Source organism: Sinohyriopsis cumingii, unplaced genomic scaffold, assembly GCF_028554795.1.
Source record: "Sinohyriopsis cumingii isolate HCF-2022 unplaced genomic scaffold, ASM2855479v2 utg002242l, whole genome shotgun sequence".
Taxonomy (NCBI): domain Eukaryota; kingdom Metazoa; phylum Mollusca; class Bivalvia; order Unionida; family Unionidae; genus Sinohyriopsis; species Sinohyriopsis cumingii.
The window spans coordinates 152,750-224,838 of NW_028316169.1; the positions used below are offsets into that span (position 1 = coordinate 152,750).

General features: G+C 34.9%; 1 protein-coding gene across 1 annotated transcript; it reads left to right on the top strand.

Annotated features, from left to right (window-relative positions):
• Positions 1 to 8,302: 8,302 nt before the first annotated feature.
• On the top strand, positions 8,303 to 42,729 carry LOC149770853 (T-cell leukemia homeobox protein 3-like). Its single transcript, XM_089949027.1, has 3 exons — positions 8,303 to 8,959; positions 30,046 to 30,262; positions 42,245 to 42,729. Exons 1-3 carry the CDS (start codon positions 8,527 to 8,529, stop codon positions 42,441 to 42,443), a joined length of 849 nt encoding a protein of 282 aa, XP_089805153.1. The 5' UTR covers positions 8,303 to 8,526; the 3' UTR covers positions 42,444 to 42,729.
• Positions 42,730 to 72,089: the final 29,360 nt, after the last annotated feature.

The following is a 72,089-nucleotide window of genomic DNA, read 5'->3' on the forward strand; positions in this document are numbered from 1 at the left end:
CACTTCATTGTTCCTCATATTGTCGCAGAAATGGTGGTACCAACATTGACATGGTTGGAATACAAATCATGTCCTTATATAGTGCGTGAATAGAGCCCGACAAAACAACTCATACGCGCGTTGACACTATTATTGAGAGGTCTGGGCCGAGAAGAACCAAAATAATCAAAATACAAAATACAAACTTTTATGTAAGGTTGTGCGACCATATTGCCACCGACTCATATAAGTGCAAATATAGAAAGATCTATCATCTCTGAGAGATTGGATTGTACTCATCTGAATAATGTCAGTATTAATAGCATTGCTTTGGCTAGTGATGGGGTAAATAATCAAGAAGGAGAGGTCCATATAGTATGGAATAGAGGAACATGAATGACGTGGTGGAAAAGTTGAATAAAATCCCATGAATTGCAGAACATCGACTTTCAATGAAGCAATCAAGGCCATGGATGAAGTAAATATGTTGGCCACTCTGGAATGCTAGAAAATGCAGCAGAAGCAAAAATGGAAAGAAAAAGAAAATACAGAATCTTAAAAGCAATGTTCATCCGAAGAGACCTGCAAAAAAGGGCTAAACTAGACTTCAGTTCTGCAAATGAGTTAAACTTCTTGGAATGTATTGATAGCTTTTACATAATGCCTTAATCATCAGAATATTTTATATAGAGTAGTATATATATGTTACAAGTCTGCTAAATTATAGTGGATGGACAATTACCAAGGATAAATGTAAGGTTCTAAATATTTTGTTATAAATGTCGTGTTTCCTTGACTTATCAATAAACGAATTGCTGATTAATAAACAAAACAAACGAATCAAGTTCACTAGGCACCTAATCATGGACATTGATTTTGTAAACAACATAATATATAGGTAATATTTCTCTGTTAGTGTGGATTAAATATTAGGATCATTATCAACGGAATTAAACATGTTTATCTTAATCTGAATCTAGAACATTAGTACTCCCCTATGGAAAAATCCTGGTGTGTCTGATGTTTCCCATGTTCTTTATTATAATTTTAGTAACATACCTGACAACTTGCAAGTTCCTAGAAAGGCTTTTGACCCTCATCATGGATCTATTTTTGTGTCGTTGCTTTTATGCTATTTTCTTTACTTGAGAAATTATTAATTCTTTCCTTAATATCTTACAGTAGAAGCAGTCTTACTATTGTGTTCAGTTTTTGATTTGGTCGGAATTATTTATCAAAATATTATTCACTGGAAATACAAAGTGCTCATCAATAATATTCTTTCACAAAAACATTAATTGGAATTATCATGAATCCAGTCAAGGACATTTTTGGACTATATTGTCATTATACATCAAAAGACTGTTAGTACGTCATCACACTCCAGACCATGACACATTACCACGTATGAGACTACATACACTTCAACACATTTAATGCAGTTACGTATTTGAAATACCACTGGAATTCAATTGGAACTTCATACACTAGAACTTATAACAGAAATTGTGTGACTATTATGGATTTAAATTACAATACTATAAGTTCTTTCTAAATTTTCACTTTCTATTCTATATAGTAAATTATTTGTTGACTGTTACAAAACTTGTTTGGTTTCGTTCTTTTCTGTTACTTAGTTAAAGACCATAGAGTCATAACATCACGGACATTAATTTGTCAGCTGTTTTAACATATTGAAAAGGCATATGCAGTTCAGATAGGTCTTTGAATGCTGGATGTATGCAGGATGGACCCCACATTTATTGACAATTGATCAAAAACATAATCGTGTCGAACTCGCCACAGAAGCTACTTGCCAAACACAAAAAGAGTGACAAGAGACATTTGAATGATAATGTCAGAGGTGATGCAACATAGTTACTTTCTGAACTCAACTCAAGAGTAAATAACAATGTATGGATTGGGAAAATAAAACAAACCGAGACCACAAATCGCAATCCGCGTAGTCAAACTGTAAGGAGAGTTTAACACGCACTATTTTTCATGCAAAAGGTCAAGTCGTCCAGGTACCTGTAACTGTCTCTGCTAGTGTCTGTGGACACCTATAAGCCCCCAAAGTTGCGGGACGTTACTGAAAAAAACTGCCCACACACTGGTATTGGCGGTATCCATTTATACTATGATAAAGCACCTATTCATAAATCCGCCGTCGTGGACAGATTTGGCGGAGGAGCACAACATCCGAACATTGCAATATCTCCATACAGTTCTGGTTTAGCTCCAAACGCTCTTTGGATAAATCACATTATGAAAGAGTCGCTGATAGGCAGACGATCTGAAAGGTGGAAAGCAGTGAAGTTTTCCAATGTACCAACAACATAACCAAACAGCGAATACAAAATGGCATTTAATAATACGTGAATAAAGTGTGTGTGTGTGTGTGTGTGTGTGTGTGTATGTATGTGTGTGTGTGTGTGTGTGTGTGTGTGTGAGAGAGAGAGAGAGAGAGAGAGAGAGAGAGAGAGAGAGAGAGAGAGTTTAATTTTAATCGTAGCTTTAACAAAAATTCATTCATATCGCTACGATGTCTGCCGTGTGGCAGTTTATAGTGATGTCAAGCATGGGGTCATCATGCCGCATACATGTAGTATAATGTCCCACCCAGTCACATTATCCTGACACCAGGCCGACCAGTCCTAACACTAACCTCTTAATGCTGAACGCCCAGCGAGGCAGCTGTCAGTACCATTTTTATAAGTCTTTGGTATGACTCGAACGGGGTTCGAACTCGCGACCTCCCGCATCCGAGGAGGATCCTCTAACCACTACGCCAGCGGAGCGGTCTGAATAAAATATACGCAGGAGATGTAAATTTTAAATGAATAGATATTGTTTATTATAATGGTTTATGAATTAATCGCTTTGCTATAGTATTGTTGGGGGCCCCTAGTGGCCGAGTGATCTAATGCGCTCTCCGTTACGGATCACTGCCATCTCACCTCTGTCTGCGTGGGTTCGAGTCTATTATTCGGCTAATGTGGGTATGTGAGAAAGCTTGCCAGTAGCTTCTCTTGGGTCGGTGGTTCTTCCCGGGGTTTTCCCGGGTTCTTCCTGCACCATTAATACTGGCCGCCATGCATAGCCTATCGTGTGCTGAAAAATGGCGTTAAACCCCACAACAACAACAATAGTATAGTTGATTGATAAGACTTGACAAGACTTCATGTTTAAGGCAATAGAGTGTCACATGAAAAATTATTAACGCTTCGTTGACAAATCCAAATCACACATACTTGCTCCAAAGGTTTGCTTAATAAATAGATAACAATGTAAGTCACAGCTTTTACCTTTAAACTGATTGTTTTTGCTGTGTTTCTATGATAGGAGGGTCGATATTATTTAGAGGAACAATGATTTGCAGTGAGCATCGACAAGCGGCATTGGCAGCAGTATACTGTGTATAGAATGATAGATATGTATATATAAATTAATCACGCATACTTGGATCTTACTTCATTTCTATTATTTTTAGTTGAATTTATGTTGCTTAATAAAAGTGTATTGTTGGAGACTCATTATTCTAAACGGTTTGTGCATATTGAAAAGTAACATTAACTACGAAATCATTATGAAAGTATTGTTTCATAGTGACCTGATTTCATGTGATAATTTTAAGTAGATCAGGAAGGTATCATGTTTCATAGTAGCATTTTTGCAAGTGATAATTTTAAGTAGATTACTAGTATACTCAAATCTGACATGAAACCGAATCATGAATTATTAAAATTACAGTTTCAAAGTTCAGGATGTTAAAACATATTTTGTTTTACTTAAACTTGTATTTGACAAAACACTGACATTTGTAAGACAGTATCCTTTCGTAGTGCGGTTTCATTAATATTGTAAAACAAATGTCATTTCTGACATTTCATTTAACCGATATAAACATATTAAAGAATAAATAAAACATTTCAAATAAATGTTTTGGTGCCCAGTTCATATGGGTGACCATGAGCTGAATGACTTAAGGATTTTTAAATTTGCTTCAGAGATATTTAAGTTTTCCCTATATTTCCTGTATATTTTACATGAAATTCAAATATATTCCCCAATAATTTCGGTTATTTTTTTCTTCACTTACCCTTATATTTTGTCCCGAAAACAACACTGAACATACTTATACAGTCTTAGGTGGGGTGATACAGTCTGGGGTGGGGAGATATACATTGTCTGAATAAATTAGACCACAATTGCAATTGTCTCATTTGGGTATTATCGCAGTATTCTATACAGCAAAAGGAGGTCCCATTGGTTCTGAGACTGTCCGCCATGCTGACCTCTGCATAAAAGTCATATTTAGTAGCACTTTGCCCAAAATATCTGGATCAGTAATATCTTTTCTGTTGAAATTCCTTCTAATGTTGTCAAATACATATGTGATAAAAATAAATTATCTGATTTCTATGTTGGCATCAATTACATATGTGATAAAAACAAATGTTATCCGATTTATATGTTGGCATCAATTACATATGTGATAAAAACAAATGTAATCCAATTTCTGTATGTTGGCATCAATTACACATGTGATAAAAACAAATGTTATCCGATTTCTCACAGTTGGCATCCATATTTAACGGCATATTTAGATCATTTTATTATGATGAAATACATCGATGCCAGGATGCTTTATATCAAAAAATTTCTTTTAGATAGGATTACTTTAGACTTTTATTTTCCTCTCCTTTAATAACGGTAAAATTGAATTATTTTATGGTGGATCGGCATTTATATAAATTTAAACGACAGTAAAGTTAGCGCGGTCTTTATAAAATTTGATCAAATTTAGTTAAGTGGCTTTTGAGAAGTTATTCAAGTTTTGTTTTTAGTAGAAGCAGCCATGATTTATGGTGGATATGCATCATTTTAAATCAACTAAATCTAATATAAAATAAAACTATTTCATGCTAGGATGATCTCTGGAATTTTTAATCAAATTGTGTGAAGTGGTTTTTCAGAGTAAGTCATTTTTAGTAATCGGTGATATATTTGATGCGAGGATCCCAAGGGCTAGTATGAACATGGAAGCTTCCCTATGAGGCTCTTTAATTTCCCCGTGGTCATTGGTCTATCACTCCCTTTTAATCATTGGTATTGGGGAATGCTTTTGTTTATGATGGTTTTAATTGCATATTCATATTGTATTGAATATATAATGCCAAGCAGGGCCGGCGCTACCATATAGGCAAACTAGGCAGCCGCCTAGGGCGCTGATTTGGGGGGGGGGGCGCATTTTTAAAAAAAAAATTAGTTTATAAATTTTGAAATTGATATTTTCCGGGGGGGGGGGGAGGCCAGAATCTAACCTTGCCTAGGGCGCCAGATAGTCTGGCCGGGTCTGGCACCGGCACTGATGCCAAGGAAATGGGGGCTAAGTGCCTTAACTATGCATAAAATCATCTGAGCCGAATCAGGCTGGCCTGAGTGATTATCGAACCCGCGACCATTGGATTACGAGACGGACCCTTCACCAGCAGTGATGCCGCTGCTCCCTTCCATTAGCCAGTGAAGTATACTAGAATATTGTAAACTAACACGCGGCTAGATCACGATCTAAATAAACTGACCGATGTCTTGTTTAAATGGTTGTTTGACCGTACTAAGGGCAATATGATTAGACTGACACGTGACTGACCTTGTGAGAACACGTGCAAGATGATGTGTAACTTACATAATGGTATATGTGCTGAGCACGCGTGTCAACAGAATTATATTTGTGATAGCACGCGTGCAGAAAATATCTCAGTAGGAGAAGTGATTCTTTCTTTTGAGAATTCACGTTTAATTACGATTTTAAAGGAATTTTCAAACTATAAACACAAAGATAAAATCTTCACTTCTTTACAAATCCTTCATTTACTAATGCAAGCAGTCAAATAAGAAGCGACTGAGAGATCCTGCATCAAGTAAGATTCTTAAAATACCTTATTTTTTAACAATTGCTACATAAATGCGAAAGGGAGATAAGAAAGACACGATTGTATGTTGCATTCATCGCTAATTTTGGCTAGGAAGTGAAAAATTAAATATTTCAAGGAATGTGCGAAGAGAAGCAATGACAAGTGTTACGCACTTGGTATCAGCCATCATTAGGCGCCTAAAGTTTAAATAAAATCCACCAAGCATGCGTAGTACGGAAGAAAAAGCGATAATAAAGTCCTTTTTCATACAAGACTTTCAAAATACCAAATGTTCGGTCATTTCTCCACGGAATTACCAAACACAATGTGCCTGATAAATAATACTTACATCAATCACTCTTTCAACCGACAACGTTCGAATTAAATCCTCCATGCGGTACATCAGGGACGATAGCCAGCTTCTTCCTGGGACTTCATTTTCAAAATATCCCATTTTAATATATTTTTCTTTTAGAATATAATCGAGAAATTGGCTAAAAACCAATTTGCGCATCGACACCAGACCATCATTACGGTCATTCAATGCAAATTAGTTAATCAAGTGTAGAAAGAGAATTAATAGCGAGCGTGCTTCTAAAGACATATATCCCAAAACGATTCAGGGAAAAATAAACAATATTTCGCATCTACACAATCCCTCTTGTGACTAACATAGGTTGAATTAATATCTAAACTTGTGAGAGGAGAAGCGACAAAGAACTCTGTCTTAGACAGACGAACGTACGGATGGACAGGCGCGACCACTATATCTCCGGTTTCGTTAAGATGCAGGTATATTAAAGGATGCTAAATATCGCAGAACAACCTCCTAGACTGAAACCACATTAAAATACAAGACAAAGGTAAATTGTGGAACTATATAATTAAATGGGCATTCTACATGTAAAACATTTCAACTGAAAACGAAAATTCGCAATTTACAGCAAATGTGTGTACCTTGCTTTACCACTCGTACTCCCAATGAAATTCTCAAACAAAACGAAAATTATATTTGATTTAAGAATAAAGTTCTGGTACCATCTTATTCTCCTTACGATTACTGCAACTATCAGTAATAGTTAAAAGACCATCCTCAATTAAATGGGACCGTCATCGTAGTTTTAAAGAAGAAAACAGCATGGTATTTTGCATATAGCCAGTATTGTGATGACGTGCCTTTAACCCGAATACATACATATATTTGCATTACCTAATTACATTACTTAATCGCATTTCTATGTGATATGGCTGTGTTACGCTTTGCATTGATTTACGCTCTGTGGTGTAATGCTAAATAAAAACGAGAATGGATGTTTTTCTTCCAGATCTGGGATGGGGTGGGGACAGTGGCGAGCGCAAAAAAGGTAAGGGAAAGCAGTTCCCACAGCACTACGTTCATGATCACGCCAAGAATGGTGAATGATATGTAATAAAAATAAATTTAGATGCTTTCTATTGTGTACTTAGATCTTTTTACGCTTTGTTAAATTTTTAACAGGTTTCAGAAAATTTAAACCCAATTTATTTTCCGTTTGAGGTCTAAAGTATGAAAAAGATACTTGATATAATAAAGCGACATGTATAATAGTATTAGAAATGTATTAGTGGCCTAAAGGCAAGTGCTGTTAACTCTACTTTCCTCGACACGATATAACCTTCAAAGTGTTGATGTTCGTAATAAAAAGAAAATACAACAATCAAACAAATACAAACGAATTTAACTTTCTTCTTCTCCCTTTCATGATTTCTAATCCTGCATTAACAACTGCACATCCCAAAATAACAGATAATTATTGTAGAATATAAAACTTAGGAAAACAAACTACATGCGCTCTAAGAAAACTTTAAATGAGACAGTCTCTTCGTAGCTCACAGTCTTATTTGGATTTATTGTCTTCCGAAACGAAACCGACATTCTCGAGCTTTAGAACAAGGCAATGTCAAAATGGTGGCCAATAATGAAGACACGGGGCTATAAAATGAAATTACTAACAGTGTAATAGATCTCGTGAGTGCGAGAAAGTCGAAGCAGTCTAAGATTGGTATTGACGCCCCAACAAGACTTGACCCGCTGAGCTATTGTCTTTGATGTAATTTAAAGCTTTTTCAGTGTCAGCTCATTTTCAGGTTTTCGCAGCTTTTGGATTGAACGGTATCTTGCAGCCCGACCTATTGATCGACCGTGTAAGATGAAGACACGTAATAAAACGAAATGTCATGTACAATTGGTTAAATTTATCTTAAGGCGTGGCCTAATTGTCCCAACAGTTTCTAACGCTTAACCAGCCAATCACAGGGTCGCTTACTCTGACGTATAAACGCGCCAGATTTCTCGTGTCATGATGCTGGCAAATGGATGTTTATGTATCTAAAGATTGTAATATAGTACAGATTTGCTTGGATGTTTATTATATTGACCCTTTGAGATCTGATATATTCCTCCGCGATGCTGACGAAGACATCATCTCATCGAATAAAAACAATTTGCTTTTCATTCTCTCGATGCCAAGATGGATTATATCATGAACATTGAGATTTCTTCTTTTGCTTGCTCTGTATAATAACAAACACAATATCACCTTTGAGGATTTCAGTTTTTTTATTAAGAGAGTTTGAGAAAAACAGAATGGACTCTTCATCTGAGAACGAGGATTGTGCGACGGCAAAATCAAGTAAAGCGAATCTATCAAAGGATCAAAGACCTAAATTGTCTTTTGGTATCAGCCAGATTCTGGGAGAAAATAAAAAGGACCGTAACGAAAATAAATCTCCAGCTCTAAGTGAAAATGTCTTAGACATCCCAAACCAACAAGAAAACAATGTTGCTCCATTCGATGTACCACACTTACCCACATCGATCTTTGCAACAGGAACATTTAATGGAACTACATTGCTTCCTCTCGATGTGACATTACAACATCTTTCTCATGGCACCGGATGTACATTATACCGTGGAAATTCGGTGATAAAGGTACCAGCGCAACGACCGCATCCTATGGTTCATTTTTTCGCCCCGTACAGCATTCCATGGGTAGATTTTAAGAGGGACAGATTTGGAAGTAAGTCCAGAACGGATAAAATCTCTCTCTCTCTCTCATATGCACACACACACACACACATACACAGAGATACACACAGACGCACACAAACATACACATACACACAGACACACATGTACACACAGACACATATAAACACACGGGAATATGCAGATACATCGGAGCACCAACTACTATTTTCGCTTAGAAATTTAGATTTAATGCTGTAGTTTTTGGCGAAAATTGTTTTTTTTTTTAATTATATATCTACAATGATCTAAATTTATAAGAATGAAAAATTTCATATAAATCTTGGAAATTATGTCTGAAACATCTCTCCCCTCCCCCGCCATTCCCAATTCATGCAAATATTCATTTTATTTGTACATATAGATTTTACTTCATGGCATGTGAAATTATCTTTTGATAATTCATCTTTGAAAACGTTCAAGATAAGCTTGCAAAGATTATTAATCATTATTATAAACTTGTTATCGATTTTATCGGGTTACCTTAACATATTGGATAAAAGTTTATAAGAATGTTACCGAAAATACTGCCAGCCCTGACTGAAATAAACATTTTAACGTGAAGATCTATATTTTAGAAATATGGCTTAAGCATATCGCTCTGAGTTATACTGCTAAAATAGTTTACCAGATTTTGCAATGAGTCATGCCAAAATACATAGGGATGATGCGTCTTGAAATCTGCTGAAATAGTTACACTCGCATGCTTTATCAAGGAAAATGCAGTTATTCAATGTGACTAGCTTATAAACGCTGCCATACGATATCGGAATAAAAACAATTCATATTTTAAGACATGTTTCTGTAACTTGAACTCCATAGTTCTCCAAAGAGAAAGTGAAAACATAAATCCTTTATGATGGAAAATTCCATGTCGAACTAGACGTTAACTTTTATTATTTACTGTGGGGTGTGTTAGCGTTTATTTATAAGATGATTCGATGAAGTCACCAAAACAGAAAGAACAATATTCCTCGCATATGTACCAACAAAATTAGATAATCGCTATAGGAGTTAAAATATAATTTGTCGAAGAATATGCATTTTTGTAAGCAACCGTATAAAAGCAAATCTAAAATATATAATTCGCAATAACAGTTGAGATTCATAATGTCTAATAATTCTAATATGAAATCCATTGTAACCGTTGATACTGCTACTATATATATATATATATATATATATATATATATATATATATATATATATATATATATATATGTGTGTGTGTGTGTGTGTGTGTGTGTGTGTGTGCATATGTATGGATATATATATATATATATATATATATATATATATATAGAGAGAGAGAGAGAGAGAGAGAGAGAGAGAGAGATTATGAAAGTAACATCTTTGTTGAGAGGTACTGAAGAGGCCAAAACCAAAAGGAATACGTGTGGTTCCAGTACCGATATAAAGAATAAAAGCAGGTAAGTTAGGAAAGTCCTTGCTCATTCCTTGGCTGTTAGAAATATTTTTTCTATCCATTTCGTATGTTCATTCATTCGTGTCGCTGTCTCCTATTTAAAGTTCTGAGTTCATATGGCATATATTGTTTGCGTACGTCACTAAATTGTAATGGTGTTATTACTGTGTTTTAAGCCATTTATGAAAGAAATGTAGTACACAGAATTATGATTTATTTAGATAGAATCTCGTCGCTTATCCTTCAGGTTCTTGTGGATTTCCAATAACAAACGACCATCATTTTCTTTTTGAATAAAGACTGTTAAACAATTCAAATTTATCAGAGATTTTCAGTAATAAATAGTATTATTGTTTCTGATACACTTTCATTGGCAACGAACTTTTCACATCATGAAAATAAAGAATTTTTAAAACAAGAAATTTTCAACAAAAAGGATAATGGAAATTATTTGCATTAATACATAACGGTTCACTAACATTAGATTACTTTTTGTTGCATTATGAATCAGCTTGAAATTTTACGTACCGGACCACAACAAACATTATCTCTCCGTTCTTATTCTTTCTTCACGCCTTCCAAGTCATATGTTATATATATATATATATATATATATATATATATATATATATATATATATATATATATATATATATATATATACATACATACATACATACGTTACCTGTTTTGTTTTGAATATTTGTACAATGCTTACCTGCAAGCTCGATTATTATATATTTATGTTTATTATGGAGATGACCGTGTAAGTTGAACAACTTCTTTCAAACATGTAGTGGTCAACTAATAAGTTGTAGAGATGTAAGCCAAAACATGTTTAGAAGTGAAAATCGTATATGCTGGCGCCCATGCTTATACTAAACTATAATGGTAAAAGGTCGGGTCCACTGGTGGTTTGGGTTACAGACCACACATATTTTGTCTGAGTTACGAGTCATTGTTCCAATTTGAATGGCCGCTAGGATTAATAATTACGTCTGTACTGTAGATATTAATGTTGTCTATACTAAGTTTTGAGAGTTTATGTTTTTCATGTAGAAAGGGTTGCATTTGAGGTAAGCAAAAATGATAATTTTGCAACGTATTTTTTGTGAGGACATAGAAACAAACTTTCAAAGAATATAAAAATATATGAAGGCCATTCTCAGATGGTAACATTATTTATAATTTGTAGGAGAAACAGGTAGTTAAATATTATATAATAATTGTGTATAGTCTTAATTAAGTTACTGGAATAAGGATATTTGCTGACAAGAAAATGCCAGTATTCGGGAGTTTCTCCGTATGTTATATGTGGCACGATTACGTTTATATGAACGAAAACAGGACTCGGGATATTTCAAAACCTACCATCTCTACTACTATTGAAGAGGATGACGACGACGACGACGACGATGATGATGATGATATAACAAACGCAATAATAAAATAATAATAATAATAATAATAATAATAATAATAATAATAATAATATTATTATTATTATTATTATTATTATTATTATTATTATTATTATTATTATTTCAACCTTTGTCACCATAGCTAAATAATTGACAATGCATGCTGCACACGCATTCATTTTATTTTTTTTTATATATATTTAAATAAAAATTTATCGTTTTGTCTTACTTCTTGTGTGTGCGTGGGGGTTGGGGTGGAGAACCAAAAGACTATACAATTGGAATTCAGTTTACAAGATCTTCCTCTGTATGTTTGCAAAAGAATGACTAATATGTTGCATTCTTCCGGAAAGGTAAAGGATTTGAAATGCAGAGAACTACGACTAGATCAAAACTTCGCTATAGAAAATTCAACAATTTCAACACAAATTATTTTGCGAATGTCAGTGCCTTGAAATGTCTGACGCGAAAAAGAAGCCTTACTTTCGGAGATGCCATGATTTTATGAGAATTGAAAATGCAAGTAAAATGCTTCTGTAATTCTGTATCAGTTGCTTTTAAATTTGAACACATTCATTTATTTAGAGTAACTGGACATCAACAAATTACAGAGAAGACTCGATGCAATGCTGAGGAATACAAATTTTCCTTTTTTTTTTTTCTTTTCTTTTGTGTAATTTAGAGAAAATGTGCCGAAATATAAATGAAATAAACACAAAATGATGGATAGTGCATAAAATGATCGCAACTTAATCATTATGAAATGAGAGGGGGATTCTACCAACCTGCTATAAGCAAATTTCTTGACCTAACATTTCTGTCGCTCATTTTTGACAAATCTAATGTCATCATTATTTTGTAACAACGTTCTTTGTTATAAATAACTCTGACCCAGAATTTATTCCGTTTGGCTTGCACTGTAATATTGTAAAAGTACATTTCCTTTTTGACATGTATTCTTGACCTTTTGTTTTCGTAGGGAAAGTACACAGACATGCGCAACACGCACTCAACACACATTCCCATCCCACACATACACACATACATACATACATACATACATACATACATACACAAGCGCACACATACACACAAGAATATAAACTGAACAGAAGAAAAACTAATATTTGGAAATTTCATAATAAAAAATAAAAAGAATAGAACATGCTGAAATAGAACATTAAATTCAAATGTTTATAACTAACTGAATTAAATTAATGAATGAACGAATAAACGAAGGAAAGACTAATTGATTCCAAGATTTACAAATGGTCCTGAATTTTTTGGATAAACGAAAAGGATGGAAGGAATAAATTACTGAAATGATAAATTAGTAAACAAATGACTGAAACAGAATAAATGAATAAAATGGATAGATGAATAAATCAATGCATGAACAATTGCATGAAATAACGAATAAATTAGTGAGTAAATGAAAGATCAGCCAAACTGATAAATCTATTGATCGATTTTATGATTGTGGTACATAAATGATGATCAATATTGTTTGACTGTAATAGGTGATTCGAACAGCCATTGAACTTTATTTCCTTCCTTGACAGCGATTTTTAATTTTTTTTGTTTTTTTTTGTTTTGCATCTGTAAGATAATAACTATAACATATTTACGCTATAAAGCCTCGATGAATGTATATGATGTATTAATGTATCCTCGTTGTACTTAACGACTCAGTCTTTTTTGTTAAAGGAAAATTGTGTAAACGATGATATTCAATATAGACACGAAAGCAAGGGCGGTGAATAGGAGTGTTTGCATTTGGAAAGAAGAAAAAACGTTATGAAAATTTATGATCGTGATATCCATTCCGTTAATCATATCGGCTGTCAATCATCTTAGTTTTGTAGGTCATCACAAAGTCCATTTACATGTTCTAAGTATTTCTTTGGAAACTTTCAACTGGAAAAAGTGTATCAAAATCATATTATCATGTATCAACATCGGTTTTGTCGTGCGTAGGATCCAAAAGAGATTAAGGTTTCACACTTACTTTCTCCACATGCGACGTTGACAGAAATCAAATAAAGACAGAAAAATGTGGTTTAAACAATTCGCAGATTGAATTGAACGACAATCCCATTGATAGAAAAGAACAAATTAACAGAAAACATCTCCTGTAAATTATATCGCTGATGAGAACATAACATTGTACGGTAAGTAATCGTCGGTAATTTGTTTGTAGTTGAGCTCACTAAATGCATTTTACAAGCAATAGTAACGATATCGCATTCATTTCTTCTGGATGTGGAAATTAACAAAATACAACAGGACACCAGGTCTCTAAGTGAAAAAGATTTGTCATTTTTAATTCCATGACCTAAATAGTGCATAATATATGTGCCTAAAAGCTTTAGCTCTCGATCGATCGATCGATAGATCGATAGATCGAACTCTCGACGATAATGTTTCAACTTGGTACCATAAGTCTTAGATGATTCTGACTAACTTTGAGCCCTTAATGAAAACTACTAATTAGCTTTTTTTGTAAATATAGTAGAAAACTACTAATTAGCCTTTTTGCAAACATAATAGAAAACCCCACTAGTCAGCTGATTATAAAGTCTAATAAAATATTCTTATTTTCACGATCAGATCGTTTTCGTAGCGACAGCACAAAAATCGTCTTAGTGATGAATTTAAAAGAATTCTGGAAAAAATTATCCTCTCCTCGGTCGAATTTATGAAACAGCCTTTTACATATGACATTTCCGTGTTAATGAATTTTCCGATATTAACAAATAAAACAAAGCATTAATAGACAGTATTTTTGTTTTAATTTAGGGTATAATCTCTAATATCAATTTGACCTAGTTCAAACATTTCAGATTTTTCTAATACCCGATATTCAGTTAAAAAAAATAAAATTATTAGAAATGTAGCTAAAACAAAATGAAATAAAGTGTGTTTTAATGAAGTTGTGTACAATTACAAGACATCTATATCAATATTATGACACTGACATAGTACACTTAGCACTTCTTTTTTTTTTCATCTAACATCTATTATTTGTTTGCTTCATCATTCAGCTTGTACGTGCACCTCGTGTTTCTACCATTCGTGATTCTTTATTTGGATAATTCTCAGTCATTTACGCATAAACTTTAGTACGTCAATGTGCGTGTGCGTGAGGAATCTTGGTATATGGAGAGAACTGTAACACTGTAATTTGTTTTTGCGTATAAATTCAGACAAACAATAACTATAAAATGGATAGAAGTAACGTTTTGTTTTGCTTTGGTTTTTTTTTTTGTTGCCACTTGCACCTTTTTACGAGTGAAGTAAAACTGAACTTCCAGAAATTATATTATTTATTGACTATTTTTAAATAGAGTATACTTTGTTTCCTACGTTGATATAAGATACTTTTTCATCATGTCAAATAAAAAGTGTTATTAGGATGAGTGGCAAAGTGGTAAATAGTCCAAAAATGTCATTTTCTTTTTGTTTTCTTTTTTGTTGTTGCAAAAACAAGAAGAAATATATATCGTATTTACCATTAAGAGAAAGTTTTCATTTTATTTTTATACCAAATGATGCTTTTCAATCAAAACTGTTGTTTAAATTCACTTTTCAGTTTTCCACCCCTACCACCCTTTTCGTTCTTATGCTACAATTTCAATTATAGTTTATTGGCTGATCATAAACATAAAATATCCATGACTCTCCTGTTTTGCAATTATTGAAAATTTTGACATTTTGTAAACTGTTTTGCTCTATCTGACCGCAATAGAATGTCCAATTTAGTGTTGCAACATACCGAAGTTTTCACATTGCTGTCAATGTTGTTAAAGGGGCATAACTTCTTCAAGACGTTAACGTTGACGAATTAAATATCGACCGCATACAAATAAAAGTAATAATAATAGTTGTAATGCCTTAACGTTCGTGCAGTTTCTATTTATTGCTCAAGGTCACAAAATGCTCGGTTTTATTGCTCAAGTATTACTCAAGTAATGCGCAACCACACGCAATCAACCGTCGCATATCATGTTGGTAATGCGTGAATTTCATCGTATGAAAATATACAAGGATATATTTTTCACATATGAAAATATAGGAATTTTTAAAAAATTATAAATATTTCACAATGCTTTTCTATATTTCACATTAATGTAAGTGATAAAATTATGGTTCAGTACCTTATCTTAATCCAACAAGTTTTGAATAAAAATGAACTGCTAATTTATATAATTTGTAATTTCTTCATGCAAAACGTAACGCGTGCTGCTTGTTTTTCTTATTTATAATACATGTCAACGTTTGCAGGTTTGGCCCTGAAATAATACTAGAAATAACAAAGATAACAAAGCATTTCAAAATGGAAATTAGGTGCCCGTGTGCTTGTCCGTCCGCAGGTCCATCCAAGCTCAATGTTAACGATTTTCATATTAAGCTGAAAGTTTTCGCCTAATTAAAAGACACGATTAACTGAAAAGACGGTCTTCTGTATTAGTGGCAACCATGTTATTTGGGCTGTTAGCGTAACATGTAACACAAAATATCTGACACCCATCCGACAATAAATAAATAAATAAAGAAATACATAAATAAATAAATAAGTAAGTAAAAGTATAGATACGCCAAATTTTAAGAACTGTCATAGTAACATATTTTTCCAGAGGTGAGATTATATCGGAGAAAAATCTACGAATATGGCTAACTTAATGCTGGGCAACATATATGTTAAGGGCATTGGTTGTGCCTAGTCATCTGTACCCTTTCGCCCGGCAATGTCCACTGTTAGGGACTTCGTACTAAATATCTGATCTCACGAAAAGAATTCATTTCAAGACAAGTTTCGGTTTACATTTAAGAAAGTATACACATGTTTTTGCTGACATACGAATAAACAGAATGAATACTAATGCTTTACATTGTACTTAGCACTTGCTATCGGTGAGGGCAAGAAACTGGTCCTGATGTATTGCTGATAGCAACGTATCTTATTTGTTAGCTTCTCTCCAATCTGACAGTTGACTCTGAAATATTTACGGTATCTATAATACCAAGCTAACGATGTCAATCAACGGCTCGGATTTGCGCATTGACAAGTGCCAACTGCGAGCGATACTAAACGGTGTCATAGTTCCGGGCCTACAATTTCACTATTAAAACCATGAACTGGACTTGAATAAAGCTAGCAATCTAGAAGTCTGATTAGTCTCAAGTGTTTAGTCTTTACATAAAAGGAAGAGCGTCATGGCAAAAGAAGAACCATTTCCATACAATGTCACATAACTCAAATTGAGATTTGGCACCATCTTACATGAGTTACTCTGTTTTGGATTTTCGGTCAGGATTATAGACTGTTCGCTTTTTGGTCGTTGAATCTTGCTTGTTTTTAAAGTCGCTTTAAGCACACCATTGGCTATATCATGGCAACGGAATCTAAGCGCCTTTCCCAAAGACAATATGGTCCGACTGATCTTGGTTGTCCTGGGCAGATAGCGAATTCACGACCATGGTTACGAGTCCGACGCTCGACCAACCGCTACTAATATCCCTAATCAGTAACAAAGGTGGCAGATAAGTCCATACACCTTTAAAATGCTTATACAAGTGTCTGCTTAAGGTATTATTGATAAAAATATATATTTTGTCAGACTCTGATACTATTAATCCCGATGAAAATAATGTCCATAGCTCATAAAGATTTTAAAAAAGGTCTCGCACGCTTTAGTTGGGTATTAAATTTTCTTTTACGGTATTGTTAATGCAGTAATAGAAAATGAATAGGAATATTCTATTTTGATTATTAAATAAAAGACAGACAAACTCTCGGACTACATAGCGATACGATACAGCGAAGTAAAAAGTAACGTCACATCGCTGGCGACATAGTGTTAAGATTACGTCATTTCGACCTGCGCAGAAAGAGTTTATTTCCCGAAAGTGGATGCACTTTAGAGTCTCTCTCATTGTGAAGGAAATTTGTTTAAGCTACGTTAAAAATCCAAATCACACACGCGTTCGCGCCAAGCCATGCCACTACGGCATAGAGGATAGAGGACATTGTTGTAATACTGTGAATGTCTGTTATACCTTCATATACAATTAGTGTGTGTGTGTGTGTGTGTGTGTGTGTGTGTGTGTGTGTGAGTGTAATAGAAAGATTAGGATCTTGACAGTTTCCAGGTTATGATCCGAACGCAATTTCCCCTCTTACGCAACATGACCCATGTTCTGTTTTGAGGGTACATGTTCATTATTAACTTGTCGTGTCCATTAGATGCATACATTGTCATAGGTGCGAACCTTAACAGCCCTTAAGGGGGGGGGGGGCAGGTCCCAGAGTCTGTACTTGATATACGACTGGTTCAATTCATAATATCATTCAAACATAATAGCAGCAGTTAGTACCCTGGAACAAGTCCCCTTTCCAAAGCTCTTCATTCACTTTATGTCTGATTTGTCAACCTCGTGTACTTTAAACCTCTATATGGCGGGGATCTCAGCAGGTTTTAATTTTTACATAGGGGCAGTATTCCCCATTCCCTTGGGCAATAAGATGAAATTAAAAACAAAAGGAAAACCTGCTGAAAAATGTAATGCCATGACATGATGAAGCAATGACATGCACCAACTTTCAAATCTTCACTAGCTCTACCCAAATGGCCCCACTCCCAGTCTCGTGTCAAAAATTTTAAAAAATATTGTGTTCATCAACAAGACCAACTAATTTATATCCTAAAGCTTCAGGTATGTATCGACAACTATGTAAACAAGGCAAAGGGAAATAAATTCGGATCTTTTCGACATCTAAGCACGAAAGCAATATAGGCAAATTGGCTGCAATAGTCCAACTTTCACCCTTTGCAAGACAGTTGTTAACCACAAAACTAGGCGAATTATTTCAACTCTCTCTCTCTCTCTCTCTCTCTCTCATCATTAGTCCTGAGTTTATCATTCGTAGTCCATACAATGACACCATTAGTTTGTATGGAGTATATCAAATTGAAGCCCCAAAACAGTGTGATTAATAATTGAAGAATGATGTCTCACTCGCTATGGTTAACTGAAAAATGATATAGCCGTCAGCAACAACATGGTTACAAATTGAAGAATGATTTCCCCCTCGGCAACAAAATGGTTAAAAATTGAAGAATGATTTCCCCCTCGACATCAACATGGTTAATATATTGTAGAACGATCTAGCTATTAGCAACAACATGGTTAACAATATTGTAGAATGATCTAGCTATTAGCAACAACATGGTTAACAATATTGTAGAATGATCTAGCTATTAACAACAACATAGTTAACAATATTGTAGAATGATCTGGTCATCAGCGTAGCAAATATACTCAACATGCATTGTTTCTTCATTGCACGTTTTTATATATATTTTTTGTATATAAAATAGTTACATTTAAATATAAAGATTTGACAAATTCATTATCAAATAAAAATATGAATATGTTTAAACTAAACAATTGGAATCAACAGGTACATACTTTATCCTTACCCTTGATTTAGAATCTTGATTTCAATCAGGTTTAGAGTGTGAACCTATCTAACAAACGACAGAACAGTTCGATAACCAACACCAAGCAACCACTTGTCAACATCTGGCGTCTAAACTTGCAGCATTTACCCGTAGACTATATTCCTGTCATTTCGGCTGAAATGTTTGTTTGTCTGGGTTTTGTTATTATTTTATTAGCTTTTGGGGCGTTTGGTGGGATGGCATATACACAATATACAGTTTTGTTTTTTCTCTTGACTGTCACTTATTATTTCTTTTTTTTCTCCGCCTCACGACCTAAAACATATGTAATTAGGAAAGAATAAAAAATAATTAAATTGTAACGGAGTAATGAAAAGCACTTAAAAATATCAGTCTTGAAAAATGTATTTGAAAATTTATATGGCTGAAAGGTCTGTTCGTAAATTGCTTAACTGTAGAAAAAGACCGGTTTTACTTCTATGAATTAAGTTTTAAGTGTACATTAAAAAATAAGACATCTTATTCACCAGAAATAGATTAACTTGAATTTAGAAAAGAAAAGAAATTTTTTATTTTGCCTGAAACTAAATTATATAAATGCACTAAGGACGGATTTGTTCTGCATCAAATATCATCCAACAGCTGTATTCAATAGTTGTTTATATGCTGACCAATATATACGAAAGTAGATCTTCGTTATCTGTCCGTCTTTTGGTTTACAAATCAGTATGTTCATAGGATGCGAACTAAAATGTAATCCACTCCGAAGTGAATTGTTAATGCAGTTATGTATTTTGTATTCTATTTGTTATATATATATATATATATATATATATATATATATATATATATATATATATATATATATATATATATATATATATATATATATATATATATATCACACAGAAATACATGTGTGATATTTTGTTAATTACATAGTTGTTTGTGACGCGTTACTGTATTATCAACAAAGAAAATTCTTTTTGCGTACATCGACATCATAACGTCTTTTTTTGTCAGTCAATTTCCTAAAAAAAAATTTAATATCAAAATACAAGGCGATGTTTTACAGTATGTGTCTCAAGTTTGATAATGGAATCCTAAAAGATTTTGTATTTGACTTGTCACATAACGATAAATTTAACTACCGTATGTATTCTCTTATAAGAAGAGTCCAACTGCATCAAGCACCGGCAGATCTGGGTCTGAACAACATGAACCCAGATCTGCTTGTGCATAATGTTACGGAAGGTCAGGTCATTGTTGTTTGCAGTTGGCCTTGGTTTATAATCGAGTACAAACGGTATCCCCTTAACGTTGACCATTGACCTTGTGCGAAAGAAGTTCATGCTGGACTGATGCATACGTGATCATATGCAGAAAGACCCCTTTAATATTTCTTTAAATATTTGTCTTATTCCAGGTATACTGTTGAGAATTATGAATGATAGGTACAATATTCAGGTTTATTGCAATAGTGAGTGTGTAATAATGTCATTACCCCGTGTGTTAATGTTCTCCGTACCCGTTATCTGAATAGTCGCTTTACATGAAATCATGCACGTGACTCTATTTAGAATAAATAAGTACTTATGTATACATCCGCGTGCCATGGTGACTGTGGTGAGAATGCTGGACTCGAAACACAAATGACACAGGTTCGAATCCTACCAAAAAAATGTGTCCCTGGTCTACATAGACACTTAAATCCAATTGTCTTGTCACTAAATAATCTACTTATGTTGTTTCGTGATTTAAAAACACCCCACCCCCCACCCCCCCCCACCCCAAAAAAAAAGAAAAGATTAGAGTGGATAGAGTTCAGGAATCGTTGCCACACGATTTTACTGTGAGTATAATCCTAAGTTTACGTACTGACATTGTTTACGTACTGACATTGTTTACATACTGACATTGTTTACGTACTGACATTGTTTACGTACTGACATTGTTTATACTTGTCCGTCAAGTTGTTCAAGCCTGTTAATTCCAAGATAGTAACAGACTTGAGAGCAACGTATACACTTTGAGGCTCTCGCAAGCCTGAATCTCGTCGTATTTGATCGGTCATTAAAAATAGACACATTATCAGTAGTTTCATCACCAGAGGTGTCATATGGTTGACCTGGTGTGCGAGAAGGTCATGACATGTGACACCAGTGTATTCCTCACGTGCGATCAGTCTATATATAAAACATTTGAAGACCTCAGTTAGATCTGAGCTTTACACGGTTTTTTTTCTCACACCGATAACTTTGTTTACATCAAACAGCGGATTTTAAAAAAAATCTGGAAATGTACTTTATGTGGTATAAATAGAGGAGTGTGCAAAAAAGAACGCACTTTGTAGACGAAATAGTGTACTTTAGCGAAAAACATTATATTCCATGCCTTGGACACCTTTCGCAAATAATATTTGCTTTGTTTAGCATTGACCTGAATTTCTACATTCTGTTGAAGCACAAGCCCAGCTCTTTCGTTGAATGGATTTCCCTCTGAGTGTGTGAACCTATTTGTCTTTTTTTCTTTCTTTCTTTCTTTCCTTTTTTTTGGTTAAGTATTTATTTATTTTGCGAACTCTAGCATTGATATAAGCGTAATTATGTTCCTTTTTTGGTCTTTGTGTATATTTTCTCGTCTTTCTTTGACATTCGGTTTCAGATATGGCGATCTTTTGAATATTGCATGGTGGTAATTTCAGTATTCAAAATGGTGAATCATAGAATGGTGATGACATGAATATATAAAAAGGTAGACCATGGTATGGTGTTAATATGAATATTCAAATAAGTGGACCATTATATGGTGATATTATGAATATTCAAATGAGTGGACCATTGTATGGTGATGTTATGGATATTCAAATGAGTGGACCATTCTATGGTGATATTATGAATATTCAAATGAGTGGACCATGGTATGGTGTTAATATGAATATTCAAATGAGTGGACCATTATATGGTGATATTATGAATATTCAAATGAGTGGGCCATTCTATAGTGATATAATGAATATTCAAAAGGGTTGACCATTCTATGATGATAATACGAATATTTAAAGGATGGACAATGAAGTTTTAGTTAAACAGTGATCAAAGTGGGTATTTATTCAAAGACTCGATCATTCTATTCTGTGGCGTAGGTAGGATATTTGGGTCTTTATCCCGGCCCCATTGCAAAGTTTACCGAATGGCCCTTGCTTAATCTATTGTGTAACAAAAGTCGTTCGTGGCCCCTTTGCTTTTCATAATCTTGCTATATAATAGCTACGCCCCAGTTTATATTGTATTCGCTATGCCTAGTCCGCTCCGGTGGCCTAGTGGTTAGAGCGTATCCCTCGGATACGGGAGGTTGTGGGTTCGAACCCCGGCCGAGTCATTCCAAAGACATAAAAATGCGCTAAGAGGTTAGTGTAACAACTGGTCGGCCTGGTGTCAGGATAATGTGACTGGGTGGGACATCATGCTACATGTCTGGGTATGATGCTAGAAATCACTATAAACTGCCACACTGCTGACATAGTTGCGATATGACTGAAAAATTGTTAAAGCTAAGTTAAAAATCCAACTCTCACTCTCTCTGTCCCTCTGTCTCTCTATCTCTATCAGACACGCACACGCACACAAACACACATACATTTCCTATATCTACTGTCCATTGCCAATCTAATGTATTTCCTATATCTAATATCCAGTACCAATTTGTTGTATTTCGTATACCTAGTACCATTCTAATGTATTTTCTACACTCTTGTCTAATACCACCTAATGTATTTCCTATACCTAATGTCCAATGCTCACTATGCTAATTTTCATTTGCTTCGAACTATTTTAGAATAAAGTAATAAGGTCACATACAAAGATTTGCGAAAGTATGCAACTTAGATGCGATTCATGAATCGTAGGAACACTTGTCATCAATTTATCTAATCCTAGTTGGGCACAACGCTTTGTTTATATATGCCCGTCAAGTTGCTAAATCTGACAATATTTAAATAGGAACAGATTTGACAGTATCTACTTTAAGGTCTCGCAAAACTGAATCTTTTCATATTGGTCCTGTCGTAAAAAAGGAAAGATAGAATATCTGTCCGTTCATCTACTGAGGTGTCAGATAGCTAACCCGGTGTGCTGGAAGGTCATGGTATGTGATACCAATGTGTTTCCACATGCCACAGGCTTAAATCCATAACATTTTGATGTACGTTTTGTATACATTGGAACTGGAATCTGAAACTTAAGTTAGATTTGATCAATACACATTTTATTTCACACACACAACTTTGTTTGACACGTTGGATAAATGTTTTTCGCAAATCGCACTTCGATTAGAATAGAAATTTATTTTCAGCAAATCATCTAGTTAAAATCCTATACACTTGGCAGACGAAAATATTCCTATCGCAAAAAAACAGGTAGCTTTTTTAACGCGTTATGCAACTCTCTAACATAAATATTTACTTCGCTCATCTCTTGGATATATTAAATTCGTTTGAATCAAACACTATGCTGTCACTGAATGGACTTTCCATTAATTTTTAAGCTAATAATATATTTTCAATTCTTTCTTTCTTTCTTTCTTTCTTTCTTTCTATGTACGTGTCTTATATGCATGTTCTTACGGAGGGTTCAGGAATTATTAAACATCATCACATGATAATGTGTTCATTTTATTAGTTTTTCCCATACATTTATATTACGCCTATGCCATTCTGTTTTCAGCATGATAATAATTTGTTTATATAACGGTAGGCAAATGAAATTTTTGCCAAGCAATAATCGTATATTTATGCGAAACATACCTTTCTATTATATATTTGCACCTGTTGTCTACAACTCGCTTTACAAATGTTCATTTATTTTGCCTTGTTTTATAGAAATGTAAAAATATAAAAATGTAAATTAAAACATTATCAACTACTTGTGACTTAGCTTCGTTTCGTGAATCATCGCAGCACTTGTAAAATGTGTGCCTAATCCTTGTTCGATTCAACGACATTATTTATTCGTAGCTGTTACTTCCTATACACTGTTACTATTTAATATGAACATATTTAATATTATTTACTTTAAAAGTAATGCATGATGATTTCAAAATCCCGGATCTTTTCTCATAGGGTCTACCTGTAAAATAGATGGACTCTTGTTTTTAAGGATTTCAGGTAGCCCAGTCCTTAGAGAGCGAACTCGTAGTCCTAGGGTAGATTTTAAGATATCATCCACCCACCACACTTCCCGGCTATCTTTTTCTTGATTTCCTTAAGTTTCACATCGTGGCTCTAATGCGCAAGGTCAATGCATATGCAATCAATGTATTCCTTATGTGTGATAAGTCTAAGTCTGAAAGATTCTCTGGAAGCCTCAAATGGAACAGATTAATCTCAGACTTTATTTCACACTGATCATTTTATTTCACTCTACACTTTAAAGTTTTCGTAAGAATGCACTTTAGGCTTTATTTTCAGTGTCACTTAGGAAAAGTCCTGTCTTTACTTTTTATTTAGCTCTAAACATGACAAAGGGAAAAGTAAGAACTATCGCAAAGGAACAAACGTTTTATTTTATTTTTATTTTATTTTATTTTTAATTTTTTGTTTTTAATTTTGGGGGTTTTGGATTTAAAATGTATAAGTATCAGCTTGTATTGAAAAGTCGTTACTCGCCATTCTTCAAATGAAATAATTTTGTATTTAGTCATTTCCTATTTCTTCCTCATACACTGAATTAAAATGTATGTTACATTTAGCGCTACTGGTAATAAAACCAGAGGAGCCTATGAGATGTTCTGAGTCCGTCGTCTGTCGTTGTCAATACCCTAGCACAACTTGGAGGATTGTCTTGAAACTTCACAAGCACATTCATCGCATATACGGGTTCTTATGATGTCTAGATGCTCCTAAGCAACAATGCTGCCAATCTGACATCCAATATGTCCGCAATTGCAGCCGTCTTAAAAATGTTGTTACTACAAATCTACTTCTACGGAAAGTCATACTGACGTAGGGTTTTAACCAGAAGATACCTTATGATGTACTGTTAGTCTGAAATGAACACTGTTCCAGTCTGCCGCCCAGTCATGGTCGTCACAGCAGCCATATTACAAATCTTGTTATTGCTATTTCTGGATGGAAGGTCATATCTTGAAAATATTGTTATCTCTACTCCTCTCCAAATGCATGTCGATATCAGCATGGGGCTTTTTAGCAATGACTTCTTATGATACCTAGTTGGTCCTAAATGAAAATGGTGCCAGTCGTACATCCAATATGACTTGTTACACAGTGTTGTCATTACTCCTGAATCGGTGATCTTTTTGACAACAAAATAAGAATTCTAATGATGTCCACGTTGTATCAAATGAAAATTTGCCGAGCTGACATCCAATATGTGTACCGCAGCAACTCATTTTAAAATTGTTTTATAGCTGAAGAATATAAGAGATAGTTTCAACATAGACATTAAAATGAAGACATGTTCTTTCCTGTTTTTATGAATACAAACCCAAATTCATTTTTCTCTCTCACTCAACAGATTTGCACTTATTTTGCCCCTTGCGCATGTGTGTGTGTGTGTGTGTGTGTGTGTGTGAGAGAGAGAGAGAGAGAGAGAGAGAGAAAGAGAGAGAACGTAAAGCAGAAGGATTTTTACTCATATTTGGAACCATGTCTAATCCAAGCAGACAGTGGTGATATTATCTCTTTTTCTTGTTATTGTCTTTATGTCATTAATGATTAATCAATCAGTGACAATTCATGACTGAAAGCAATACTGTTGAAACAATAGTATTATATGCGTTTGAATGCAACAGCATTGGGGTATCCAGTTGCTACATAATAAATAATAACAACAGACACACACACACACACACACACACATATATATATATATATATATATATATATATATATATATATATATATATATATATATATATATATATATATATATATATATATATATATATATATATAATTTTTGTAGAGTACGAATTAATAATTCTCTAACCTGTATGATAGTAATATTTGTATTAATATTAATTCTGCCTACTATTATCAATCATTCTTCTACAGAATCCAGGGATAGCACTTTCCGCTCTGTCTGGTGTATATTTATAATTCTCTATAATTAATTATATAGGAATCCGGAATGACTGTGTAGATAGATGAGAATGAATTCCTAAGTCTTCATGCGAGTGTCTGCTACACACAAGTGCATATAACACTTATTAAGTTGCATCAGTTTTTGGTGATGTGTGCTTGGACGTGAGGGAATATGTGCTGGTGTGTGCAGGCAAGGCGATGGGTGCCGTTTACCCGCGGACCTGGGTTCGAATCACCGTAAGAGAGAGACTTAATACAGTCAAAACATAAAAAGGCACGTAAAAAGGTTAGGTGTTTCTTTTGAGATGGGTGTATTTGGTGTTTCGTTTTTAGATGAATGTACTTTGGTGTTTCTTTTAGAGATATGTGTATCTTGAAGTCCGATATATGGAAAAGCACACACATGGGTCTTTGTTAGATGGTTAGTTGAATTTAAATCCTATATAATCATAGTCTCAAAGCAATCCATGGGATCGCAATTTACGAGGACTTTAAAATACCGCACTTTAGTTGGTTTTGTGTGTGTGTGTGTGTGTGACATTGTGGATTCTTTGTTTTACTTTTTTTTGTAAATGTAATACTTTGTTTTCCTTACTGATTTATTTATCTTCGTCTTTACTTACTTGATTTCTTTGAATTCTTTTTGTAATTTACATGAATGATAATGGTTGTTGCTGAATGTAAGAAAGCTTCATTATAAATAACATGGGAATTGACCAATCGCCAGGACAGAGATGACCACGCCTTCTTATTAGCATCCACCGTCAGGCAGATTTGAAGTATCGTATGTTGATACTTAATCGCTGTGAATTAGTGTTAATTTTTTGTAGCGTTTTCTGAAAAAATAATAAAAAGGTCGAAAAATGTTACCAAATTTATATATGAGATATACAACCATTAGCCTAATGACGGATATTAGACCCGAATATCACACAAGCTTCCATTGCACATGTAAATCACGTGCTGCTTCACGCAGTTGCTAGAGATAACACACACAGACACACACAAACACATATATTTAAGAACGCATATATGCTTCGAATGGAATAAATTCAAACTGTATTTGAACCTTTCTATTTCTTTCTTAATTTTAAATTATTGCTGATAAATTGGTACATATAGGAATATTCTTGATTGGGTTCAACGGCTTTTTTTTTTTTTTTTTACATCGTATTGGCGATACCATGCCGGGGCAACGGGAGCTAAGTGCCTTAACCAAAGACACATCATGGCAACCGACCCAGGCTGGCCTGGCTGGGTACGAAACTCGCGACCCAAGACAAACAGACATACGTATTGATAGATAGCACTTGCATTGCAATTCAGTATGATATATTTTCTGAATTTACATTTTGGGAACAATTACTACAAATTCGGGGCCCTGAGTGGCCGAGTGGTCTAAAGCGCTGTCCGTTACGGACCACTGCCATATCACCTCTGTCTGCGTGGGTTCGAGTCTCGGATTCAGCCAATGTGGGTATGTGAGAAAGCTTGCCAGTAGCTTCTCGTGGGTCGGTGGTTCTTTCCGGGGTTTTCCCGGGTTCTTCCTCCACCATTAATACTGGCCGCCATATATGGCCTATCGTGTGCTGAAAAATGGCGTTAAACCCTACAACAACAACAACAACAACTACAAATTCAGCTTTCAGGTCCACACATCTTGACATTTGTTATATTTCGTATGTGGCATGCATAATTATATCGGGACCAAAAGGCTTGTTTGATCTTAAACAGGCGAAATCAATGTTTTTGGAGGATATAGATAACATGCTTTAACGCCGTTTAAATTTACTTTACCCCTATTATAAAAGCTTGTTGAACGAAAAATCAGATATAGGGTATTTATGTAGATAAGGCATATCAGATACATAAGGCGAAAATACCGAATCAAAACTGGGAGAATTTTGTCGGTAAAGAAGTGTGTCGGGCATACAGATGAAAAGGTGCACGGAGTTAATACATGTATATTGATACGCACTAGCCGTTATATCCGTCTTACAGTAATTAACGATTTCCAAATTGCAAGATTGATTGATCTTTGCAATTATAGCGTTTAAACATCCTGGAGTGAATACACAAATAAATGAGTAACACATTTATCTAGCCACACATTGAAACTGTTAATAATTTTAAAAGGACCCGATTGAGTAAGAAATATTTTATATCTGAAACAATAACGGACCAATGGAATCAAATCAGCATATTTATTGCAAGTCTCTACCATGTCTAGAACAATTATTGACCAATGGAATCAAAGCAGTCTGTTTACCCCAAGTTTCCATCATGTAAAATGGAAAAAATACAAACTCGTTTAGCTTTTATGTGTCTAGCGATTTTATTTTCCTTTCGCTGTTTATATTTACCGATGACTTTTCTGTCAAAAGAAAAAGACTTTCCCTTCACGTTCAAAAATTCGTTTTTAAGGTTTTTATTTTCCTGTGACGTTTATTTTTAGAAGATGTTTTGGCTATAACGAATTTTGCGGCATTACACGATCATTTTTGCAACAAATTTTTTTAATACAAAATATCACTTTTATTTTACATATTGAGAACATTTAAAATTACGTCATAATGCCGGTACACACAGGAAATTCAACATTACGTCAGAATGCCGGTACACACAGGAAAGTCAACATTACGTCAGAATGCCGGTACACACAGAAAATTCAAAATTACGTCAGAATGCCGGTACACATAGGAAATTCAAAATATCGAGTGGTACAACCTTTTCACCGAGAATTTTGTCCAAGATCAGTCAAATTTCTGAAACAGCCTCACAATTTTTTTCTTAATTTCTTAATTTTAGAATTGTTCATTTTAAAGTTTACGAATAGGGTGCGCACGTTTCGCTTCTTACATTATCCTGCACCTGTCAATATTCTCCGAATGAGGCTCCCGAATCAATAATTCAAATATATATATATATATATATATATATATATATATATATATATATATATATATATATATATATATATATATATATATACGATTTGCAAAATATTATTTATTAGTCGTATAAAAGATAAAGTAATGAAATAAAAACTAATTAGAAATGTCATATATTTTTTTTAAATATTGTAGCAAAATATTGAGGTCAGTTGGAAACAAAACTACAGAAGCTTGGAATGGACATCGATTAAGAAAAGAATGTATCGTGGCCATGAGATAATTATAGCGCCACCACGAGATAATAGATTTACCGATGTCCCATCCATGCTTAGGTACAGAATACAGCATTTACTGTCCGCGAGGGTTAATAACGCCTTCATCTGAATAGAACAGTATATGATATATCTGGAATAGCTAAATTACGAAATATTACCCTTTCAAACATTGTGGGTGTTTGTGTGGTCCTTCTTAACCTTTTTATGCATAAAGAAAAAACAAAAAGCAGCAACCAACGCGGTGCATAACAACACTGATAGCGGCTGACACAGAAAGTAAATACCAGCATTGTTGGCATTGTACATGTGTCTGTCACAAATGATTGAAGAGATGGCTAATTGAAGAAAATATACATCGTTTTTGTATGCTTGATGAATTAATTAAGCTTTAATTAATGCCAAGCACTTTGCTTAGATTTTTTAAACCAATTATTCTATCAAAATTTAGTGCCTTTTAAAATATTATATTTATTCTATTTTTCTACTCTATATAGTTGTACGTCGAATAGGGCATCCCTACCAGAACAGAACGCCACCGAAAAGAAAGAAACCAAGGACATCGTTTTCGCGTTTGCAAATAATGGAACTTGAGAAACGCTTCCATCGACAGAAATATCTGGCTTCTGCCGAGAGATCAGCCCTCGCCAAGGCACTCAAGATGACAGATGCCCAGGTTAAGACGTGGTTTCAGAACAGACGGACAAAATGGAGGTAATGTTTGTGTCTTTAATCACTACATACTTGTATGCAGGGTGAGGGTGTTGTGTGGATACCATTTATACCTAACAACATAAATGATATACATTCTACAAAAGACAGTGCCATTCGTGCGCATCAGTGAAAATAAATCATGAATAATTCGACGCGATATATGCATACATACATATATACATACATAGATACATACATACACACACACACACACACACACACACACACACATATACATACATACATACATACATATCATTTATTTTTTTAATTGTTAAATTTACAAACTGATTTAAATCAGTTTTCACCGCGAAATAAACATTTTAGTACTTCGTACCTTTTAATTTCACTATACAAGAACAAAATAAAGCTGAACCCTACAGTCCATCTCCCTAAACTGTAAAAAGAACTTCAACCATTTGTCTTTCCTTTTCTTTAACGTTCCATCTTGTAGATTGAATTCCGTGTCAGTTCTTCAACTTGAAATCTCATACAGACTATATTCCGTGTCAGTTCTTCAACTTTACACCTCATACAGATTGGATTCCGTGTCAGTTCTTCGACTTTTCATATAATATAAATTGGATTCCGTTTTAATTCTAATGTGTTCACATTAAAATCATCTTTATTTTTTCGATTTGCACTTTCACGATTTCGCAAGGTTGTCTTTACACTATTTTGTCAGAGTTTGATAGTGTACACCAATAACAAATCGTTGGCATTTTACATATTTATGTCTTATGATCCAAGACTCTAAGAAGAGATTATGATCCACGACTCTAAGAATAGATTATGATCCACGACTCTAAGAAGAGATTATGATCCACGACTCTAAGAAGAGATTATGATCCACGACTCTAAGAAGAGATTATGATTGTTGAATTATAAGGACGTACTGGGAGATCCTTTTGATTTCTTTCACATACCTAAGTTGATCTTCAGGAGCTTCGTGAAGTTTCACAAATTTTAGGGATTTTTAGAACTATTATCAATCTTTTCGAGGCATGATAAATATGCATACAATTAAATATGCAAATGTGCAGTATTTGTTTCTGTGGCTTAAAAGGAAATCGATTCTGATTGGTACTTCCTTAAATCATTTATTTTACATTTCTTTCTAATAGAATGCGCTGAACCTTTGATAATTTTAAAACTCTGATAGTACCTCTCTCATCTTCATTCTACCTTCAGTACTTTTACTATTATACTAGTGCCTCCAGTACTTTTACTATTATACTAGTGCCTCCAGTAATTTTACTTTTATACTAGTGCCATTCACCTCTTCAAATGTTTCCACTACAGATTCAAAATTACTTTTCCGAGCACATAGCCGAAAGCTGATTACGATTTCCTGTATTACAAAATTACAACCCAAAAAAATATATGCACCGGCTCCAGCAAACTAAAACACATCTCCATTTATTGTTGATATAAACCTTTTGTGAAACATAAATACTCTATTATGCAGCTAGAACTTCTTCTTTATGCATCAGCCAAGTGCGTTATAAGCTGCTCGTTGTTATTCAATGTCGGGGAAACGAATACGTTTGTAGATAAGAATATGTATATAAATAGCCCATGTAACAACTTTTGCATAAATGTCAATATTTTTCCTTCTTGCTTTGAAAATACGGCGCGGCAATGTAAGCATGTTCGTCCGTCTGTTACATGTATATTTGATTTATGTATATGTGATCACAGTTAAAGAAGTCAAAGTTGAACATGATAAAAACTACGAATTATTTTATTGAAGAAAGTTTGTGTTGTATGTTAATCACGATTTTAGATTTCCCGTATGTACTCGATTATAAATCCCACAAACTAAATGCAAACTGCACAAACCCAAAGCTGGCGTCAGAGAATACGAGGCTAGATCTGGGTTTATGCAGTTTGTTAGGACTGGTCAATAGAACAGACAACTGAGATTCTGATGTAGATTAGAGATTATGCTATTTGAAGTTGGACTAGTCTAATTAGCGCGTATATACGGTATTATGAAACTGCATCGATGCGACCAGTAGTGGCGAAGCGGTCGTAATGGTCATATAGACGGATGAGTGAGAAAAAACATCTTTGGCTCCAACATTTGTAATTATAATCCCAGATGCATGGGGTGTGTGGGTGGTCGAGTGGGGTTAAGCGTTAGCCTTTACCAATCACTGACATATCGCTTCTGTACATGTGGGTTCGAATCTCAGGCTCAGCCAGTATGGGATCTGCGAAAGCTTGCCAGGATGGATGTGGATGTTTCCAGTGTATTGCCGGGTTCCTCCTCCAGCAGTTATACTGGCCGCAATCTATAGCCTATTTTGCGCTGAGAAATGTTGCTGAACCCTCCAACACAACAGCAGCAGCAACAACAACATTTGACCCTGTCATTATAGGAATTCATCTATTTTGACTTAATAATTTGGAATTAAATATAATTGACTCCAGTTTATTTGACATCGTTCTTGAATTATAGATTTATCACAAAAAGCCAAAAGTGACGAATTATCAAAGTGTCGGTATAGACGTTTAAGTCAGGGAGGGAAGGAACGTTTCCAAATAATTCACAGAAAGCCTAATGATAAGAGACATAATTGTCTGTGTTAATTGTTCACAGTCATGGTCACGAAAAGAACGTACCGTACTTGGGTAATATATTTCGATTACGAGTCTCGCTTGACATTTAAAAAGATTAAATCGCACAATGATTGAATCGAAAATTAAAGATTCGTGTGAATAAAGTAAATTTAAATTTTACATCGGCAGAGGCTTTTGTGCATCATTTATATATTTGAAATTCATGAATGATGTTTATTTTGTTTGTTTTTCTTTGTCTTTCATACTCTTAATTACAACATAGTTTTCGAACAACATACGCATGGAGTATAAATTAAAGTAGAATTTCAGTTTATTTAATATATACTATTTTGTTTCTCTAGACACACACACACACACACACAGAGATATATATATATATATATATATATATATATATATATATATATATATATATATATACACAAATATATATACACACACACATATATATATATATATATATATATATATATATATATATATATATATATATATATATATATATATGATATACAGTCATTTTCACTAAATTAGGAACAGTTCCAATTAATTTTTCTGGGAATAAAAATCGACTTCTCCTCCTATCGATTAACATCAATCAAACATTTATTAAAGATAAGATTGTGTTATCTTTTAATATTTTCAAAATTTGTTTAATTCTTAATCAAGTATTTACGAAAAGGAAAAGAAAAGCAATGAATTGTACACTATATTAAGTGTCTTGCACTCATTGCTTATAACCAGTACCTGATACTAACTGTGACGCATATCCATTACTCATAACCAGTACATGAAACTAATTGTAAAGTATGCATTTCTTGTTGCCAGTACCTGAAACCAGTTGTGTAATATCCACTGCTCACAACCAGTACCTGATATCAAATGTGAAGTATCCATTGCTCATAACCAGTACGTGATATCAAATGTGAAGTATCCATTGCTCATAACCAGTACCTGATACTAACTGTGACGCATATCCATTACTCATAACCAATACTTGAAACTAATTGTAAAGTATCCATTTCTTGTTGCCAGTACCTGAAACCAGTTGTGTAATATCCACTGCTCACAACCAGTACCTGATATCAAATGTGAAGTATCCATTGCTCATAACCAGTACGTGATCATTACCATTACGAGGTATTACTTGCGTAACTTTTTGATCTATTTAAAAACATAAAATCATTATACACCACAATGGAGCCACCGTGTCTCAGCAGTTTGCGTGCCGAACTCGCGACCCATAAGGTGCGGGTTTGAATACTACCCTTGGATGAGCCCCATTCGGTTGCTAGGTCGTGTCCTAAAACATAGCATTTTACTTTAGCTGCCTTGGCACTGAATAACCTGCTTATGATACTGTGCCATAAAGCACCAAACCATAATAGTACTTTAATTATTTATTCAAGTAATGTTATCCTTGAAAACTTTTAAGAACGATTCACATGTACCACAACTACCACATGTCCTTGATTTGACTTCACGTTTTCGTAAGCAAAGAGAGAGAGAGAGAGAGAGAGAGAGAGAGAGAGAGAGAGAGAGAGAGAGAGAGAGAGAGAGAGAGATTTCGCCAGAGCAATGCATGTGATGCTAAATATAAAATTACATACAGTTAAGAAAATTCCACCAACAAGTTTTTGATAGTTGAAAACCTTTACGTAGTTCTTAATTCAGAATTCTAACAGAAATTGTCTCTCCAATGCTGAAAGTAAGTGTGGATAACTGATGCTAAACGAAAGAAAGTTAGGACTAATCAACCATAACATTATTAAAATAGTGGGACAATATGTCACCGACAAATAAAGATAGGTCCTCTAGCTTTCCCCACTTGAATCGGACACTTTGACGCGTTTGACTGGAACTCGTATTTGGCGGATGTTAGTTACACATATGAACTTCAGGGGATTTTCTTCCTTGTTATTTTTCTTTTCAGAAACTGTGCATAATCTACCGCAGTTATCTTTACCTTGCTGGAAATAAGTCAGGGCAATTTATTCCATCGCCAAAGACAACATGTTAACGCCTTACTCCATCTCTTTTTTGATGGAAAGATACTACAGAAAATAAAATGGTACATTTCTAAAACGAGTAGGCAAACAAAAAATCTCACATATATATGTAGCCCACCCTAAGAAGCTTATGGTCCCTTAAATTTTAAAACAAAATATCCTTATCTGGTGCGGCCATTTCAACTAGAAATGATTTATTTACAATAGTAAATAATGCCAGTCTTTGAATAAATCTTCTTGTTACCTTCCATCCAGGTCAGAATCCTTCCGCGACCTTCAAGAGTTTTGGTTCAGGCAAAATTCTTAATCTAGTGTAGGAAGCATATTAATGAACACAAGGGAAATTAATTATTGTCTGTAAACCCTGTGCCCACCTTGTCCGGGTTTTCTTCAATCTCGTAAAAATGTCCGTAGACAATGCATTTAGCACCCTATTAAACACTTCTGTCCCGCTGACAATAGATGAAATTAATCAGACGCAACCCTTCTCAAATAAACACCATGCTATTTTGGTTCCAGAGTAATCCTCAGCTAAACGAAAATCTATTTTACACATAGTTATCGACCAAGGAGAGGAAACTTGTTTAAATAACCTTGCTGTTGGCATTGATACCTTGTCAGCCCTTTCAGTATTTCACCTTGAGACCTGTCTGTGCTTGTTTGACCGAATAGTTTTCTAATTTAAGTCTATTTTTGTCCGGGCTAAGTAATACAATCTTGTCTTTGAACATGAAATAAGAATAATCAGAAGTAATCTTGTTTAATGACTGTAATGAAATTATATCTGACGCTGATACTATGTTTTGGCAAAAAGGTAAAATTTGTTAGGATATTTTTTCGATTATGCGAAATGAATCAGTATTTAAGAAAATGTTTGCCAAACGATAACACGCCTAACATGATCTTTGAGTTAACTGAATAAATATTATGGTAAAATGTGAAATGATTAATATTGGCTTTGTTTAAAATATTGGGAATTGTTACAAGTATATGCTCTTAAAATAAGTAACCGAAAATATTGAAGACAACGAGCTTTGTAAAATTTAACAAATAATTTATTTCCTTTGAATATAAAGTGAAAAATGAAGAAGAAAAAAGAACTTATGATATTGCAAATTAAATTAAAAAATAATCCAAGAATTAAAAACACAAGTCCTATCAATGAAAATTCTAAGTGAATCTCAGTTCAAATCCCGATGAAATTCATGATGGAAGGCGATGACGTCTTTAATAACCTTCGAAGTGCAGATGTGTCAGTCTCTTGTTGAATCACAGAAAATATTATTCCAGTTTTGAATTCAAAATAAACTCCATTGAATGCCTTTGTCCAAGAATTATATCTGAGCACTTTTGTATTTCCAGCGAAAATAATCAACTGAATTCAATAATTTGAAGAACATAAAATTCAGCCCAAACTGGTAACAGCATAATACAACTTAACTTATCCAGTATTTTAAGACCAACTGACAAACCTTTATCAAAACATACGACTAACTACGACGCAAAACAGATTCCCGGATAAGGATCAAAAGTTCATTCTTCTGGGAAAAAGATGTTTGTTATCAACTGGCAAATGCTAAATATCACGTAGTCCATTTATGACCTTGACTCAACTTAGTGATTGTTACTCTGACAAAGATTTTTACAAATTTAAAAAAAGTTGTTTACCAAAACTGTCACTGATTTTGGAACAAGGTCAGCAACTAGATGCAATGTTTCATTTCATATAGATGATAATTAAGTTATTATTAGTTGATTATAGCAATTAAACTTTTACAAAATTGTTAATCAGATGAAACAGAACTGAACTCAATTCTGGACAAGGTCAAGTCCAATAAACAATGCTACATTACAATAGCATGTAATGGAATATATAAAAAAAAATTCAAACTAACATACAGACAATCAAATGAAATATACATAACATAATGTTTATAAGAAAATGTTCAAAACTGAATCATGGTGTTGGATATCCATTTCTGCTGTTGCATGTCTTCTAGATACGTTTTTACTAATGAATTTTACCAAAAAAAACGTCATATTGCCTCATTTTCCATTTCAGAGAGTAAATTCAATAATAGTTCTGTATTAAGAATGCCTAAAATTGTACTCAATTACGTGATATCTATTCATTCGAATTTTTAACCACAGACACCTCTTTACCTCTAAAAGATAGCCACCCAGCCTGACTGTTTGGCACCCTGGAATCCCCTATTTCTGCTAATTGTGATTTCCGTTTGACAGCCTGGAATTCCTATTTCTGCTAAATAAACACTCGAAAGTTTTTAAAAACGCGCGCGCGCAAGAGAGAGAGAGAGAGAGAGAGTGTGTGTGTGTGTGTGTGTGTGTGTGTGTGTGTGTGTGTGTGTGATCGATTTAGGTTTTCAGCGCAAGTTTAAAAATTTGTCAGTCATATCAATATGATGTCTGCAATGTGGCAGTCTGTCTTAGGTCTAGCACTGGAGCATCATGCCGCTGACATGTAGCATGATGTCCTATCCAGTCACATTATCCTGACACCAGACTGACCAGTCCTAACAATAACCTCTTAATGCTGAGCACCAAGGGAGGCAACATCCTCTACCATTTGTTTAAGTCTCTGGTATGACTCTGTCGAGGTTTGAACCCACAACCTCCCGTATCCGAGGGGTACGCTCTACTCACTTAGGCCACCAGAGCGGTACTTATTTGCATTTGATTATTATGTATTATTTATCAGATACATTTATGCTAACACTGATAACACTTTTTATGTATCAGGTACATTTATTCCAATATTGACAACACTTCTTATTTGTGTCAAGTACATTCATGCCAAAATTGATAACACACTTCATCTGTATCAGGTACATTTATGCCAAAATTGATAACACACTTCTTCTGTATCAGGTACATTTATGCCAAAATTGATAACACACTTCTTCTGTATCAGGTACATTTATGATAAGTTTGATGGCATTTCTTTTTATCAAGTTCATTTATTCTAATATTGAAAACACACTTCTTATATACCAGGTACACATATGCCAAAATTGATAACACAGTTCAAGTATTATTGGCATTTCCAATAAAGTTATTCGTATTCGCCTTACATTAGGGCCGATTTAACTAGTATGTTTTTTTTTCGGGGTGAAGGTTTGTTTCAGGACGCTGTAAAATACTTTATATTCCTAGCAAATATAACGATCTTCCTGCTAACATACATACATACATACATACATACATACACACACACACAGACATATATACATACATACATAAAATAATTTCTTCAAATCAAAAGAAAAAGCTAATGATGTTTACTTGTTGCTTTTTGTGTTATATATATATATATATATATATATATATATATATATATATATATATATATATATATATATATATATATATATATATATATATATATATATATATTCTTTTTTTTTTCTGTCCATACCTTTGGCTGAATCATTTAGCAACAAACAAATGTCTTCTCAATGGCTCATTCTGAACCCTGAGATAAATTCTGTAGATTATACATCCAATGTATGTTATATAGACGCCATTCAAATATCCTCTGTTCTTGTTCCATGTTCCCTTTGGTTTCGTACGTCACATGGGGATTTTTCATAGGCCGTACAGTAACTACAAATTCTTTCGTAAAATGTTAAATGCCGAATTCATATTATTTTCTTACAAAAGTTAAAAAGAATGTGTGACTAAAAAGGGGATTTGCAATAAATTAAAAACCACAAAAGTGTTTTGTTCCAATTCCGGGAAAGAACTCGTTGGATACGGCGTAGAAACATTAATTTCTACCTGACGGCCTCGAGATATTCCTACGCCACGTCAAAGTAGTTCTTTACGTCCAGTCGGAACAAAACACCTGTGTAGTTTTATCTATATATATTTTTTTCCTTTAATCGCATGTTTGTCACGGATGCCAACGGGGTGGCCAAATGAAATGATTTGAAACAAATTCGAGGCAAATCCAACTGTCGGAAAAAAATTCATGTCATATTTTAGTTATTTACTAGCGTATATGAATGTGTCAAGAATATGTATTTCCTTGTATGGCCGAGAATCACCCTGCATTTTTCAGGAGCGCACGTGTTTCCTGTCTGAACATTACTTAATTTTTTAAAGTCCACTAAATATTTTCTAGTTTAATGAGCAAGCGTCATTTATGTTTAGTGTTTTCACCCTGTCATACCAATAGTGTTGCTAGTAAATTGTTGGCTTCACTGTCAACACACTCGATTTTTATCAGCATGATTTTGAATATCAGCACTATCTCCTTTAATAGCATCAAAAACAGTGTAAGCTTAAGCATCACACCTTAATTACATATTCTAGATTGCAACTTACCCAACAGTTAACATACACATAGCCAATTCATCCACAAGAGGTGAGGCGTAGGACTGTGCTTTTCTGTTGAGTTGAAATATTTTCTTTTCTTTTATCACAAGATAAATACTATTTTCCAAATAATATCATTGATATAATATGGTGTTATTTAGCTATAAATCAGAGCAAAATATTTTTCAAACTATTGACACAGAAATTGAACAAAAAAGAGCATTGAATGTTTGTTCCCTATTATAATTGTTGTATACCTTTGCTGGTAAAATTGTAACAAAACGCATTGACTTTTTACGATTCACCAACAAGGAAAAATCCTGCAATTTTACACATTATAACATAACCTGTTTATTTTTTATTTCTTACCTACAAATGGCTAGTCGATTTCTCCCGATACTTACAGCTCATTACTAGAGATAGGACTCTGACTATGCTTCTGGGGGGGGGGGGGGGGTTTGGGGGGGAATGCCCTGTCCAAGTGTTTCTAGTTGGGATTTACAATTCGTTTTTTTTTTTCTTCGGAAAATGTTATGTCCAAGTGTTTCTAGTTGGAATTTACAACTCGAGGGTTTTTGGAAAATGCCCTGTCCAAATGCTTCTAGTTAGGATTTAAAACTCGGGACTTTTTAAAAAAGAAATGCCCTGTCCAAGTGTTTCTAGTTGGGATTTACAACTCTGGTTTTTTTGTGTTGAAAAATTCCATGTCCAAGTTTTTTAGTTGAGGTTTATAACTCGGGTCTTTTTTTGTTGGAAAATACCCTGTCCAAATGTTTCTAGTTGGGTTTTTCAATTTTGTTGTTTTTGTGGAAAATGGCCTGTTGAAGTGTTTCTAGTTGGGATTTACCATTTGTTTTTTAGTTTGAAAAATGCCATGTTCTTGTGTTTCTAGTTGGGATTTACAACTCTGTTTTCTTTGGAAAAATTCCATGTCCAAGTGTTTTTAGTTGAGATTGACAACTCGTTTTTTTTTTTTTTTTTTTTTTTTTTTTTTGGCAAATGCCCTGTCCAAGTGTTTCTCGTTGGGTTTTACAATTTTTTTTTTGTTTGGAAAATGCCCTGTTCAAGTGTTTCTAGTTGGTATTTACAACTCGATTTTTTTGTTGTTGTGAAAATGCCCAATCCAAGTGTTTCTAGTTGGGATTTACAACTCGGGCAAAGAGAACAGAAGATAACGTTATTTTACTCAGATCACGCGATATAGGAGGAAAACGATAAATGTAAATGGCTGCAAGAGACATAAGAAACAAGATTATTTCCTTTGGGAGCTGAAAAGAATTGGTTTTTTTTTTACTATACAGTTATGTACTTGATTAACCACGTTAATATAAAAAAGGATAAACAAATGGTACTGATAAGGACAAAAATATACATTTATATATTTTCTTATTTACTTTTATTGTTATTATGATAATTATTATTATTATTATTATCATTATTATTATTATTGTTGTTGTTGTTGATGTTGCTACTGTTGTTGTCACACTTAGTTATCATCATTATTTTTGTACTATACAACTGCAGTACAATAATAACATGGCAAATACGTACATATTAAGTGAAACCGAACTTGGATCATTTAAAACAATTTGCTCTTGCAAATCCTGAACCACATGTAGGACCCATGGGAAATAAACCCCAAAACCCTTTAAGGGGAGTCCTAGGTACGACCAGCATAGTAATCATACATGTGTAATGTGTCAGTGTGCGTGTCTCTGTGTGTCTGTGTTATATTTTAAAGACATGTACTTCTGCTTCTGTTTTAATGTGCATATGTGTGATGTGTCTAATATTGTTACTGTTTTAATGTGCATATGTGTGATGTCTAATATTGTTGCTGTTTTAATGTATATATATATATATGATGTGTCTAATATTGTTGCTGTTTGAATGTGCATGTATCTGTGATGTCTAATATTGTTGCTGTTTTAATGTATATATATATGTATGATGTGTCTAATATTGTTACTGTTTTAATGTGCATATATATGCGTGATGTGTCTAATATTGTTACTGTTTTAATGTATATATGTGAGAATGTCTAATATTGTTACTGTTATAATGAACATATATATATGATATCTAATATTGTTACTATTTTAATGTGCATATATGTGTTATATCTAATGTTACTGTTTTAATGTGCATATATTTGTGTGATGTGTCTAATATTGTTATTGTTTTAATGTGCATAAATGTGTGAATGTTTAATATTGTTACTGTTATAATGAACTTATATGTATGATGTCTAATATTGTTGCTATTTTAATGTGCATATATGTGTTATGTCTAATGTTACTGTTTTAAAGTGCGTATATGTGTGATGTGTTTAATATTGTCATTAATGTACATATATGTGTGATGTCTAATATTGTTACTGTTTTAATGTGCATATATGTGTGATGTCTAATATTGTTACTGTTTTAATGTACATATATGTGTGATGTCTAACATTGTTACTGTTTTAATGTGCATATATGTGTGATGTGTTTAATATTGTTACTGTTTTAATGTGCATATATGTGTGATGTGTTTAATATTGTTACTGTTTTAATGTACATATATGTGTGATGTCTAATATTGTTACTGTTTTAATGTACATATATGTGTGATGTCTAATATTGTTACTGTTTTAATGTGCATATATGTGTGATGTGTTTAATATTGTTACTGTTTTAATGTACATATATGTGTTATGTCTAATATTGTTACTGTTTTAATGTACATATATGTGTGATGTCTAATATTGTTACTGTTTTAATGTGCATATATGTGTGATGTGTTTAATATTGTTATTAATGTACATATATGTGTGATGTGTCTAATATTGTTACTGTTTTAATGCACATATATATGTGATGTCTAATATTGTTACTGTTTTAATGTGCATATATGTGTGATGTGTTTAATATTGTGACTGTTTTAATGTGCTTATTGTATGTTATGTGTTATATTGTGAATTTTATTTATTGCCTGCTGATATTACCGTATAACTGCTACTACTATTACTACTACTTCTAAAACATTACTACTATTTCTTTTATTACAGACGACAGACGGCTGAAGAAAGGGAAGCTGAACGACAAGCCGCAAACCGATTGATGATGACACTGCAAGCGGACGCAAGCAAGACAATTTACGACATTAGAGACCCACTCTGCATGAGTAATTCCTCTCTGAACGCACTTCAAAATCTCCAGCCTTGGGTTGAAGAATCATCGGGAACAGGACAAAATCTGTCTGACTGAAAATGGATTCTTGACAATTTCCAAACATAACACTGGACAACAAATTTTTACAAAAGTCATGTTACTGAAATAAAATTAGTCAATTCTTATCAATTTTTATGTGCTGAACACGAATATGACAGTCAAATTGCAAAATTGGCTCTAGTTTTTTTGTAATCTGCAAGAAATTAATGTTTACATAACGAAATGCATTCCAATATTAAAAGGTCAACTGTAATAGCCTACCTATAAAAAATCAAGTCATTGACTACATCTTAGATTTCTTCGCCTGTCTCTTGTACAGCTGTTCGGGAGCATCTCTGAGGAGTGTCCAGCAGTAGTCAGCCAGCATTGTAGTGGACCATTTTCCCTGGTATCTTTGTTCCATTGTTGCGATATCTTGATGAAAACGTTCGCCGTGTTCATCACTAACAATACCACAGTTGCTAGGAAAGAAATCCAAATGGGAATGAAGGAAGTGAATCTTTAGAGACATATTGCAGCCAAGTTTCTTATACTTCATCAACATGTCTTCTACTAGTTCCTTATAGTTTTCTGCCCTAACATTTCCGAGGAAGTTTGTAGAAACTAGGCGAAAAGCATTCCATGCTTGTTTCGCGTCACCTTCCAGCAAGTTGTTGAACCGGTCATCTTTGAAAAGCTCTCGAATCTGAGGACCCACAAAAACTCCCTCTTTAATCTTTGCTTCGCTGAGTCGAGGGAATTTTTCATGCAGGTATCGGAATGCTGGCAAAGTCCGGTCAATGGCTTTCACGAAGTTCTTCATCAAACCTAGTTTGATGTGAAGGGGTGGTAGCAAGATTTTCTGAGCCTCAACCAGAGCTGGTTGTTGGATATTCTTCTCTCCAATGGCTACATTCTGCCTGTGAGTCCATTCCTTCCTCATGTAGTGCATTTCCCTTGCTCGGCTATCCCACTCGCATAAGAAACACATGTATTTTGTATATCCTTGCTGCAGTCCCATTAAAAGGGCAACTACCTTCAAATCACCACAGAGGTGCCAGCTGTACTTGTTATACTCAATGGAATTCAGTAGCTGCCTTAAGTTATCGTATGTCTCTTTCATGTGGACAGCATACGCTACTGGAATAGATGGAAGAATGTTTCCATTGTGCAAAAGCACAGCCTTGAGACTCAGTTTCGAAGAGTCCACAAATAGTCTCCATTCTTGTGGGTCATGAGTGATTTTTAAAGCATTCATGAGGCCCTCAATATCGGAACAGAATATCAGATTACTTTCCTTTCTGAAGAAAGGCTCCAATTGCTGGTGGCGCTTTCGATATGCAGTAATTGTGACATCTTCTTCTAGAAGATTCCATTGTTGGAGTCTTGATCCTAGCAATTCTGCCTTGTTCTTTGATAAGTCCAAATCACGAATCAGGTCATTTAGTTCTTCCTGTGTTATTCTGTGTGGGGTTGATGATGCACCACAGTGAAAATCTGGATCACTGCATGCTGATGGACCAGGAGAAGAACAGGTCGACTCACCTTTGTCTTCGTCAGATGAATCAAGAGAATATTCTGCTGGAGGTTCTGGAATAGGAAGTCCCTCACTATGTGGAACTGGTCTCAATGCAGACGGAATGTTTGGGTAGACTATTCTCGACTTCTTTCGCTTCGTTATTCCGCCGGAAAGAGGAGGAACCAAGCAGAAGTAACAGTCATTTAGGTGGTTGCTTGGCTCTCTCCACACCATTGGGACTGCAAACGGCATTGATGACCTTTTGCAATTCAACCACTGTGAAAGCTGTGTTGTACATGTAGCACAGCATATATGCGGAGCCCAAGGCTTGTCTTGGTCACCAACCTTGCATCCGAAGTAAAGATGATATGCCTTCTTCACTTGAGAATTGATACTTTTCTTCTGGTTGGCAAATGTCACTTCCCCACAAATATAGCAAAAATTGTCCGCGGTATTAACACACTTTCGAGGCATTACTGTTCTTTATTGTACGTAAATGGATAAAATAATAAGTTTTATGTAACAGTAGCTTGAACTGTCTCGCACAACGTCTAAAATATTTTAAATGCTGAACCTATCTGATTGGGCTTTATATAGTACACTGCTTACGTCAGCTTCAGCAGCCGCCTGGCATTAGTATAATAGGCCTACACATGTATAGTACACTGCTGACGTCAACTTACTTCAGCAGCCGCATGGCATTAGTATTGCATTGCATCAGAAAATGATGCAATCAACTGTGGATGATGTGAGCATGATGGTATTATGCAATGTTACATCATTATTCCGGATGTTGCTGCAGTCCTACTGGAGAAATTTACACAGTGAAACATAGAAAATGAGGTATATGAATATCTTCAAAACGAGAGCCAATACAAATTTTTCACGGTTATATTCGTGTTCGGCACACCAAAATACTACAGATTAGGGCCTTTTCAAGTCAGTAATGATTTCACTGTTGACCAGTGTAATTAATATAATATGTTTATTTAATGTGTGAAATATAATCTACAAATAAATCGTTCTTTATTAAAGTTTCAATCGCATAAAGTCGAATTGGTGGTCTTGCTTTGAAATATTGCAACAAATCAATACATACTCAAAATCATAGACGCATTTGACACTGATTATAGGTTTCTTGTATCGCCAAGAGAAGATGTGAAGCCAAATGCCATTTAAATGCAAATGAAGCTTAAACTCTCTCTCTCTCTTTCTCTCTCTCTCTCTCTCACACACACACACACACACACACACAACACATAGATGCTGAGATGCCGGCACATTCAACATAAATATATACAATCGCTAATATCAACACCACATTATTTCCAAATTTCGAAGTTAGTATTCACGACCTTCTCTTATTGCCTATTACGTCCAATATATTTCCTTTCACGAAACGTCTGAAATTTTTTGACTATATAAAGATGGAAATGATAATATCAAAATTAAAGAGTATAAAATCATGTTTACAGACATCGAAATAAGAACACAAATCACACACACACACACACACACACATCTCCGAATCCAAAAATGCGTAAAAGAAACCAGTTCTAATAATTAATCGTATCTTGTAGTCAGTAAATGTTTGCAATGTTTCACCTTCTTTAAAGAAAGACAACTATAATTAAACAACTATTAATTTCCGGTAACCCATGAATGTTCATTTAATGGCACTGTTATGAAATTGCCAGAATAACATTTTACAGAAGAAGAGAGAAAACGTGTTTTTGGATTCACTCGAATTTATACTAGAAATGCTGACATTTCAATGGCTTATAAACATTTCATAGCAAATCAAAGTTTGGCTCATTTGCTTTCTTATTTTAATCAAGCAGACATACACTCTATTGTAAGCTTCATGGTAAAATGCAAAAGTAGCAACAATAATTATTATTAATGAACTAAATCAATAGAAAATAATAAGCATAAACAGCACACAAGTATACTTGGGAAAACTCTCAGCAATGAATTTGTAAGCAGTGCGCCGGTTTTATGCGGAGCGAAGTACGAGAAATATGCTTGGCCATTTTTTTTTTAGACCTAGAAACTTTGAAAAATGTGTGAAGAGGTGTCATTGTGCTAACCAAAGTCAAAATGTGTCAATAATTCCGAAAGCACGTGTTTCCTTCTTGAGAAAGAAATAGTCATGACGCAGTTGAACATATTTGCTTCTTGTTAAATAAACAGCAGTCAAGACGCACGAGATCATGCATTTCCTTCTTGAGACATAGAGATTGGTTAAGACAAAAAGAGGGCAGGGCAGGCATTTCCTTCTTGAGACATAAAGATTGGTCAAGACGAAAGAGGGCAGGCATTTCCTTCTTGAGACATAAAGATTGGTCAAGACGAAAGAGGACAGGCATTTCCTTCTTGAGACATAAAGATTGGTCAAGACGAAAGAGGACAGGCATTTCCTTCTTGAGACATACAGATTAGTCAAGACAAAAGAGGACAGGCATTTCCTTCTTGAGACATACAGATTAGTCAAGACAAAAGAAGGCAGGCATTTCCTTTTTGAGACGTAAAAAGTAGAATTTCGATACTCATACCCGACACGTCGCATCAGCTAAATTCACTAAAATGAATCGAAATTTCAGCACTCTCCTATATTTTTATAAACGTGATATGTTTGCGTTGTTCACGCTTTACTCTTATATATCTTAATACATAAAGAAAGAAAAAATTGAAAAAGAATGTGAGCTTATACATGAACAATACTGAGCCTCCGATTTTCCTTTCAGGTATGTAGTTAATTTATAGGTGTGAAACTAATAATGACTATAAAAACAGAAAATGTAGATAGAACATTAGGTTCAGGTGTACCTGACACCAGGACCTAACCAATACCTGTACATAAATTAACAGCTGACAGTTTTGTTGTTGTTGTTGTTGTTGTAGGGTTTAACGCCATTTTTCAGCGTTGTTAGTTTCACAATGCATGTTTATGTACTGCTGTAAATACACGACCGATGTAAACCATCTCCCCAGGTTTTATACCATGTCGGTCGTACCTATTTCACAGTAATCGGACACATACTATTTTCAAAGATTAAGACGTAATTGTTGCACATAGTCCTTTGTTTATAATTGCAGCCACCAATATGTTGATGATCTAGATCTGTTTACCAGGTTTGTCTGATTGGATGATAAATATAGTCTCCAGATCTAGCGGTAATAGATCAGCTGATCAGATGCTAGATCATTTCAATAATATGGGCAGATCTCACATATAATAGAGTCTATCCAAGATAAATGACGATATTCGCTTATGTAACAGGATGAAGCAATCCGATTGAAATCGGGTCTAGAGAATGGTAGAAAATGCAGCCGATCAGATGCAAGACTAGCATGTGTGCATCTCGATCGTTATCAGTTGCATCTGTTATATTGATGGTATGAGCCCGTATGCCAAGTTTAATCTAAATCAGACCAAAAATATGGCTTCCAGAGTGGTAGCAAGCCCAGTTTATCAGTCCCATGATCACATGAGAGATATGAATGCATTTCTCTCTTTATCGATCACTTCCTAGATCTTGATGATATAAGCCCATAGTCCAATTTTATCAGAAATATGGTCTCTATTAGGTTCATCTAATCATATGCATGATCATCTCATTTATGCGCGTTGATCTGGCTGATAGGCAAATTCTGCCATGATTTTTATCTATATCTAAATCAAATCAGTAATAAGGCCTCCAGAATAACAAGCTCAGCAAATAAGAAGGAAGATCATTTAATTATTTCGAGATCTTGAAGATGTAAGCCTATATACCAAGTTTGATCAAAATCGGATTAGTGTGGACGACGTACTTGCAGAAGCATGGCAACAGGATAAGTTCACCTAGCGTACGGTCCAGCGAGCTAACAAGTGTCCAAGATACAAAAACAGGAGAGGGAAAATGTGAAGTTCTTAAATTATATACTGTTGCATGTTGACATAAATTGTCTTTTTTTATTTGCCACTATAACTTACCTGGTCGTAATCAAATTTAAGTTATGGTATGGGCATGTCCGTCAACGATTGATTGTTATTAGCCATCCATTTAATACGTACGCAAAAATCTGGCAAAGCTTGATCCCTCCTCCTCCCTGTACACATGCGTATTTTGTTACACACCCACCCACCTGCGTACGTACGCTTAACGCACCCCCACCCCCCACCCCCATAGAACGGCCTATATTTAATCCACGCAGAAACGATCAAGGATTAAAAGCAACGTTGAATGTCTGGGTATCAAAGGAATAAGCTGCGTAACTTTAAAAAGTTTGTCTAGTTTCCGCTAAAATTCTAATGCCGACTGAACCGAGTCGAACAGGTTACGTATTAGACAAATTATTATCGAGGTTTCAGCACCCCATGCATTTGGGTTAACCCCCTCCACCTGCATTCGTACGTACTAAATGGACGGCCCCTTATCATTCTGAAGGCCAAATTCTGATTCGATTTTGATCATACTTGGAAAATGGATTCGTATCATCAAGATCTCAGACGAATTCGATGATCAGCGAGATCAGAGAATATTAATGAGATGATCTTGCATCTGATTCGCTGAGTTTGTTACCAATCGAGAGACTGTATTTCTGATCAAACAAGATCTTGTTTTTTTTAGTACAATCAAGAGCGAGATCCACACACATTGATGGACTGGTCTTGCAACTGATTGGCTGTGCTTCTTCCCAATAGAGACCTGGTATTCCTCATCCGATTTAAATCGAACGTAGTAAATAAGTTTAGATCAGGAAGATATTGGCAGAGATTTATTATGAGTAACCTATGCATATTTATAATGTGATATGACTGGCTGAGCTTGTTATGGCTCTAGCGGCTGTGTTTGTTTTAATTTTTTAACGATCTTGATAAAACGAGGTACATAGGTCTATATCCTTACGATTTCAGAATAGCATAATTATGAGTAAGATACATGTATATTAATAGCATGATCATAAATCTGATTGGCTGAGCTTATTAACACAGGCAACACTATTCTGATTGGAATTTCACCAAACTTAGTAAACGGTCTCATACCATCAAGATCTTGGAGTAGCCATCTTGATATTGAATAAGTAATTTAAATCTTGGATTAGCCATCAAGCCATTGGATAAGTAATTAATCTTGGATTAACCATCAAGATATTGGATAAGTAATCTAGATCTTGGATCAGCCATGAAGATCTTGGATCAGCCATCAATATATTGGGTAAGTAATCTAGATCTTGGATTAGCCATCAAGATATTGGGTAAGTAATCTAGATCTTGGATCAGCCATCAGGGTCTTGGATAAGTCATAAATATCTTGGATCAGCCATGAAGATCTTGGATTGGCCATCAAGATATTGGATAAGTAATCTAGATATTGGATTAGCCATCAAGATATTGGATAAGTAATCAATCTTGGATCAGCCATCAAGACATTGGATAAGTAATATAGATCTTGGATCAGCCATGAAGATATTGGATCAGCCATCAAGATATTGGGTAAGTAGTCTAGATCTTGGATCAGCCATCAAGGTCTTGGATAAGTAATCTAGATCTTGGATCAGCCATCAATATATTGGATAAGTAATCTAGATCTTGGATCAGCCATCAGGATCTTGGATAAGTAATCTAGATCTTGGATCAGCCATCTAGATTTTGGATAAGTAATCTAGATCTTAGATCGCCATCAAGATCTTGGATAAGTAATGTAGATCTTGGATCAGCCATCAATATCATGGATCAGCCACCAAGATCTTGGATAAGTAATGTAGATCTTGGATCAGCCATCATGATCTTGGATCAGTCATGAAAACCTTGGAACAGCCATCAAGATATTGGATCAACCACCAGGATCTTGGATAAGTAATCTAGATCTTGGATCAGCCATCAAAATCATGGATCAGCCACCAAGATCTTGGATAAGTAATCTGGATCTTGGATCTGCCATCAAGATCTTGGATAAGTAATCTAGATCTTGGATCAGCCACCAAGATCTTGGATAAGTAATCTAGATCTTGGATCAGCCATCAAGATCTTGGATCAGCCATGAAGACTTTGGATCAGCCATCAAGATATTGGATAAGTAATCTAGATCTTGGATCAGCCATCAAGACATTAGATCAGCTATCAAGATATTGGATAAGTAATATAGATCTTGGAATAGCCGTCAAGATATTGGTAAGTAATCTAGATCTTGGATCAGCCATGAAGACCTTGGATCAGCATTATTTTGAGAAAGTTCTACATATAATACAGAGCCAATCGTATATCTGACTATCTAAGAGTGCTGAGATTCTGAGGACCGAATTTCATCAATATTTTCCTCCAGTTTGGTAAATAAACTCGTATCATTTTTGTCTTATGAAAGATTCTATAGTGAGGTAGATTTTGCATCGATTGCATGAGCTTGTTAAATCTCTAGACTATATTTATCATTCACTTTCGATGAAACTTGGTAAATAGGTTTGTATTATAACGATTTTTTTTTTTACTTTAGATCATGGGGGAAATACTATGCATATTAATTATACCTTACTTTTTAAAAATTATTTTACTCCAACAATATTAAAATAAGTAAAATTGGCATGATAAATTTCGTAAGACATCTTACATTGGATTGTGTTTCTACAGTAGTATACAAGCGTCATTAATGATGTGTCAAGTTGTGTTAAGCCGTCTTGGCATATTTATAAACTAAAGTTTTCTTGAGGGTGTTGGGGGAGGTATATACCTTTGTGTGTACTAGTGGCGGAAAAGTATATTTCTTATGGCCAAAATGACTCAGATGACCAGAATAAAACTATGCTGATATTGATGTATAAAAAAAATATTTAAAAAAAACCGTTGCATATAGATTCCGATCTGAAACTTTGTCACTTTATTTTTATATAAACAACAATATCGTATCCCACATCAGACAGGATATTAAGATCAACAATAATTTGGTGAAAGAAAACTTTCAAAGCCACTGGGAACTAGACATACGTTATTCTCACCCTCTTACTCTACCCGAGATATATTCAGACTCAGTTCTTTTATATGGCTTTTTGTTTTTTTTTTGGTTGTTTAAAGCGAAACTGATGTGTCACGGTCAGTATTTGACAAAAGTGTTTCAGTTATGTATGCTGTGTGGCGCAATATAAAATTACACAATAAAACTCAAAATTTCTAATGATAATGATGGCCAAAATGATAAATTTAGACCGAAGATGAACAATGAGATGCAAAAATGCATAAAATTTCTATTACGAAGTCACCATTTGGAACAAATCGGTATAGCAAATCGTTTTGGTTTTCGTTGGTGGCATATTTCTCTGTGGAAGAAGTTTAATTCTAAAATTATGACTCCATATCGAGCTGCCTACTGCATTGTTAATGACTGAAAAGTCACATATGGGTACTCTATGTGAGGCATTCCCTTGGCTATTATGAGACATCAGCCAGCCACAGACCAGGGTCGGGTTCAAACTTTCGGAGGGATGGTTCGCAACATAAATATGATTCAAATAAGTTAGGGAAAAATATTACAACCTGCTTTGACTAATCCTCTTCCCCCACACAGTCACTCTTTTTTCTTTCCTCGGATCTTCATATCCAGTCCCACCCCCACCCCTATTCTCCATATCCCCCTTCACCCCTTTTCTTTGGACTACACATTATGTGCAAATGAAAACAAAATATTCGGATCTGTTCCAATCGTGCATGAAACAACGTGCAGCAAGAAATGGAAAGTGTGTAGTAAGTTATTTGTATTTTTTCTGCAAGAAATAAAGGCATTAATTTGATCAATTACCGCCTCGTTGGGAGTAGAGTCGTCAAGACGATTATCTCGAACTGTAACATTAATCTTTTTCTGACCACCTTGAGAATAGATGGCACAGCTGGGTGTTAGAACAATTACCAACAATTATACACTCAATTAATATCGGAATCCGTCAACAGCTCCTTTCGCTGGTCCCGATATCAGTCAAGACAAATCCGATCTGTCCAATTGCTTAGATGGTCGTGTCGGGTTTCTTCTAAACCAGGATTTTGCACAATTCAAACCATCACGCGAGATGTAGATTAAAAGCTGGAATAGCAGAGGTTATCGGAAGCTAAAACTCATTAAGGAGAGGTAAAAGAGGTGTTAATATTTATGAAAACTTCAGGTGTTTTGTTCGAAAATCTGACGTGCCTGTGATAAGGCAGAACTTGGAATATATGAGGCAAACAGCCGCGTAACCTATTAAATGCATGGATCGATAAGAATGGCGATTCATTTGTCTAATTTCGAACTTATCAGTTGGTGGTAGAGTTTCTAATATAGGTACAATGGCGACAGCAAGACTGGTTCATTTTCATATTGTATAATTTTATATATTGTTGGCGTGGAGGGCACACACATATTGGCATCTAAGGGGAAACAAATCGTGTCACACTTACATTTGATATGCTACGTTCAGTAAAAACAAGGGCTGTATCTTGACTCAAAGATTTACCTGTCAACCATCCCTAATTGAAACAAAGCAATCATAATTAAGTGGCTCCGTGAAAGAGACCAGGAGAATGTTTATTCTCAATACTCACCAAACATAGCTGGAATCTCAACAAACTAATCAGTACTACCAGGTGTAGCAATACAACTGGTTGTAATTAGCCTCTGTTATGTGTCTCAATTCAATTAATATGGTATTTTCGGTGTAGGATTTAATATTGTATTATAATAAATTAACATTTTTCAGCTGCTGAGTAAATCTACAGGAAAATTCCGAAAAAAAGTTATGATTATCTGGGAGATAACACTAGATATCCAACATGCTTTATGTATCACGGTTATTTTTTTTAAAAAAATCAAATTCTTTTATTTTTAGATGTCTCAGGGGATCATTTGAGTTTAAAAATATGTTGAAAATGAAGCGTTTCATTTAATTTATGGCTAACGATTTTTTATCAGCTTTATTTCCGAAATTCGGTTTAACTTTAACCATTTTTCAATAGCTTTGAATTCAGTATAATTAACTTTAACCATTTTTCAATAGCTTTGAATTCAGTATAATTAATTTTTTAGAAAATTATCTTTAGCTTCACTTTTATTTAAACAGGGTTCATCCTGTCATGACTGGGTCTTTTGGCAAATTAACTCTTTTTGAAGAGAGATACTATGGAATAATTTGGCATAAAGGACTAGTTCGTATTTTTAAAAATATAAAACCATGGACATTTATTTTATTAACAGACTGTTCGAGGCTTTATATAGTTCATTCCACCCACCCCCACCCACCCACCCCCGGCTTTGGGGGGTGGGGGGCATTTTGTTTTTATTTTGTTTTGTTTTGTTTTTTGTTTTAAATTATTTTAGGTATAAAACCACTAACTCGGTTCCCAAAGCCCGTAATATTAATACATTTGTAAATAAGTATACTTTGGACACAAACTCAAAACTTCATACTTTCCTGACATCTATCTCAGACATAACTTTTCCGGAGAACCGCATTTATGTTTGGAGATCAATCTGTGCATAATGAAGCTCTATCAAAAGAGCACTTTTGACTTGCCTGAAAAAGACCCTGATGGCTTTTAATCATTTGCTACTTTTTCTAAATATGACTTAAGTGTAAAAGCACGATTCTACGCAAACTACGACATGTTATTATTTACCTACCACCAAACTGGTGGCCTAGTAGTTAGAGCGTCCACCTGGGTTGTGGGAGGTCGCGGGTTCGAACCCTGGCCGAGTCATACCAAAGACTTATAAAAATGGTACTGACAGATGCTTCGCTAGGCGCTCAGCATTAAGAGGTTAGTGCTAGGACTGGTCGGTCTATTGTCAGGATAATGTGATTGGGTGGGACATCATGCTACATGTCTGCGGAATAATGTCAGTGTTAGACATCGCTATAAACTGTAACACTGCAGACATCATAGCGATATGACTGAAAAATTGTTAAACTACGTTAAAAATCCAAATCACACACACACACACACACACACACACACACACCACCACCACCACCACCACCACCACCAAAACTGACCAGTTCGCTAAGGTCATACATTACACAGTCTGTGAAAACGAGCTGAACATTCAGACCACCTCGGCTGATTCTGTCGGAGAAAAATATGCATCGGATGTATGTCGGCGCAGAAATTTGCATAATAGCCATGCCTACAAGGACTGTGTAAACATGTTCACTTTCTATTGATAATGATCTGAATATATAATCTAAAATCAAAGAGAAATATTAACTGTGTAATATATTGTTAAAAAAATAACTGAACGATAGTCAGGTAGGCTCTAAACTCAATTACTGACCAAGGTCAGTCACGCGATACAGATAGATATACATCACATATAATCCTGGAGAAAAGTCAGCACACAAAACAAGTAAAATAAGCCCAATACATGCATCTTCTTCCGATTTTTTTCATTCCAGCATTCATACCTGACAAATATAAATTTTAACTTTTTTAATTTAAAAATTTTATAATCGTATTTCGATTTTTACATTTATATAAATAGCTCTATACCGAAAGATCTTAACAAGTCATTTATGTTCGTGTTTTGTTTCGAAATATGAGAAATACCAAGCGAATACACCTTCGTGCATATTTTATGGATTTCAACATTTTCATATCATGTTAATAGAATGTTCATCTATGAATAAAACATACGGTATATTTTTCCAAGAATGGCCTCTACTCTTCGATACGTTGACACGACCATTAATTGCCCTTGTATAAAAGTAACACGTCTATAGCATCATAATCCTGGGTTTACAATTTGCATCTTAATATTGGTAAAAAAATAAAAAGTGTTGATTTTTTGGAAAAGAAAAGTGAAAGGATTTTACCATTCAATAATGAAATTCATGAGCACAAAAGAAAAATACTTTTAAAAAGAGTCAATGACAACGTTGAACAAACACATCTTAGCGGTAACGAGAAATCTTTTTGCTTAGTATTTTAATTTTGAAAATAAGAATAGTTTTAGATGCTGTGATTAATAAGTGTCATTTTGTAAAATATTTATTTATTTATTTATTTATTTATTTATTTATTTATTTATTATTATTATTATTATTATTATTATTATTATTATTATTATTATTATCCGTTCAGAGTGAGAAAAGCTAGTGCCAAACTCTACCTGACATTGAAAAAAGGCATAGAATAAGGAAAAAACGCTTTAAAGAAATATGACCAGGTAATAATAGACGATTACATGTATGTATTTGATGAGGTTAGAAATGATGATGTTCTTGTAGACAAAAGAACTCAGTCCGGGGCCTACAAAATCTGTACGTGGGAAGCGGTTTTGCTTCTGTGTTTCGTATGGAATAAAGTAGGCTTATAAGAGAAAATTTCTAGAGAAAAGAGGTCTAATTTTATCAAACAAATTGAAAACTTTTATATACCAGCCTTTGTTGAAACATGGGCAGAAACTATTGATCAGTTTCATATTAACGGTTACAATAATCACAGTCAGCTTAACGAAATTCGGGGTGGGGTGGGGTCTCCGTGTTTGTTTATGAACCCCTCTTCAAGCATTTCAATATATTTTGAGAAAAAAAGTTTCACAGATATTATTTGGTTAGTTGGTTCATGTAAGGCTAGCATACTGAAATGGAATTTAATTTTGGGTTGTGTCTATTTGTCACCTGAATACTCCTCTGTTCGTTCCGAAGAAAATGTATGTGCTTTAGTAATAAATGAGTTAGCTCAAATAAAAATAAAATATGCTGACTATAAAATGATGATTGCAGGTGATTTTAATGCCTTTACTGGTACGGGTCCAGGTTTTATCAAATATTAGAGTATTATTGGCCTACTTCAATTTAACCAAACAGAAGACGCAGAAATGTATGATCGAGCTAATCAAGACGTAAGGGAGATAAATCACTATGGAGAAAAACTTCCACAACTAGGCCTATGTCAATTGACTGGATTGAAAATTGCCAGTGGTAGATGTGGATCAGATAAAGGGATAGGGAAATTTAAATGTATCCGTGGCAACTCGGCCACAACAATAGATTATGTTTTAGCCGAAGTATGTGTTTTAAAAAATGTATCATCTTTTGTCATAGATGACAGACTGGAATCAATACACATGCCCATTTTCTTTTCCCTTGTCTATATGTGTAAACTAGAACAAAACGCTTTACGTGCATATCGACATAACGAAATAAATAAATACATATGAAACAAAAAGAAGGTCTAACTTTTATCCAAATTGCAAAGATCTATTCTCTCAAAACGTGGATAAGATTTTAAATGATATAAGAATAACAAACTTAATGAATGGATCGAAACAATCATTAATATTTACCATGATGCAGCAAGTACAACGAAAACAATAAATCGAAAGCTAAACCTAGCTTAGACATCTCCAAAAAGAATTGTTAAATGTCAGTCTTGGTTTGACACAGATTGCACTACCGCCAATAGCAAAGCCTTAAGATATCTAAAACAGTTCGGATTAAAAGGTGCAAGAGAAACACCCTAGCCTAGTCACAGCCAAGCGATTTATATAAATTACCTATAACTGAAACACCCTGGCATAGTCACAGCCAAGCGATTTATATAAATAAATTACCTATAACTGAAGCACCCTGGCCTAGTCACAGCCAAGCGATTTATATAATTACCTATAACTGAAACACCATGGCCTAGTCGCAGAAAGCGATTTATGTAATTACCTATAACTGAAACACCCTGGCCTAGTCACAGCCAAGCGATTTATATAATTACCTATAACTGACGTATCATGGCTTAAAACGATTCCTTTATTAATATGATCTTATTAGATGATTACTACGATTAGAAATAAGCAGTGGAATTTACTCATGCTCTCTGCTTTCATGAAAATTAGAGAAACGATGCACACACACACACACACACACACACACTCACACACGCACACACACACCTTAAATACAGGTTGAAATAAAGTTCCTTCAAAATTTTAGTCCTGTTCTGTTCTCGCTATCGACTAAGCTAACTAAGAAACGCGACAAGGAACATAGGAAAGGCAATAAGTTGGAAACTTGTAAAAACTATTAGCTATATGTTTAAAACTATTCAGTTACATGTTTAAAACTATTAAGTTACATGTTTAAAGCTATTAAGTTACATGTTTAAAGCTATTAAGTTACATGTTTAAAACTATTAAGTTACATGTTTAAAACTATTAAGTTACATGTTTAAAGCTATTAAGTTACATGTTTAAAACTATTAAGTTACATGTTTAAAACCAAGACTACATTGTTCTTTTTCAAGAATGTCGTATGAGGCGAAGGTAACTGTACTTTTAAAGCAATGGCAGAATATAATATCCACGATGGGGATGTAGGTGTACAGGTTTTATCAACCATCCGTTGGTTTATTACAAATTTACTAATAGTGTGTGCAAAATTATAAATAAAAAAATAAAAATCTAATTTCATCCTAATTAATCGATGAAATTTCGGCAACACATCAGGCCATTTTCATTCTGCAGCATGAACACAAGCTTTTTCATATTCTTTTCAACAGTGTATACTTGCATGGATTTGTTCATTGGATGGGGGTTGGATTTCTTTTTGGAAAAAAATTATTGCCGTTCAACCCCAATACGGGCATTGTTGAAGGATGAGTGGTGGTGTGCTTTATATGGAAACAACAGCAAAGGAAACTTATCAGGAAGGTGTTGCTCGTTTGTTATTTTTTATATTGTTGTTTTCTTTTGTTCTGTTGCGCGTGGGGGAGTCAATCTTCAAAGTCATTTTTGGGACGTAAGAAGAATAAGACAATTGTATGAGATTGGTTGAAGACGAAGTGGAGTGAAGAGATGCCTGCAATTTTAGGGGAATAAGTCCTCTTTAACTTCAATGAAATCACGTAAAATACTGAAAAATTTGTAAGATTAAAGAGAACATATCATTTATGCTCTGCACTATACGACAAAAATTAGTAGATGCGGCCAGCATTATCCTCTTCTCTTCATAGCCTTCCTTTCACCAGCACCACCTTCTTATTATTATCGTTGTTGGTGGTGGTGGTTTTGTTGTATCAGTCATTAATATTGTTGTATTTAATATTTCAGTAAGTGTTGAAGTGGAATAGTGGCATTTAATGCAGCAAGCGAACACACGGAGTTAAAGATTCATTTGGCACCACCGATATATAAAATAAAATGAGGAATTATTACTTTATAATTACATAATTAACTGCTAATAATATGCCTTTGTTCCGTTTAATGGTACATTTTGTCACTATTTTTTCTATTCACCACCTTTGAACTATTTTCACGCCTCTTACGTTTATCGTCTCGTGCACTCCACGGAAAAGGAACTCGTACGCTAACCTACATGCATAGTCCTTGAAAATATTGAGCTTTTTACACAGATGCATTGTGATTGTGCAAAATTGTGTCGAATATTTTCACATTGCATTTTGTCGTGGTCAGCATGGCACGTAATCATTATGACTGATGCATTGGGTATGCTCTCTTTAGCTTGGAAAATTGCAGTAACTAACCTTTCCTGTTTGTAAGCATGAATTCATGTTTAATCTGGACTCACTTGGTTAACGGTTAGAGACAGAGAGAGTGTGATGTTAGCGCAATGTCATTAGCGGTAAATGTCAGGAGTTGTCAGGAGTTGAAGCAGGGCAAACATTTAGGAAGACATGGGAAAATTTAATCAAATGTCATAAGATGAAAATTTCCAGAATAGTCATTAATAAAGGCAATCTAGATAGGATTATTCTTACTTCGATGTGAGTGATAACATTTTAGGCGGCTAGAGAAGTCATACTGATTGGCTAAGCTAAACGAGGGTGGGTGTGTTTTAAAGTAATCTTCTTCACAATATTAGTCAGATGAGAGGGAAAATCTGAGTGACTTAGAGGAAAATTAATAAATAATTTCTGTCGTTAAATAAATCGTCGCAGCGACATGAGGTCTGGAACTTTGAGAGACCGGGAGCCATAGAAGACACAGGGAATTCTCTGATGATAAGCGAGCGAGGGCTCGGGAAGGCACAAAGCTTTTGGCTAAATTGCATAAAGTATATGTTCACTGATGTAAGTTTTTGAATTTATTCATTATGAATTCATACTGCAATTTGTATTTGAGTCTAGAACTAATTGCTTTCATGCATTTTGTCTCAAATGCTATATGCCTGAAGTGTTACATGAATGAGTTCGGGTGTTGTTGTTTTGTATGTAATATAAATCATGTATCATAAAGATTTCATGCGTTGCGTAAGGTATGCTGATAGCTGATTTTGTATATCTGGAAATATATGACAGTATCTGAAGCAAAGAGAGTGGGAATATTGATTGATCACAGGAGAAGAAAACCCTGATACATCACTTCCGACCTATCACCAACAGTAATCAGGGGAAAGACCGGAAGCACCAGGTAATGATGCAATGCCAAAAAATTCAGTTAGCTCTCTAACTCGATTATATGATGAAATTTGTTCTGTCAGTAATACAGAACTGCTAATTCAATTTCCCATAAATTTTTGAAACTCCATTTCTAAAAGAAAGCGGTTCATTCAAAGTTCATGTTCAATTTCATTTTGTTTATATAAGTGCTTAAATTGTTGTATTTTACATATGGCGGTCGTGTTAATCTGTTCTATATCTCTGCTCAGATCCCTGTTATTCCATCCCTTAATTTCATATTTTATTGTATTGTTTTACTCGATACGCTCAATAACACCGTGGTCGTCACATCTCCTAGATTACGATAACAAAAGGCAATTAGGAGTGGGGGAGATCACACATCTCCACCTTCTCCTGAAATGCATATAAACGATGAAACTGAATGGCTGTTACGAGTTTATGGTTCAAGTGCATGGTTATTCATTCAGTATTTATTGCAAACTTAAAGGAGACTAGAAATCAAAATTTTCCTTTTACGTATGTAATTCTCTACAGATTTTAATTCGACTGCAATGTTTATAAATTAAATATCGTAAGCGGGTAGTGATTATATTGCGTGGAAGATACCACGATTCCGTTAATTGCCGAGTTTTTCCGAGTTTTGATAAGACGACAGATCACGTGGTACCGTGACGCTATACCAGCCAGTCCTCGAATACAAACATAAACATTGGCGAGCGAGGCAGACAGGAGACCACATTTGGGTTGCACATTCAAAAGTTGAATCTGCAGTCTGATATAATAGTTTATGTACTGTACTGGTAAGTGCTAAAAGAAATTTGTTAGGCACAGGCCCCAGGCTGGTGACTTAAATAAACTAAAGTCCTGAATGAAATTCCACAAGCCTGGATAGTTCATACCTGTCAACTCTCAAGCCGGGAGAAAAACCTCCCGATTTTGGGAGTATTTCCTCATCTACATCCCGATCTCGTAATATCTCTCAATTTTGCGCAGCGAAGTCCCGATTATTACATTATGTCTGTCAATTTTCATTTGTCAGAAGAAAAACCACCAACCCCAAACCATTTTTAAATATAACGTATGCAATCCACAGTCTAAACTGCCACACTGCTGACATCGTAGCGATATGACTGAAAAATTGTTAAAGCTACGTTAAAAATTCAAATCACACGCACACACGTCTAAACCCGGCACTGGACGAAATACTTAATATCATACAACAATTTTTTTCTTTTTTTCTTCTTCAGTAAATAGAACGTGAAGATTAAACATTATTCAAGTAAATTTCAGATTTTTTAAACAACTACAACAGTACTATAGTAAAAAAAAATAATTAAAAGAATCAAATTGTCACCAATTAGCTTAAATGAATGATCACGTTGAAATTTTCTCTGCAAACAAAATCGCATCTCCATTTCCGCCAAAGAAACTCGGCCAGTTAACACCTGACATTACTCTACCGTATATGAAAAGTTTAATTACCATGATTAAATTACAAGGTATAAAACAAAATATACCATGCAGTATATGTGGCCTTAAAGAACTAATTCTGAATAAATATTTTATTCAGCAAACAGTGTTACATGCATTAAGACTTAAACCTAAGGAAATAAGGTGGGGCATAAAACTTGAGAAAAACAGTTGCCACATGTACGGTAACTTATGACTGCAGATTTGAACTGTTAAAATGAAGTCCATGGCATCGTAAGTAACAACAAAATAGGCATCGTTTATTTGGTAATCAATTGCTGGTGCTTACACATACACACACTGTCGAACATGGTTTCTTTGAAGTATGTCTGAAGGGCAGTCCTTTTCACAAGATCAATGCAAGGATAAGGATTCTGTTCATTAGTCACAGCGGCTTTATTGTTTGCGTACTTAAATCAAAACTTTAGCTATTTTGCAATTTAGCCAGAACTGACCAGAATATGCAAAAGGGGCTTGTCATGGGGGAATAATAAGGCGTATCACAGCGAGAAAAGGCACGTCAAATGGGCGGTCGCACATTGGGGCAAGGGGGGAGTCAATAGTCCACCCCCCGTTCTATTGTCGGACAGTCAATGTGAAACTTTGACCTTTTTTTTAATCGCTGCTTTTTAAACTGCCAAAGGAATAGTTTTATATCAGTTCCAATTAATACAGATTACCGTTTATGCATACTACATGTATACAATGCATTTTTTTTTTAAATTTAATTTTTATAAGATTACTGAAAATTGTGTTTTCTCGAAACACGACAGGTTTAGAATCTTATTTTTAGCAAAGCTTCCATTTGATTAAAATCAAATCTAAATTTCACCTAGGGCAGTGGTGATTTGATTTATATTGTACCGTGTTAAGCCATGTATGTCAACATCTTGAAAATACATTTACTCATTTCACCAGCGCGATCCAAGTTTCCTCAGGTAAACAATTTTTGTTTCGACAAGCCTGACGGGCACCTCACTTTGAATACAGGATGGGCTGGAACTAAAACCAGAAGGGGCCCAGGGTGTCGGGCTATCAGATTTGTTTTTAGCACTGCTGTTTTAGATAAAAGATATGTGGATTGATTGTTGCATTTTGTGGTCACTTACTCGTCCTTCTGCCTATTTTCTTAACTCACACGTTTAACTCTTTTCCCAGGATTTAAAATGTCCAAAGGTATGTCTGGAACAGCGCCAACTTTTAGTCTAGGCCTAGCATTTGCATATCTTTGAGCTGCTATTTTTTCATGATCCCTCTCGCAACATTCCTTTGAGAAATGTAACGAGCACATAGTGCTGTATGGTGTTGCTTTGAAATCGACTCGTTTGTAATAATGTACCCATTCTTTCATGATGCCTTTATCTTTCGGAAAAGAAAAAAAAAAACATATGTCCACAGGCTTTTCTTAATGTTCTATTACACCCGTAAGCAACGCCAAACGGTATTGTCGTTTACTCTGGCAACTCCCACTTGGGCTGCTGGAGTCGCTACTATGACGTCACATCCCGAAAGTAACCGAATAGGCGCGGAAATTTTGCATTTGAGGTCACGGAAATTCAGCTGCTAGAAGATAAGCCAATATTTAAATATTGGCATTACGGTCGCAGATGATACTTCAGAATAAGGTTTTCTGCTATAGTACTTTTATTATTATTCTATATTTCCATTGGTTTCTGGTCTCCTTTAAGTATATTGTACACTGCTTTAGCCGACGCTTCTGGTTCAAGTGCATGGTTATTCGTTCAGTATTTATTGCAAACTTAAGTATATTGTACACTGCTTAAGGCGACGCTTTTCCACGTGTTAAAAGTCACGTAGATCACGTGACTTTTTCACCCGCTTTCGCCTTGTATCTAGTCATAAGGTTTGGTGTCATTTTTGCATGAAAATATGCTCACAAAAATCAGCATCTACACCATCTGAATGGAAAGTATTCTGGACTTTTGAAGAAATAAAAGATGTGTAGTGTCACTGTTATAAAGAAGAGGTCGTGCCGTGTATGCACTACATAATATGCGTCCATTGATTCATTGTGGTCAGCACATACGGGTAAGGGGATGGGTGGCACTTGCCCACCCCCTCCCCAATTTCACCTCTAAATATGTTTTGGCCTACGTCCGTCAAACATAATAGCTGACCACTACATGTTAGCAAATAGGCGAAAATAATTCTAAGGGCGAATTGATTGAATGGTGTTTATATGGACCAGGTTAGTATCTGGATTTTTTCTTTTCTTTCGAGACTTCGATTTTGAGACTGGGGTGTTTCGTTTTGCGTACTATTAAGTTGGCGATTTGTGTTTGTTTTCACACAGTCAACCAATAAAAGATCGTATCGTTTCAGAGAAAACTAGAGTACATACTGTCTTCCAATCCAGAGTCACGTTCGGCTTCAGTCGGAATACAGGGAAGTTACTTCGGAATCAAGGGTAAATCTATTCTTCTTTACAATAACAGAACTTCTCGATGATGGTGGTGCAATCGAGTAAAATACCGGAAGTACATATTTTACTCGGTAATAAATGGTACTTTGATTCATTTATTTTTTTGTTCTGAAAAAATATAACTTCTCCTGTCAAAGTAAAAAACAAAATACATTCCCGTTTCTTTCAGCCTTCCACATTTACTTATTACAAGGAAGACACTAATAGATTAAAATCATGTCAGTTTTATATCTTTGAATCTAACTAAGATATATTCCATCAGATCTTGTAAGTACAATCAAATTTTAAATTAGAGATTGCTGTGTATTTTATACCACCATTCTGAAGACAGAATAGGAGCATACTAAAATTCCAGATTAATTTACTTTTAGTTGTTGACTCTGTGAACATCATATCGTTAGAGAGTACATACATACATACACATACATACATACATACATATCGACTGATATGTACGTGACGGTCAGCAGCAAACCTGCTCAGTTTTAATCAGAATATCGTAGAAATAATTTTTTTCTTTGTTGTGTCTGTATGTGTTTTACTGTTGAAATATAAAGCGTTTCCACATTAAAATCTAAAAGGAAATCAAACTGTCAAGCATAGAAAAGATACTCTCATTAAATCTTCATGATCCTGTTATTTGTAAAATGCTCAAAATCAGTTTTGATGTAATTAGTGTTTGTACTGAATGTGCCCCGCTGTTCATTCTAATAGTGACACATTTTCAATCCATACGCTAATTCCTTTCACAATAATTCTATCATGACTTATTGATGCCTTACTTAATTGTCCTTAAGGAATATAACCGTCGGAAATTATCAACTTTAATCGTTGTAATTGCCCAAATAAATCAAGTTAAGAGTCCATTCCACAGTTCTTTCATTTCCAGGCAGCTGTAACGGAAGTGACGCTCTAGGCATGCTCGCGGCGGGTTTGGAAAGATGGCTGATTTATAGAAAGAATTCTCGTAGATTCCCGTGGGATAGATGTGAGCTAAGTTAGGTCATAAATATATGGCACTTTAATTTCCGCTGTATTTCTCATATGAAGGCTTATTATCTCAAATTAACAGAAGGATTTACGCCAACATGTGATGTTCCGTTGACTCGTTACTTGCACTCTTCTTGGCACCACTTGATAATATGTTTCAAGCATATATTATTTCTTTGGGAGCCTTCAATACAAGTTATTTGCTTACTTCTCCTCTGATGATTACCTTTATCTCCATGTATTTGAAAGGGAAATAGTCATATATAAATTTTAAATAAGATATTTAAGCTAAAATTAAACATTTAGGGATTCATCTATGCCTTTCATTCGTCCACAAATGCTCTGTATTCGAATCAAGCTGACAATAAGTGGCTAGAGTGACCGCTTCGGATGCGGGAGGTCGCGGATTCGAACCCCGGCCCAGTCATACCAAAGACTTATAAAATGGCACTAACAGCTGCTTCGCTAGGCGCTCAGCATTCAAAGGTTAGTTTTAGGACTGATCGGCCTGGTGTCAGGATAATGTGACTGGCTTGGACATGATGCTATATGTCTTCGGCATGACTCCCCGGACCTAGACATCACTATAAACTGCCACACTGCATACATTGTAGCTATAAGACTAAAATTATTAAAGCTACGTTGAAAATCCAAATCACATACATACATACATACATACATACATACATACATACATACATACATATGCCAAGGCAAACAAGTCCAACAAAAGTTGTGTTTGCGTTTTCCTATAAAAAGAAAGTGAAGAAAAATTTCCTTAAGTCTGAAAGCTTTAAAAGCAAAGATAAATATGGCTCGCTATTTGAAAATAATTAGATCTTGTGCAATTAGTTTGACAGAATATTTCACAGTTTTCTATTTCTATTGATACATGTGGAAGGAAGTAGTTTATATCAGTACGGGACTGTGCAAATTTGGGAATAAACGGGATAAGGGCCAGTTTATTTCCAACATCTCGTAACCATTTAAAGGTGGTATATATCGTATCGGATCTACCTCATGCTATTTTCGTCTCCATCTTGTGTATATTACTTTTAAACCTTTATTTTCTTTCTGCAACGCGTTGAATGGAAAACTAACTTATCAATGACCAACTGAAAATAAGTTATAAATAAATACAGGACGTCATTTTCTTTTAACCAATGAGAGGACAGTATTCCTTTCAGCGGGATCTCACGTGCATATTAAGCGGGCGCGATCAGGGCCATGTCGAGCATTAGCGTGGGAAAATGATTTGGAATTCCTTAAAGGTATGATGCCAAATTAATTAAGTGTAGCTTGAAATATCAGTTTATCCTTAAAAAAAAGTCGCGCGAGCAAAGAGACAAGTGTCCTCCCTTGTAGTTATTGTATAGTACATGTTTGACAGATCAATTGTAAGCAACAATAGGGGCCCACAGTTGTTATATAGTACATGTATGAAAAGTCAGTTGTAAACAACGATACGAGCCCCTGTGTGACAATATGGCCAAACTTTATTTGAAATTGTTTCTTCAGCTCTGAATTGATAAATAGTCTTCCTAATGTGCAGCTTTAACAATGCCTTGCTAGGTGCAGGAATGACCCAGTACAGACCGCTGTAGACTTTGGGCTCACCTCATGCACGAGTAATATATTGATATCACTACCTGTGCAGTTCTTATGCATCAGGTAGGTAAAATGCTCGAACCCTTCAAATATATGTCTTGTGCTTAATGGGAGGTTCCCAAAGACAGAAAGATATCACTAATTCTAAATGTTGCTGGGCATTTGATGTATCAAACGCATACAATATATGCAGTGATGGAAATAACTAGCGGAGTCTTTCACGAGCTTCTGTAAAGATACTCTGCACATCTATACTGCGTAATTTTTGTCTACTGCAGTATCCAACATGACATGGCGCCTTATATATTCTCAGTAATCTGGCCATAGAAGACAATTTTACTATATGTTCTCTACATTTGTTTCTTAGTACTGACCTTTCCACTGTGTGATAATCAATACAAATCATATGTTAATCAAAAATACATTCAAAGACGACTTCACGGTGAAGTTCTCGTCAAAGGTGGACCTGCTCTTTTTTGAGATGATGGACTGTCCACAGAGCAGCATGTAAACAGAACACAAATTTCACCTCGCGATCATCACCAAGGCCTTATTACTCACAAAGCACTGTCGGCGAAATACACACGGACAACCACACGCTGAGCTCATATTCTCAAAAATAAACAATTACCTTTAAATCCCTACCAAACATGCATACATAAAACTCTTCTATCACCACCTAAATGAGCGAGGAAAAAATGTTCTAAAAATAGACTAGAACTACATTCGTGGGTACTTAACTGGAAGTACTAATTGTGACCCGATTCCATCTGTGCGTCCAGACCTGTTAAACAGTGCACACCTTCTACAAACCTGTAGCAGAGCATAACTTCCTTGTAACTTTCTAACGTACTTATTCTTTTTACATTATTCAATTCGTCAGTTTTCAGTTTGTGTTACTGATTAGAAATGAACATTATCTTTTAATCAAATATGCCTTCGATATACCTCTCTCTCTCTCTCTCTCTCTCTCTCTATATATATATATATATGTGTGTGTGTGTGTGTGTGTGTGTGTGTGTATGTATGTAGCAGCGTCAGCACAATCCACTTTTGGAGACTGATCAAACAGACCTACTGCTAATTGTTGTAACATGTATGGAAGAGCCACTTGTCCCTGTAGAACAGCATTGTCATCGATATTGAACTGTTTCAGCGGGGTTGATAAATTAAACAGTGCTTAAGCTTCATGCTGTCTTCACAGGGAATTTATCAGCAGTGGCAAGTGCCGATATAAGTAGACTGTATGGGTAACTTAAAACCGTTCTCATACTTGGCAAGCAAAACAAAGTGTCTAAAGATATTCTGATAGGGCACCAACTGTTTAGCTTTCGTCTTTGAACCTGATAGTTTTACAGAATTTGCTAGATTTGCAAACGATTTTAGATGAAGCATGCTTTGTGTTTAGTGAAAGCACTTCGGTTTCTTCATTAATTAATCACTCTCATAAAAACTTGTAAGTATATCTTCCATGATCACAAACCATAAGGCTATTCTTATTTTTAATACATCTTTCATGATCACAAACCGTAAGGCTATTATTTTTGTTATACATCTTCCATGATCACAAACCGTAAGGCTATTCTTTTTGTTATACATCTTCCAAATCACAAAACCGTAAGGCTATTCTTTTTTTTTTTTTACATTTTCCAAGATGGCAAACCGTAAGGCTATTCTTTTTTTCTTCACATCTTCCAAATCACAAACTGTCAGGCTATTTTTTTTTTGTTATACATCTTCCAAATCACAAACCGTAAGGCTATTCTTTTTTACATCTTGCACTGCAGATACTCAGGAGAAGAGAGAAAACAGCGCAATTTGTCGAAAATTTGAAATGGATTGATGTAGTTCATCACTTTATCAATAGTCTTGTAAACGTCTCGTTCACTTTGGACAATCTCCGATGTTATTGTCTGCGTCTGGTTCTGTTGACAGCTGGCTCTAGAGTGCCTTGTCATGCCCCACATGTAGTACTCTGAATCATTTCTAGATCTATCCATCCGTCCATGTTGAATCTGAATGGTGATTGATTGCTAGTTTATTAGTGATGTCAAAAACATTTCTGTATGAGAAAACCTTGGACTTACTCACACTGATCCCATTAGTCATAAGAAACCATGGTTATGGTGTATCATGAGATAAATGGTTTTCTAACAGGTAGTTTTGATGGTCATACCTAAAGAACAACGGACACAGATTACGAAGTCATGATACGCGTAGATCATAGTTATTTCCTTTATTGTATTGTGGGATTTTAAGATAAGCTAAACAGTGTCCAAGCTAAACAGTGTCCATGTAGTACAGCAGATAATTTTCGGAAAGCAACTGGTGACTGACTACGAATATAAGTCGATTTCCTTTGCACATGCTCAAGGGTTTCAAAATGTTAGCTTTTGCTATTTGTAATTCTGGTTGAATCTGGAATCTGTGTCAGCCAGTCATTTCACAAAGGACTGACGGGCAAACGCTATAACAGAGATATTGTCAATTACCGGTACATTAAATCATATTCGTCGATTATGTCAAACGAATGCATATGCTTTGTTAGCCACAGCCAGATCGAACATAACAGTTGTGTACTTCTGATGCCTTTTGTTGCTGCTTGGGAAATTTAAAGAATAATCTGTGCAATGGCGTTTTCCGTGATAGGAGCATTCTAAAAACAATGTAGTAAACCGTAGAGAGCCTTTCCTTTCCAGCCTGATTATTTCCTGTTAGTATCTCTGATCCTGCCCAGACAGGAACTCTTTGGGTGAAGCTGAGACCATATTCTGCTGAAAACCAAGAACATGTAAAATAAAATACACACACACACACCCCCAAAAAAAACAAAAAAACAAAAAGTGAATGCCTCTGCATTGTTCCCTTGAAAAAATGTATGCTATACTTTCTGTTTGGGCTCTGATTTTCAGTGGTCAGAATACGGTTCAGTATGCTGATTTATTGTGTTCTATATATTCTGAGAATGTTATTAGAGTCACTAATAGCATCTTCGCTTGACATGGTTCCGATGTGTTAACCCTGTCTACACCTTGGCGGATCGATCGAATATTTCAATACTCTCTCCTATCGACATCTATTGGATTTCATGAGTTGTCTTCCTTAGTATGTAATGTCAGCTAACCAGTAGCATGTAACAGCGGTGCATTGTACATCGGCCGAAAATGAAGGGGAATAAAAATGACATCGTAAGGAGACTTTGTAAGTTAAGCACATGGCCGACGGGCGGGGGGGATGGGGGGGGGGGGCAACCAGGAATATATTCCCGGAGTCCGGGCCCGTAAAGGGTCCCTGGCTGAACAACACGTTTTAATTTTATCAAAGAAAATTTTGTTTGAACAAGAACCTGGGTGTTTCTTACCCCAGGGCCCGTGATAGCTCTATACGGCCCTAGTTAAGCATCCAAAATTATGTCTACTTATCAATGAGAAGCCATTACATGTGTTTTAGTATTACCATCGATTACTCATACCAAACTGCATAGACCCAGAACTGCCGACGCATCAAGAAGTTGGACTCGACTAAAAAGTGAGAATGAACGGTTTATCTAAGATGCTAAATTACGTCAATATTACTTTATATTTGATTACAGATCAAGATCACCATACCAGACCTTGTAAAAATAACAGTTAAAAATGTTAAACATTAAAATGGTTAAATCTTTGGTGATTGGTAATATAAGAATATTATTTAGTGAAGATTTCAGTCAAAACATGCTTTTGAAAGCAAGTAGCAGGTACGAATGAGTTCAACGAAGCGAGCTGATCTGTCTGGTCCGATGAGTTGTGTGATAGGGTTACTTTCAATGTTTCTAGCATCCATATTGACAAATACATTTTCAGCAGACTACAAGAATGTGACTAAACATCGTAGCGTCACTTTGTGTGCAAACTTGCTTGAGTTCAGACGGGGTAATTTGTTTTCGTGAAATACTAATTCATCACAGACAATTATTGTTAATTGGTATGAAAGAACGACCCAAAAATATTCAAATTTATTGCATATTTGGCTGAATATCAACTCCACGTAATCAATTTGTCCATTTGCTAAATAAAAAGAGCTAGGATGAGATTCTTGTCAGTGATATTCAGGCATTCAGCCTGTGACAGGAAGCTGTTAAATCGGCATCTCTCAGGTATCGATCGTGAGCTTCAACATGATTTCAGACTAAATGAGATATCAACCAGTTCCCTTTTATAGAGTTGGAGATCGTGCTATTCCTAAAAATATGAATATCGACGTAAAACAGGCAACTTTAACAAGAATGAGCCTAGACGTAATCGCTGTATTTTTAGATGACAGTGACGTTGTTTACAAAGTTATGGCGGAGGAGATCACCTATAAATAGTTTTATTTGCAAGTCTTCATCTCAAGATATATTAGTTTTAGCATGTTCTCAAATGCGTTTTTTATTACAGTGTTTAGAACAATACGTGGCATGTAAACAAAATGGTCACTTTACTGTTTTAATTAAGCACGAAAGTCATCAATGGCATACCCAGTTTCATTGTATCCGATCCCTTATCATATTAATGTCAATAACTGAGCAGTCCATAATAATTCTATGCGCATATGCTAATTTTTCGTACATAATGATTGCTTCAGACAGTGTTTTTTTTTATTTCCTTAAGGTTTGTGCTCCTTAATTAGGGTTATCATATTTGAACTTTCCAAAAAATGGACACTCCAGAGAGCGGATGTATCAGTATCGGCATATATCAACTCACATGGCATTAATGTCTTTTATATATATATATATATATATATATATATATATATATATATATATATATATATATATATATATATATAAGATTGTGTGAGAAAATTTGTTAATAATTCATGCCTCATGTTTACAAATGTCTTCTGATAGAATTCGTAATTCAAAGTATTTTCGGTAATGTCAATACGTGTTATATAATATTACAACTTTAGACCGATTCAGAAACATAGATACTACCTGTTCGTGACAGCCATTGCGTCACAGTCAAGTTCGCGCTTAATTCAAAGAGAATCTTGCCCGGTGGTGGAAAAACTCTGTATGTTTTGCCACAAGCCATTGATGCCACCGGTCGGCTTAGGCTTACTAACCCAGACAGGTTTCAAAGATACCATGGATATCCAAATAAAATTGTCCAATGTTGGGACGGGTTTCTCATGCAGCCAGTCATTATCCTGTTACATTCATTTTGGAAGACTCAGTGCATGTTTGGCAAGAGTAGGTCATAGAGAAGTTGGGAGACACTAGTCTGCACTCCGAGAACAAATTGTGCGCTCGTAAGAAAGAGCGGGAAAAAGAAATTCTAGAAAATTCGGACGAGATTTGGAACAAAGGCTTCTGAGGTTAAATATACCTGCACGAATCTGTCTCACCTTCCCAACTAAGTGTCATATGATTTATATGTTATTATGTGCATTTTTTGGTAGACATTTAATCTTCTATGTATAGCTGAATTATCAACAAGTCGTAATGTAGCGTATAGCGACTAATTAATAGTCAAGATTAATGTATGTAGTTGTTAGGATAGAATCGAAGTGGATGGTGTAATCTGCAATGATGTTGGATCGTGGTGCATAACTGAAATTAGTGGTGAATAGTGTTAGAACCTGAACTTGTTGTATTTTAATATATAGGTGTCGATTATGCAGGATTAGGCATTTTTATATTTGTATGTGTCTTTTATAATATGTAAGGTAGGGTATTTTTTTAGGAATATTATTGATATTGATAGTTCACGATATCGAGAGTTATGTTGTTATAACCTTTATTGTAGAACATGGAATATGAGTTGACCTAATGATTTAATTGCCATTATGCTGATGAAAGGTCTGAGAGAGTGTGTTAATTCTCGTGTGAATGACCAAGGAGACAAAATTGTACTTCTCTTCTAATCCACATGAAGCTTTCTGTGTGGGATAGGACGCCACTCGAAGATTAGAGAGAGGAAAAGACGTGGAGAACACGGAGATAGGCACTTGTCCGAAGGAGTTGGGCCAGGAGAATAGGCAATAGTGTGAAGGGGCAGGGCCGGAGAACGGAAACAAGGGAACCAGAAGTACCGACAAGGAGGAAGTTACGGATGAGTAACATAGAAAGGACTCGGGAAGGAAACATTCCCACTTTTAATTTCGCGTGAATAAATAACTTGCGATTTGAATAGGTCTTGTACTAATTAAAATCAATTGCATTGAAAAATTGTCTTATAATTGTTGAATACCGTTATATAGTTTACACTTTATTAAATTGATATACCTATCACCTTATTATTTTTTTTTATACGTTATATACCTAGACCGTTGGCCTTGCTGATTGGGGGC

Coding starts and splice junctions, on each gene's coding strand:
- LOC149770853 (XM_089949027.1), top strand. CDS start 8,527: ATGGACTCTTCATCTGAGAACGAGGATTGTGCGACGGCAAAATCAAGT. Junction 8,960..30,045: donor TAAGAGGGACAGATTTGGAA/GTAAGTCCAGAA, acceptor TACTCTATATAG/TTGTACGTCGAATAGGGCAT. Junction 30,263..42,244: donor AACAGACGGACAAAATGGAG/GTAATGTTTGTG, acceptor CTTTTATTACAG/ACGACAGACGGCTGAAGAAA.